At 41.6% G+C, this 67,936-nt stretch overlaps 1 protein-coding gene across 1 annotated transcript; it reads right to left on the bottom strand.

Annotated features, from left to right (window-relative positions):
* Window positions 1-14,371: 14,371 nt before the first annotated feature.
* On the bottom strand, window positions 14,372-52,885 carry A2ML1 (alpha-2-macroglobulin like 1; the record flags this gene model as incomplete). Its single annotated transcript, XM_080812181.1, has 35 exons — window positions 14,372-14,412; window positions 14,845-14,947; window positions 16,265-16,333; window positions 16,628-16,718; window positions 16,880-17,004; window positions 17,170-17,385; window positions 20,392-20,606; window positions 22,057-22,219; window positions 22,396-22,470; window positions 24,450-24,606; window positions 24,957-25,038; window positions 25,205-25,381; window positions 27,008-27,091; window positions 27,460-27,511; window positions 28,271-28,392; window positions 29,737-29,863; window positions 29,994-30,222; window positions 30,894-31,014; window positions 31,441-31,534; window positions 33,082-33,240; window positions 33,820-33,969; window positions 34,477-34,622; window positions 34,873-34,933; window positions 37,660-37,887; window positions 39,894-40,061; window positions 41,262-41,371; window positions 41,707-41,821; window positions 42,570-42,696; window positions 43,417-43,501; window positions 43,977-44,136; window positions 44,931-44,951; window positions 50,751-50,803; window positions 51,423-51,585; window positions 51,913-52,096; window positions 52,821-52,885. The coding sequence occupies 35 exons, from the start codon at window positions 52,883-52,885 to the stop codon at window positions 14,372-14,374; spliced, it is 4,338 nt and encodes a 1,445-aa protein (XP_080668307.1).
* Between the last annotated feature and the right edge of the window lie 15,051 nt (window positions 52,886-67,936).

Below are 67,936 nucleotides of genomic sequence, written 5' to 3'. Positions count from 1 at the left end.
AAGAATTCTGTACTTTGGGTCTCAGTTTCCTCAATACTCGGTTGAAGAGATCATATTAGGTGATTTCTAGAGACCCTTTCAGTAGTAAAAAATTATAATTCTATCTCCTGCTAATGGTAGTCAATTCTTAAACTTTATGGAGGATTTAGAAAATGATTTTCATTGCATCTAAAAACTAAAGCATAGTACAGGGCTGTCTTTCCCTAGGATCATTAACATAAGAGGCTTGCCCTGATGAGGGATGTTAGTCACAGAATAGATTCTTATGTATTCAGGATGATGACTTTTTTTTTTCCTTAAGTTTCACTTGAGTAATCTCTATATCTAGCGTGGGGGTCAAACTCAAGACCCGAGATCAAGAGTCACACACTCCTCTAACTGAGCCAGCCAGGCACCCCTAAGATGATGACTTTCAAGTGGGAAAACTTATATACACATACCTGTTCACAATATTTGGAAAGGAGATCACAAGATGGTAGAACAAATGGCCAGACAGGGAAAACAGGGAAATTGAAAAACAATAGCCTCAGTTTCCAGAGAAGGCATAAGCTATTTCCATTGTACAGAACATTCCCCTCACACCTCACCCCTGTACTTGTATCATTCCTGCTTATCCCTCTCCATGCACAACCAGCATCAGTTGTAAGAATCCTAACTTTGGTCCCAAGATTAGTTTAGGTGTTCAAACCTCCTGTTCTTTGTTATGTTCATTCCACTCATAAGTATATGTTCAGTGTTTATCCTCCTCTTTAAGCTCTAAGCCCTGTAAGCACGGAGAATGTACTCAGGATGTTCATCCTGTGCCCAGCTCAATATCTGGAACTGAGTGGATGCCCAGTGAACATGTATTTATTTATTTTTAAAAAGATTTTTATTATTTATTTATTTACTTGACAGAGAGAGATCACAAGTAGGCAGAGAGGCAGGCAGAGAGGGCGGGGGTGGGGGGGGTAGCAGGCTCCCTGCTGAGCAGAGAGCCTGATGTGAGGCTTGATCCCAGGACCCTGGGATCATGACCTGAGGTGAAGGCAGAGGTTTTAACCTGCTGAGCCACCCAGGCACCCCTGAACTTGTGTTTAATAGGGTCCTCTCCAGCTGCCTTCATATTATGGTGCTATGGAATAATTCTTTCTCTCCCCTGCCATAGAGCCTTGTAACTGTACTTTAAGATAGAAAAGAAAAGGAGTGCCTGGGTGGCTCAGTGGGTTAAGCCTCTGCCTTCGGCTCAGGTCATGATCTCAGGGTCCTGGGATTGAGCCCCGCATCAGGCTCTCTGCTCAGCGGGGAGCCTGCTTCCTCCTCTCTGCCTGCTTCTCTGCCTACTTGTGATCTTCATCTGTCAAATAAATGAACAAAATCTTTTAAAAAGAAAAAAAAGATAGAAAAGAAAAAACCAGGAATAAGAGAAAATGTGCCCCAATGGTTTTGCCAGAACCATGATCTGTTAGATAAACTGTTGAGGGAGAAAAATGCTGGTTCAATACTTCAAACAGCATTAGAATTCAAACAGAATGGAATAATTCAACACAAGAGATGAAAACATGCATACTCTGAAAAAAAGTACATCACATATCACTGAAGAGCAAATGCTAGTGGATAGCTATTATTTAAGGAATATCTCATACCCAGCTTCTGTATTTCTGCAACAATTGTTAGAAGGTAAAAGATGAAATTTCTTTCTTTCTTTTTTTTTAACTTTTTTCCAAAGCTGACATTTCTTACCCAAATACATGTATGACTGAATAAACACAGAATATTTCTTTTTTTTGAATATTTCTTTTTTTAAAAGATTTTATTTATTTATTTGACAGAGAGAGAGAGATCACAAGTAGGCAGAGAGGCAGGCAGAGAGGGAGGGAGAAGCAGGCTTCCTGCTGAGCAGAGAGCTGGTTGCAGGGCTTGATTCCAGGACCCTGAGATCATGACCTGAGCTGAAGGCAGAGGCTTAACCTACTGAGCCACCCAGGCGCCTGCACAGAATATTTCTGAAAAGATATACAAGAAACTGAGAACCCTCTACACCCATACAGTGTACTGTCTACATTAACTTGACTTAACTATTCTACTGTCTTCACCAATAGGAATTTAGTATTCCAGGAAATTCTTACCCAGAAAATAAAAGTTGCAAATAATTGTCGTGTTCAATTCAGGAATATCCGGAAAAACCATCTGAAACTCCTGAGCTTTTCCATAGGCAGTTATCAAATGATTATTCCCTAAGACATTTCAAAACCCTCACCATCACTGTGTCTATAGTCCTAAACCATGATCCTTAACCAATCTTAATCAAACCCCTACACTGAAAGATGCCCCCATTTAAACCAGACCCCCAAATCACACAGATATCCTGACTTAGCCCTCCCCTCCCAAACACTACTAAAGTTTCTCCAAGGCAGGGTGCTTCCTTGCCACCATTTGAATAAGCCCAGCTTTGCCTTATCACGGGTGTTAGTATTTTCAGGGAGCTAGCTAGCATTTGACAAAACTAACAAGTCGTTACTCTTGAGGAGCAAACTGAGAGAAGAGACGTGGAAGGTAGGGTTTTTTTTTTTTTTGTGCCCTTGAATTTTACAGCAGTATGTTTTATCTATTCTGAAATAAATGATAAAAACAAAAATGAGGGGGCGCCTGGGTGGCTCAGTGGGTTAAGGCCTCTGTCTTCAGCTCAGGTCATAGTCTCAGGGTCCTGGGATCGAGCCCCGCGTGGGACTCTCTGCTCAGCGGGGAGCCTGCTTCCTCCTCTCTCTCTCTGCCTGCCTCTCTGACTACTTGTGATCTGTCAAATGAATAAATAAAAATCTTAAAAAACAAACAAACAAACCCAAAAATGAGGTAAAATCACAACACTTAAAAGCGGAAGATACCATTGTGTACTCCCCGCTCTGGCCAGAAGGTGTCACTTTCTTGCCTAGGTCCAAGCTGCCTGTACCCTTTCTCAGTCAATTACAGGGCAGAAGACCCGAAAGGAACTCCTGGGAAAGAAGGGTTCAGGATCTCTCATCACAATAACAGCTAATATTTATTGAATATTTACTAAATGCCAAATAATATTTTTAATGGCTTTAAGGTAAAATTAGTATAACTAACCACACATATTTAAAGTGTACAACTTTTTATTTCTTTTTAAAGACTTTATTCAAAATAAATAAATAAATAAATAAAGACTTTATTCACTGGTGGATGGGGGAACAGAAAGAGCACAAGCAGGGGGAGTGGCAGGTAGAGGGAGAAGCAGGGTCCCCGCTAAGAAGGAGCCCGCTGTGGGGCTTGATCCCAGGACCCCTGAGATCATACATAACCTGAGCCAAAGGCAGATGCTTAACTGACTGAGCCACCCAGGCACCCTGCTGCCTGCATTTATTTCTACAGATATGCCATTTCACTTCAGTGCACATGAAAATTTTAACAATCGTGCTGCCCGTGATGCCAGGAGTGTCACCAGGGGCGGTGACTGCTCCACCTGCCTGCAGTGATGAGATCCTCTTCCGCAGCTGGTCAGTTGATGATCCAGCAACAAAAGCACCATTTAGAGACTTTTTCTTGGACCTATTCTGATACCACTGTTTCAAATCAGATCATCTAGGAAGCAGACTTTGAGATGTAAGTTTGCAGGCAGGAAATTTATTAAGGAGTGATCTCAAGACCAATGCCTGTTGTTGATGAAGGGAGAAGCTGGCTGCAATTAATTCCTTCAGTGAATCTCATGAGGAGCTCTGGAGCTGAGATGATTGTGCAGACTGTTCCCGAATTGAGGCAAGAAGGTAGAATCTTTATCCCCCACACTGGCCCATTGTTGATTATGGGCTGTCCCAGGGAAATGGATAATAGCTGAGGGCAATAATCCAGAAGGAACACCACTGCAAGTTGTCAGCTGTCAACACGCCCAGTACCTAGAGCAAATAAATGCTTCTGAGCTGAAATGGAATAGATGAGGGTGGTGTGCCAGAGTCCGCTACACTGTTATATAGATTACAAGGTTTTATACCTAAATAATCTAAAAGATTCTAAGGAAAAATCAAGATAATAAGTAGATTTAGGGGCCCCTGGGTGGCTCAGTCGTGAATCGTCTGCCTTCAGCTCAGGTCATGATCCCAGCCAGGGTCCTTGGATCAAGCCAGACATCAAGTTCCCTGCCCAGCAGGAAGCCTGCTACACCCTCTCCCACTTCCCCTGATTGTGTTCCCTCTCTCACTGACTCCTCTCTGTCAAATAAATAAATAATCTTTTAAAAAAGTAGATTTAGAAAGATCATTGGATTCAAGTCCAAATATAAATAAACAGGAAATTAAATTTAAAGACTACTATCAGGGGTGCCTGGGTGGCTCAATGTGTTAAGCCTCTGCCTTCAGCTCAGGTCATGGTCTCAGGGCCCTGAGATCGTGCCTTCATTGGACTCTCTGCTTAGCAGGGAACCTGCTTCCTCCTCTCTCTCTGCCTACTTGTGATCTCTCTCTCTGTCAAATAAATAAATAAATAATCTTAAAAAAAAAAAAAGACATCATTTACAATTATCAAAAAAAACCCTATAAATACTTAGGAATAAATCTAACATAAGATGCACAACATCACTACATTGAAAACTATAAAACATTGATGAGAGAAATTAAGAATGACCCTTAAATCGATGGATGAAGCATATTTACAAATTGAAAGATTATACTATAAAGATGTCAGTAATCTGCAAATCTATAGCTTCAAAACAATCCTTCCAAGTTCCCAGCAAGTGTTTTGAGGAAATTAACAAACTGATTTAAATTCGTACGGAAATTCAAATGCCAGGGAATAGCCAAGGCTATCTTTTTTTTTTTTTTAAGATTTTATTTATTTGACAGAGATCACAAGTAGGCAGAGAGGCAGGCAGAGAGAGAGGAAGGAAAGGAGGCTCCCCGCTGAGCAGAGAGCCCATGCAGGGCTTGATCCCAGGACCCTAGGATCATGACCTGAGGTGAAGGCAGAGGCTTTAACCCACTGAGCCACCCAGGTGCCCCTAGCCAAAGCTATCTTGAAGAAGAATCACAAAATGAGAAAACTATACTACCATTATAAAGCTATTGTGTGTGTGCATGTGTATGTGTGTGATATTATTGTGAGAATAAGCAAACTAAACAATGAAAAAAGAATCCAGAAGTAAACTCTCATATGTATGGTTACCTTGTCTATCATAAAATAACACAGTGCAATGTAGTAAGGAAACAATGGTGTTTCAATAAATGATGCCGAGTCAATTGAGTATCCATAGAGGGAAACAATGTATTTTGTCCCCTACTTCACACCACTTACAAAAATTAATTCCAAGTGGACTATATATCAAATGTGAAAGTTAGGAGGCACCTGGTTGGTTCAGTGGTTTGAACATATGACTCTTGATCTCAGGGCTGTCCCATGTTCAGTGCAGAGATTACTTTTAAAAAATGCTAAAATCTTTTAAAAAATGTGAAAGGTAAAACAAAAATGCTTTTAAGAGAAAACATAAGGAAAACATTTTTGTGACCCTAGCACATACAAAGATTTCTTTTTTTCCCAAATATTTCTTTTTTTAAAATTTAATGTATTTATTTGACAGAGAGAGAAATATCACGAGTAGGCAGAGAGAGAGGGAGGAAGCAGTCTCCCCGCCGAGCAGAGAGCCCAATGTGGGGCCCAATGCCAGGACCCCGAGATCACGACCTGAGCCGAAGGCAGAGGCTTAACCCACTGAGCCATCCAGGCAACCCCCAGATATTTCTTAAATAGAATATAAAAGTACTCACCTGAACTGTATTAAAATTAAGAACTTTTGGTCACCAAAAGACTATTGAAAGAGTAAGAAGGCAATCCATTGACTGAAAGAAGACATTTGCAATACATATATCTAACAAAGTCCTCTTATTTCAAATATATAAAGAATTTCAAATATAGAAAAATGGAAAAGGCTTGAACAGACACTTTGTAAAAAAGGATATCCAACTACAAAGGCTAGAATCAGAAAGTCAAATTAACAACGATTATTAAGGAGGGTGTGGAGAAGGCAGAATACACATATGCTGCTGGTGGGAATATAAAAGTGTAGCCACTTTGGAAAAGACTCTATCAATTACTCAAATAATTCAACAGAGAGGTGCCGTATGACACGGTAATTCCATCCTGGGTGTACATCCAAAAGAACTGAAAACATATATGTACTCAATAATCTGTAAATGAGTGTTTATGGTAGTAGTATTCATCATAGCAAAAAGGTAGAAACAACCTAAATATCCATCAATGGACAAATGGATAAACAAAATGTGGTAGAGCCACAGATAATATCTGACCATATTACCAGGTCATAGAAGTATTATCTGATCATAAAAAGGAATAAAGTGTTGATTCATACTACAATATGGATAAATCCTGAAAACATTATGCTAAATCAAAGAAGCCAGTCACAGAAGTTCACATTTGGGGCACCTGGATGGCTCAGTCAGTTAAGCGTCTGACTCTTGATTTTGGCTCAGGTCATGACCTCATGGTCCTGAGATCAAGCTGTATCAGGCTCCACATTGAGCTTGGAGCCTGCTTAAGATTCTCTCTCTCCCTCACCCTTTGTCCCTCCCCTACCTCTCTCTCTAAAAAAAAGTTCACATATTTATGATTACATTCATATGAAAGTTGTTAATATGAAAATTTGTAGATATAGACAGTAGATTAGTGGTTGCTTAGGGCTGGACAAGGGGGTTAAGGATGATAGCTAAAGGGTATGTGGTTTCTTTTGAGATTAAGGAAATATTCTAAAGTTGACTGTGGTGATGGTTGTATATATCTGTGAATATACTAAAAACCATTGGATCAGACACTTCAAATGAGTGAATTGTATGGTATGTGAATTATATCTCACTAAAGATGTCTTTTAGGGGTACCTGGGTGGCTCAGTCAGTTAAGTGTCCAACTCTTGATTTTTGGCTCAGGTCATGATCTCAGGGTTGTGAAATCGAGCCCTGCATTGGGCTCTGCACTTGGCATGGCATGGAGCCTGTCTGTCACTTTCTCTCTCTGTTCCTTCCCCTGTTGGCAGATGCATGCCCTCTCTCTCTAAAAACAACAAAATCTTTTAAGAAAATAAACCTGTTTTTTAAAAAAGAGAATATGCAAATGGCCAAGAAACTTTTTTCAAAGTGCTCAACTTTATTAGTTATCAGGAAAATACAAATTAAACAACAATGCAACGACAGTATACACCTACCATAATGGCTAAATTAAACAAGTCAGGAAATACTAAAGTGTTGGCAAAAATGTAAAATAATTGAAATTTTCATACATTGCTGTTGAGAGCGTAAATTGGCTCAAACACTTTGGAAAATAGTTTATTTACCAAAGTAAAACATATGTATACACTATGACCCTATATACTCCTAGGTATACATCCGATATAAATGCATACGATATATTAACCAAAAGACCTGTATTAGAATATTCATAGCAATACTATTCAAAGTAGTAGAAACTTGAAACTACCTAATTTCCCAGCAATTGAAAAATAGATAAATTGAGGTACACTCATACGATGGAATACTATGTAGCAATGAGCATGAATGATCTGTAACTATTCAAAAGAATATCTATAAACATACTGTTGAGGGAAATAAGCCAGGAATAACCATACATATTCTTACAATTTTTTTTTAACAGTAAACTCTATGCCCAACATGGGGTTCCAACTTATAACCCTGAGATCAAGAGTCACATGTTCCACTGACCAAGCCAGCCAGGCATCCCACATTCTTGTTTTTATATGTAAAGAGCACAGGCAAATATAATCTGTGCTCTTAGAAGTTAATGTTGTGGTTATCCTGGGGGTTGGCGACCGGAATTGGAGAGTGGGCTTCAAGTATGCTAGTAACATTCTAGATGCTAGTTACATGGGTATTTTTAATCTGTGAAAATTCACTGAAATACATATTTATAATATGCGTACTTTCTACGTTTATTATACTTCAGTAAAAAGTTTAGGGGCATTTGGGTGGCTCAGTCAATTGACTTAAGCTCAGGTCTTGATCTCAGGGTCCTGGGATTGAGCCCTGCGTCAGGCCCCGCACTCAGCAGGGAGTCTGCTTATCTCCCTCATTCCTTGTCCCTCCCCTGCCCTCTCTCTCTATCAAATAAGTAAAATCTCTCTTAAAAAGTTTTTAAAAAAGTAAACCATTTATTATTTTCATTACCTATCCAAAATGTCCAAGAACAGGACAGATCCGTGATGTCATCAAACACCCAAACAACTTTTATCTTTCTGCTCTTCATCTTCAGCATACGGCTTTCATCTGAATGATTGCAAAAGGATGCTGTTCCTGAGGGTTCTTTTTTTTTCCCTCAGATTTTTATTTATTTATTTGACAGAGAAAGAGAGACAGTGAGAGAGGGAACACAAGCAGGGGGAGTGGGAAGGGGAGAAGCAGGCTTCCCGCTGAGCAAGGAGCCTGATGTGGGGCTTGATCCCAGGACCCCTGGGATCATGACCTGAGCCGAAGGCAGACGCTTAATGACTGAGCCACCCAGGCAACCCAGAATATGGGGTTACTAACAGAAAATGTGAGCCCAGTTTGGTAGGTCCTCAGTAGGAAGCACAAAGTGCTGTAGGAACGGAGAGGAGTTCTTGCGGAAGACTTACGAGAGTAGAAAACACACCTTGAAGGCCATAGCTTACAGGACCAATGAAAGTCCTCCAGGCAGGTTGGAGGTGGAGATGGAGAGGCTTTGCAAGCAGCATAAAAAGCATGTTTCAAAATTATCAGAGAACATATTAGAAACAGGAAACTAAATGTAGTTTGGTGTTCCCAGAGAAATAAGGGTAAGGTGGAGAGACCAAAGGGATATCGGGAAGCAGATACAGGAAGAACTCTCTGCTTTCCTCCTTCCCCATTTCTGCCTGAAAGCAGGGCACTAATTTCCTTTTGTGAGTGTCTCTGCTCCCCTCTCCCGTACCAGGAAGAGAACAACCTTCATCAGAGGAGATGGAAAGTCATCATTAATTTTTTTTTAAGATTTTATTTATTGATTTGAGAGTGAGTGAGTGAGATGGAGAGAAGGGGCAGAGGGAGAGGGAGAAGCAGACTCCCCATTGAGCAGTGAGCCTGATGCGGGACTCAATACCAGGACCCCAGGATCATGACAGGAGCCGAAGACTGACACTTAACCAAATGAGCCACCCAGGTGCCCAGTCAGCATTAATTTGTATCTGCACAAGTAAACCTTACTAAAATAACCTCAATCTTCTATTCCTTCCTCTCTATTTATTTACCTTCACGCACTGTCATTGCCCCTAGAAGCCCAAATCCCTTTTCCTTTGTTTTGTAATTTCTTCCACAACAGCATCACCCTTTGTAAAAATAGTGATATAAGCCCCCAGGCCTAGCTGATTCTTGTGGTTTTCACTTTTTTTCTATGAAGTGACCAGGTGCATACAAATAAATCTTTTCTCCTGCTAATCTGTCTTTTGCCAATTTAATTCACAGGACCCGGGCACTGAATATAAGGGGTTAGAAGCAAAGGTTTTCCTCTCTCATGTATTGTAGATTGTAGAATCTGGAACCTGGCAGTCTTCCCACACTCTTCCCTGACTCTCCTGTCTTATATCTAATTAATTACTGACAGTGGTGAGTTTATCTTAACCCTATGCTTCTAGAAAACAGGCCAGTTAAGAAATACCCTATTTTTCTGTTTTCCAAAGTCCCATAAACTCTTGTGTTCTGGTAAAACAGCTGACTCTAAAGAACCACTCTGTTCTCATACATTCCATGAAAAGACCCATCTCTACCTTTCCTGACGACCCCAAGATTCATGCATTTTTGTTTTCCTGCCTCTATAAAACCTCAGGTCCTTTAACTTTTCTAAGACATTCTTCATTAATAAACAAGTTCTCTATTGCAAAAGCCTGAATAAAATCATCTCAATTGTTTAGTGTTTTTTGTCTTTGACATCACGAAGTTCTCCCAATGCTATCTCCTCTTGGAGTAACTTCTACCAATGCCCCCGCTTCATGCCCACTGCAGCTCCCCAACCCGTTTCCAGAACACTTTCCTAGATGGTTTTGAGAACTTCAGCTTTACTCTTCTCCATTCTTCATTCTGTTGCTAGAATGACTTTTCTCCTTTTTTTTTTTTTCAAGTTTGTTTATTTAAGTAAGCTCTACACCCAATGTGGGGCTCAAATTCGCAACCCTGAGATCAAGAGTTGCACATTCCTCTGACTGAGCCAGCCAGGCACCCTGCTAGAATGATCTTTCTAAAAAGCAAGTCATGACCTAATTTCTCTCTACTTTCTCAATCTAACGTTAGACACACACACACATACACAAATCCATGAGTGTGCTGAACTACTTGGATGAAATACTGTGCTTGCTTCTACCTCTTCATCTTTCATAGTAGCCCACTTTGCCCAAATTTGTTTCCTCCTTTACTTTCTGGTTGTTGCTCATCCAGCTCAGGCAACCATTAAACTGGAAAATGTGTTTTGACCACCCCTTCACTTCAGCCTGGGAAGGTGGCTCTCTTATGTACTCCCAAAGCTTTTTGTATTTCTTCTGTCACCTCTTCCCATTTCCTTCCTTCCCATGCTGTATTCTAACTACTGATTTCTTTTCTCCCTCCACTAGTCTGTGAGCAACTTAGGATAGAAATCTCATTTTACAGGCACCTGGGTGGCTCAGTTGTTAAGTGTCTGCCTTCAGGTCAGGTCATGGTCGCAGGGTCCTGGGATGGAGCCGAGCCCCACATAGGGCTCCCCTCTCCACAGGAAGCCTGTTTCTCCCTCTCCCACTCCCCCCGCTTATGTTCCCTCTGTGTCAAAAAAAAAAAAAAAAGGAAAAGGAAAAGAAAAGAAAGGGACCTCAGTGCACTTATCTTTGCCTTCCCAGAACTGGTAAAGCATCTGGCATATAATAAATGCAGGTCCTGAGAACTCTAAGTACTATAATACCAAGTGTCACTCAATCCTTACAACCACCTTGCTTCTCAGATATGCAGAAATGTTTACATTTCAGTAAGCTGAACAATGTAAATTTTTTCATTTATGTCCTTCTGCTAATGTACTTGATAATTTAAATCATAAGAATATTTTTTTTCTCCTATCTGAAGCCCAAAAGAACAAGAATAGTTTCTGTATTCATTTAAAATGTTCTATCCAGGGGCGCCTGGGTGGCTCAGTGGGCTAAGCCTCTGCCTTCGGCTCAGGTCATGATCTCAGGGTCCTGGGATTGAGCCCCGAATCGGGTTCACTGCTCAGCAGGGAGCCTGCTTCCCCCCCTCTCTCTGCCTGCCTCTCTGCCTAGTTGTGGTCTCTCTCTTTCTCTCTCTGTCAAATAAATAAATAAAATCTTTAAAAAAAAATAAATGGGGTACCTGGGTGGCTCAGTGTGTTAAAGCCTCTGCCTTCAGCTCAGGTCATGATCCCAGGGTCCTGGGATCAAGCCCCGCGTAAGGCTCTCTGCTCAGCGGGGAGCCCGCTTCCCTTCCTCTCTCTTTGCCTGCCTCTCTGCCTACTTGTGATCTCTGTCTGTCAAATAAACAAATAAAATCTTTAAAATAAATAAATAAACAAATAAATAAAATGTTCTATCCAGATACAATTTAAGTCTTGAGGATTACCATCCAACCTCCATTGCAAAAAGGGGGATTCTCTGGTAGGAGCTACAGAGCCAAGTGTAACAGAGGGCAGAGTGCTCAGGAGTGGGAGGAGCATTTTGTGAGTGTCTTCTTTTCTTTAGAGTTCTCCCTAGTCTCTTCCTGTGATATCTGAGGAGTGAGGCAGGTTTGGGGGTGACCTCCTTTGGTATGTTCCCCATTTTCTTTCACCTTGGGAACTCCTACGAGGTCCAGGGCAGAGTCCAGGGTTGGGGAGACAGGGAATGAAGAGTTTTTGCAAGTATGGCCCTGGGCTTAGGGAAATTTCTCTACATCAAGGATTTACTTTCCCCTGACTCTTTTGGTTAAAATTTAAAATCTAGAGGAGCGAGATCAGAGAGTGAAGATCCACAGTTAAAAGGTGTAATTACCTAGAAGATTGTCTCTGTTTCAATATCATTCATCTCTTTTCTCCCCCCATGACTTTGCCTCCAATCCTGTTTTTAAAACGAAAACATTGCTTCCAGAAAGCGTTTACACAACGACGGGTATCCCCTGTAGGAAAGGGCTTGGGGAATCCTGACTGAGAAAGGCAGAGATAGGGAATCCTGGTCAGCTACTCTTCTTTTATCAATTGTGTTTTGCCCTGCAGTGCTGGCTGGCTGAACACAGTCAGTCCCTTATTTAGGATTCTCTACTTTGACCCCTCCCTGAATCTGTAAATATGATTCTCTGACATGTCTGGGTCAAAAGGTCTAATGAAGAAGCCAGAATGTGAGTTTTGGTTAAAGGGAGATCATCATCTTTAAACAGAACCTTTGGTATCCACAGAAATATGCACAGGCCAAGGACACAGATTTTCTTTCCAAAGAAAAAAATGTTTTTAATCTATTCCCAAAGCCCTAAGTTACATCTTCTCTTAGATTTAACCCTCAGGAAGATGATTTTATCTTCCCTGGATCACTTCTATATCCCCTCTGGAGAGTCCCCTACATGGCTAAACCACATCTCCTCTCCCAGTGGTCTTTTCCATGTAATTCTTCCTTTGTGTGATTATTCCTCCCCATCTCCCGCAGCCCTTCATTCTGGCATCTATGCGTCTATGTAGCAGAAAGTAGCTGAGGTTCAAGCCTGCTCATCTGTTACTCACTCTCAAGTCAGTCACAGAAAGCACATTATTTGATTCAATGCGTTTTGCTTTAAGAGGCAGAAGAATGCTGTCCAGTAATGTCACAGAGGATTAAATCAGTCTCTTTCCAACTTCTATCCTGGGAGACGAAAAAAAAAAAAAAACCAACATCATGATACTCAGAAAATCTTCACGAGTATAGAGGAGCTTTTTCTTATCCATTTATTTTTTAACTTTTTAAAATATTTTATTTATTTATTTGACAGAGAGAGACACAGCAAGAGAGGGAACACAAGCAGGGGGAGTGGGAGAGAGAAAAGCAGTTTTCCCACTGAGCAGGGAGCCCAATGTGTAGTTCAATCCCAGGACCCCGGGATCCTGATCCAAACCAAAGGCAAATGCTTAACGACTAAGCCACTCAGGCGTCCCTAATTGTTTTTTTAAAGTTATTTCTATGCCAATGGGGGGCTTGAACTCACAACGCTGACATCAAGAGTCCCATGCTCTACCAGCCAGCCAGGCATGTCCTTGTTTTTTCCTATCTAGAAAAAAATCCCACAAAAGCATGATGAGATTATTAATAGTGTTATCTCAGGGGAGTAGAATCAGGTAATTTTTACTTTTCCCTTAGTATTTTTATATAACAAAGATGTAGAATGTAAAAATAATTTTAAAAATTCATCAATTTTAATCAGAAAAAATATTGTTTTTAAAAATCACATAGAGGGCTGCTTGGGTGGCTCAGTTGGTTAAGCGTCTGACTCTTGATTTTGGGTCAGGTCATGATCTCAAGGTCTTGAGATCAAGCCCTGTCATCTGGCTCCATGCTCACTGCGGAATCTGCTTCTCTCTTTCTCCCTCTGCACCTCCCCCTACCCATGCTTTCTCTGTCTCTCTGTCTCTGTCTCTCTCTCTCTCTCTCTAAAATAAATAAATCTTTTTTAAAAATAAAAAAATAAAAATCATCACATAGACATCCTCACAAAAATGCCACTATTAACTTTTTCTGGTGTGAACTATGGAGACTATTCTCCTTCATTTCAGAGTTTGGGACAAAAAATGAGGGTGCCAGCCTGGCTCAGTCAGTAGAGTGAGCACGTGACTCTTAGAGTCTTGTGAGTTTGAACCCTATGTTGGGTACAGAGTTTACTTAAAAAAAAAAAAAAAAAAAGTTCAAGACAAAAAAAAGAAAAAGAAAAGGAAAGCCTACTCTCTTTCCTTTTTTTTTTTTTAAGATTTTATTTATTTATTTGACAGACAGATCACAAGTAGGCAGAGAGGCAGACAGAAAGAGAGAGGGGGAAGCAGACCCCTGCTGAGCAGAGAGCCTGATGCAGGGTTCCATCCCGGACCGTGGGATCCTGACCTGAGCCGAAGGCAGAGGCTTTAACCCACTGAGCCACCCAGGCGTCCCTGCATGGCTCAGTTTAAGTTAAGTGTCTGCCTTCAGCTCAGGTCATAATCCCAGGGTCCTGGGATCAAGTCCCACATCAAGCTCCCTGCCCTCTGCCACTTACCCTGCTTGTGTTCTCTCTCACTGTCTCTCTGTCAAATAAATAAATAAAATCTTTAAAAAAAAATTTTAGCTTCCAAAAGACAATAACAGTAACTCAGAAGAAGTTCCCCTTAACTTTTAAATGGTATCACCCTACCCTAAAAGCTCACCCTTACCTCATTCACAGGGGTCAGAGTACTGAACTGTTGCCCGTTCATCTGTAAAATGAAATGACATGTATCATTACATTACAGGCCTCATGCATTCAAAGAGAAAATACTTCATGAAAACTACTGCTTTAGCCCTTTTCAGAGGATCCCTATAGGTTATGAGCATATTAAGAATTATAGGAAAGTCCCAAACACTAATACTGTGGTAAATTATTAATCATAGCAAAATATTCAGAATTGTTAGTCCTTAAAGAACAATGGTTTGTATAGTTTCTTTTGGTCTATGGACCATATCTGATAAAATATCCCAGTGCAGAAGATTTAAGAATGATATATAATTAAATTATAATGTTTTAGAAGATTGAATAATATAATTATGTACCACTTGGATTGGGAAGCAGTATTTGTAAAATAAAGAGCCATGTCATGAAGAATGAGGCAGAAATATGTTGGGAGACACAAGTAGATCTCAGCCCTCACCTGGGAGGTAGTAGTCATAAACTGTGATGGTTGCTGGTTTCAGGTTAGTGACTAACACACTTTGGCTGATGGTGAAAGTATAGGTCTGAGTCTTCTTACTCACCTGTGGAGAAGAAAGACAAGACATCATATTAAAACTAAAGTGAAAATAACACTCTCTATGTGGAGGTTAAAAGACTCTTGTCTTAGGGTGCCTGGGTGGCTTAGTCAGTTAAGTGTCTGCTTTCAGTTCAGGTCAGGAACCCCAGTCTGGGCTCCCTGCTCAGTGGAGAGCCTGCTTCTCCCTTCCCCTTACCCCCAGCTTGTGCACATATGCTCTCTCTCTGACAAATAAATAAGTAAAATCTTTAAAAAAATAAATAAATAAACCTCCCTTAAGAAAAGGAAAAAAAAAAGGGGCGCCTGGGTGGCTCAGTGGGTTAAAGCCTCTGCCTTTGGCTTGGGTCATGATCCCAGGGTCCTGGGATCAAGCCCCACATCGGGATCTCTGCTTAGCAGCGAGCCTGCTTCCTCCTCTCTCTCTGCCTGCCTCTCTGCCTACTTGTGATCTCTGTCTGTCAAATAAATAAATAAAATCTTAAAAAAAAAAAAGGAAAAAAAAGACTCTCGTCTTCACACAAATTTTCTGAAACCTTTCTACCTGTCCCTTCTGCCCCATGCTAGTCTTAAAAATACTGGCTTCTGCTGACTTCCTGACTCTTTCTTCTTAGGAGCTTACAGCTCCCTAACTCTTCAGTAAATTGGTCCCCTCTGTTCTTGGTCTACTCTAACCTGTGGCTCCTCCACTAAATTAACTGAAGTGGCCAAAGAAACAAACTTTCATTTTATTTCAACAGTTCTATACTCCCTATTGGCTTTATCTCTTCATTGCAGTCTGATCAGAAAACATCTCCTCAGAGAAGCCTTCCCCGACCACTTTGTTTTAAAAAGTCACATTCTGGGGTGCCTGGATGGCTCAGTTGGTTAAGCAACTGCCTTCAGCTCAGGTCATGATTCTGGAGTACTGGGATCGAGTCCCTCATCGGGCTCCCAGCTCCACGGGGAGTCTGCTTCTCTCTCTGACCTTCTCCTCTCGCATGCTCTCTCTCTCTCTCACTGTCTCTCTCTCTCTCTCTTTATTCTTTTAAATAAATAAAATCTTTAAAAAATAAAATAGTCACATTCTGGCCACACATTTTTAAAATGACATAGATAGCTCACATTCCATATCTGTTAGGCAGTATCTCCCTGGAGTTGAATAGGAGTATTTTATAGAATACCAGCATGGAGGCAGAATTCATTTTCTGGCTGTGGACTCATTCTCTCTCATTCTTTCCTTTCCCTCCTCCCTGTGCATGTGACGCTAGTACATAGAGATTAGAAGGGAAGTTGCAAAGCTGTATAAGCAAGCAAGCTCTTAGGTTCATTTCCGAATACCTACCTCTCCCAAATAAATATTCAGTACGTCAGTTCCAGATTCAACCTTCTTCACCAGAGGTTGTTGGAGAAGCTGAATAAAAAGGGGAAAATAAAACAGACGAAGATCCAGAGTCTTCCCTATGCCCTAGGGTAATATCCCAAAGCTCTTTCATGATCAAGGGAATAATAAATACTGTGGAAAGGTAAGAAAAAGGAACCAAGACTATTTCAGTTTCCATTTTATATTTCTGATGCACTTTTGTAGTCCACTAAGACAACGCAGTCATGAGTATGTATATACCGTGATGCCCACTTCACCAGCTTTTTAGGGATAATGTTGGGTTCTCTAGGGGCTAGTTAAATGCAGAAAACAGAACAGACTTACTAACTGATTGGTGCCCTCCATGGGACTGAACCCGGAAAGCATCTTCACTTCTACAATGACCATATTGGAAGAGCTGCGACTGCCCACATAACTAAGGGCAGAAAGGAGCACATCAGTGTGAACCCATTATGTTTCCTCTTAGCATACTCTATATCCCCAACACACACACACACACACACACACACACACACACACACACACACTCAGCTTCTGTGATCTAGGTGCCCCCACCACCAGCTCAGCTCTTCTCACCTGGTATGCACAGTAAGTGTTAAGGATCGAGAAGTAGCTCGCTCACATCTAGCTTTTCCCATTTCCACACTAAGACTAAAGGTGTCCGCAAATTTAGGAGGGGGAATATGGTATTTCAGCACCGTCTAGTAGGGAGAAATAGAGAATCAAATCAGAGTTGGGAAGAACTTTACCGCACAGTCCCAACTATTCCCTTTACAAGTAAGATAGAGAAAAGGTTCTACTGGAGGCAAAGTTGTCCTCAGATTCTCCTTCCCAATGCATGCTTGTTCTTCTGGACCGCTGCTTACCTGCACATAGACGCAGCCCTGGCCTGAGGCCTCCAAAGTGTACACCCCAGGGACATTGGGCAGACTCTCCTGCTGAAGTACCAACCGGTTGGCAGCCTGAATGTTGAAAGCGTGCTGGAAGTCCTCAGTGGATGTTACAGCCAGGCTGACCTCCTCAGATGACACATAGGCAGTAGTGGCATATTTGGCAAGAGCTTGGAGAGCAACTACAGTATCCTAAAGAAAATAACCGAATATACACTTATGAACCGAGCCACTGGTATTAACCTCAAACAACCCTATACCCTATACGTCTGGTTGCTGTTCCCCAGCGTGGACGAAACCTGATCTAAGTAACTAAGAACCACATTCACCAATGCTGCAGAAGCTGACAGAGAGATCATATCTTGCGTGTAGAGAAAATTGCCATCAAGCTAGTATTAAACGTCTATAGGTCACTAGGCTAATCTCATATTCATATTCAACCAACCCTAGCTTCAGAATGAGCTAGGGTTAGAAGCCAGTGGATAACTGTTCAGTATATATTTTGCAGTTTACTTATTTGGAGAGGAAAGAGCAGTGACATGATAGCCCTAAAAACTGCACATTCTTTGAAGTTATTTAGCTGTGCAATGATCTTCTATGGCACAGCTGGGATCTTTTCTTGCAAGCCCTGTGCCATGTGACAATCTTTTCTTCATTTGGGTATAAGACAGATAAACTGCCACTAAGAGAGCATGACACTGTGTACTTGGGACTTCTCCATTCTGAAAACATGATTTATATACATTACAACTAAAGGAAAGACAAAAAAGAAAGAGATGTTCAGAAAATTGTTGTATTTTACTGATACAAGTATATCTACATGCTTGTGTAGTACCCACAGAATCAAGGAACCTCACTTCTTCCTCTCCCAAATTAAAGAGAACAGTTGTATCTAGACATCATACTGTCATACAAAAATGGGAAGATAGGTCCCTGGGGACCTTCCCTGGGAAAGCTGGAAATCAGTGAGAGCTGTGCAGTTAACCATACACAAACAACTTTTTGTCTACTCTCTGTGAATGGGATCCGAGGAGGTCCTTATTGCTCGAATATGTGGAAACAATTCAAGAAATGAGACCTCATCATTAGCTGAAAAACCCATGTGGGTGATATGTGACTTCCTGTAATAGCTAAGGACTTTATTGAAAAACAATTTTGACATATGCATCACTGAGTGTTGTAAACATCTTACCCACTGCTTTCTAAAATTGCACATCATAATTATTTAGGGCTCAGCAAGAAGGAGAAAGCCTTCCTGATCTTTGGCTAAAAATGTCCTTGAAGTAAAGAAGTAGGGTACCATATAATTTCTTATGTATTTTTAATTTTATTTTATTTTTAAGATTTTATTTATTTATTTGAGACAGAGAGAGAGTGTACAAGCAGGGGGAACAGCAGACAAAGGGAGAGGGAGAAAAAGGTTCCCTACGGAGCTGGGAGCCCTATGGGGGGCTCAATCCCCAAACCCTGGGACCACGACCCAAGCTGAAGGCAGATGCTCAACCAACTGAGCCACCCAGGTGCTCCCATAGAATTTTTTAAAAATTCCAATTAAGTCTTTATCATATTCAAGCTCAGTGCTCTTAATATCTTTACCAAACATTGTATCAATTAAAATCTATTCTGTTTCCAGGTCTAATCTACATGTTACATCCTCAGTGAAACCCCTTAGTTTCAACAAGTCAGAATATAATCTTTACAAAAATAAGAAATATGGTTTTTGATTATTTTGTTTTCTCAGTGAATTAGACATGCATTTGATACTATTTGCAGAGCAAATAAATTAATGACTACACTCTTTATGATCATTTAAGACAATTTTTATGACAGTATTCGAATTTTATCATGCAATTCTACCCCTTCTTCCCTTACTGCCACCCTACTAATTCAATTTCTCCTTACCCCTAACCTGGGCAAATGAAGTAGTGTCCTTATCGCTTCAAACCCAGTGTCTACCTCCTCGAAATCACCCCCTACACCCATAACAGGTCATTCTCTCTGAAACAAGGTAAAAAAAAGTTAATAGCTCCTCAGAATTGGGCAAAATCTTGAGTCTGGTATGAAAGGGCCCCCCTGGTATAAAACTGCTTTAACTTTCTAAATTGAAGTCCCATTATGCTTTAGCTAACCCAGTTTCCCCAACAGTCATTCTGGACTTTTGCAAACTGTTGTCTTGCACAAGCCATTTCCCCTTCCTTTCAATAGTTCTGTCTCAAAATTATACATACACTTTTATTTTATCTATCTATTTTTTTAATCTATTTTTTAAGTAGGTTCTACACCCAATGTGGGGCTTGAACTCACAACCCCAAGGACAAGTGTCACATGCTCTACTGACTGAGCCACCCAGGCGTCGCTACACAGCCTTCTAGATCTATCTCAAATGCCATGCCCCTGAAGACTTTTCTTATCCTTTAAGTTTATGGACGCTCTTTCCCTTTTGAAATGCGTTGTTTTGTACCTTTTGTATCTTATGTTATATAACCAAATCCTGCTCTGTAATTATAGAACTTTTCCTAACTTTACTTCTAGTTTATAAACTTTTAATTTTTTTAAAGATTTTATTTATTTATTTGACAGAGAGAGAGAGAGAGAGAAAGCACAAGCAGGGGGAGCAGAAGAGGGTGAAGTAGGCTGCCCGTCGAGCAGGGAGTCCAATGTGGGGCTTGATCCCTGGGCCCCAGAAGCATCACCGGAGCCAAAGGCAGACATTCAATTACTGAACCATCCAGGCACCCCCTAGTTCGTAAACTTTTTTAAGAGTAAAGATTATATATCTTATTGGCTTGCCAATACATTCAATAGTAGAAGGAAGTAAACCCGTAAAACCTTGCTTTTATGCTTCCAATCCCATAATTGGCTTTTAATCTGTTAATCTATAATTTAGCTATAATTATATATGTCCTATTCACATGTGGTAAAACATTGATCTCATGACGTTTCATATTCTAAAAAGAGAAAGAGCATTAAATGCATATAGTACTATATATGTGTTCACATGACCCAATGTTATGAATCCTGTATCTTTTCACATGCTTTTCTCCCTCCCTATATATAGAATTATAAGTCCCTTGACCTAGAAGTCAAGGGCAACAGCTTTGGTTTTTTTGTTGTTGTTCTTATTGTTGTTGTTTTTCTTATCTCTACACAGGACCTAATAGTACCTGAAAAGTGGCAGTTGGAGAGCAGGCTATTTACCTGAGTAGAAGAGAAGCCTCCGTAGGCATTACGTTGCTTGGCCAACCAAGCCACTATGGCAGTGGCCTTGGCGATCTCCTTTTGAGTCAAGCTGGCTTTGCTAAGCTGGGCCAGTAGGACATATGCTGTCAGTTCCACATCTACAGCCTCAGGCTGAGACCAAGGTCTGGCATCCAGGGATAGAGCAGGCTTTGGGCTCCAGTGAATGGACTCTCCTATGGGAAAAGCAGCAAAATTAGGAAGGTCTTAGAAGGAAATGATTTCTCATTTCAATTTGTAAATGCTGTATCTTAGAGCAGAGCAAGTACCAACCAAAAATGAAACATGAGTTAGAAAAACATATTTGTCGGGGCGCCTGGGTGGCTCAGTGGGTTAAAGCCTCTGCCTTTGGCTCAGGTCATGATCTCAGGGTCCTGGGATCGAGCCCCACATCGGGCTCTCTGCTCAGCAGGGAGCCTTCTTCCTCCTTTCTCTGTCTCTGCCTGTCTCTCTGCCTACTTGTGATCTCTATCTGTCAAATAAATAAATTAAAAAAAAAAGAAAAAAGAAAAACATATTTCTCAATATCTTCTGATATATTAGCCATAATGTTTACATAGGGGATGTGTGTACCTAAGAGTGTATGCAGAGCCATACATCATTTCCCAAGATGAAACTGACACTATCAATAAATGCTTCCACCAATTACATGAAAACCACTCTTACTAATTTATAAATTCTCATGCTAGTGGAGATAGGCAAGTAGAAACATATAAGAATCTTATGTGTCTGGGGGCATTTTTTTGGCTTATAGAATTTTAAGTTTAATTTTTCAGGCTTTCTTTTATCTAATCAAAAGTTGAACATTTTTTTTTAAAGATTTATTTATTTATTCTAGAAAGAGAAAGAGAGTATGTGCCCTCATTGGGAATGGGGCAGAGGGAGGAAAGAGAGAATCCCAAGCATTGTTCCCGTCAAGCACAGAGCCTGACACAGGCTCCATCTCACAACCCTGAGATCATGACCTGAGCTGAAACCAAGAGTAGGACCACTGGGATGCCTGGGTGGCTCAGTCAGTTAAGCATCTGCCTTTGGCTCAGGTCATGATCTCAGGGTCCTGGGATCAAGCCCTGCATAGGGCTCCTTGCTCAGCAGGGAGCCTTCTCTTCCCTCTGCCTCTGCCTGCCACTCTGCCTGCTTGTGTTCTCTCTCTCTCTCTGACAGATAAATAAATAAAATTAAAAAAAAAAAAAAAAAGAGTAGGACCCTTAACTTACTGGGTGTGGAGCTTGCTTAACATTCTCTCTCTCCCTCACCTTCGGCCCCTCCCCATGTCTCTCTAAAACAAAATCTCAAGTTTAACTCTTACCCAGTCAACCTCAGTGATCTCATACCAAAGAACTGTTAAAGACCTACAAAGGGGTGATTTTACATTGCCCAGGTCTTCTGACTAGCTTCCACTATCTCTTTCCTCTTCGTGCTTAAAGTATAACAATACCTTTTAAGGACTTCCATGGGCTTTCTCACAAAACTCTCAACAATGATTTAATGACTTTATAACTCTTCCTAAAAGGAATCCCATATATGATAGAATATATGTGGGACTATGGGGACTGAGAAAAACTACAGATAACTCAGAACATGTTTTCATAATTTAAAAAAAAACTCCTAACCCAGTCAACATACCTGAGATGATAGCCTGCTGGTCTAACTTTTCAAGGAGAATGTTTCTGATGTCCATCTCCCCAGCCAGAGAGAATGTGTAAGCTAGGAGGGCCTGTGCGTAGAGGCTGGTAGTGGAGGAAACTGAGCCTCTGAGGCACTGCAGACCCTGACTCACCATCGGGTCCTGGAAAGTAAGATGAAGAACTGAACTGATAAGGCATTCCTTGGAAAATGGGAAGTGATGAGAGAATCGTCATATCCTTTTTGAGTTTACAAGGGTGAATAGGGATTAAAAGCAGGTGAATTCCTCTAGAACTAGGCACAATAAGGATGTAAAGAGGAGGAGCTAGAGACACTTACATGTGTGGTTGTTCCCATCTCCAGCAATGCCGCTGTGATGTATGCAGTCAAGGAAATCTCATCATCAACGCCGCCCTAGAGGGTGACAGGGAGGCAGGTCAGGGCAGCAGCCAGCACGGCCTATGTGAGAATTGTGTGCAATTTGCAAAAAGGCATCCCCTCCGAATGGGTAGATTACTTAAACAAACAAGCAAACAAACACAGCCGAGGGGATAGGGAGACAATATCTTATTCTCAGCTTCTTACTCAATCCAAGCCTCCTCAAATGGACATCCTCTCAAGAAGAAAAAGGCCCACCCTCCTCTCCAGGAGAGACTAGGTGACATTTGCCTTGTTTAATGCCTTTCATAGAAAGATATTAGCAAGTTTTTAAAAACAGCTAATCTAAATTGTTATCCTCATTCTATAGATAAGGGGAAAAAAAAAAACACTTAAAAGGTTAAAGGCTTGCTTGAGATTACACAGCTAATAAGCAGCAGGACTAGGATTTGAATGCAGGGAGTTTAATTATGGAGTTCCTGCACCACACCACTGACCTTGCTACACAGGGGATGGGTTTCTTAAAAGACTGGCCAGGTCTGGTAAGAAAGGAAGAGGAAAGACCTCTGGGATCTTGGGGTCCAGCCCTGGTTTGGGCTCCTCCCACGTGTACTTCACAGAGTGCATAAGAGGAGAGAGCCTCAGGGGCACTAATAAAATCCTACATAAGGAAAACCAGTGAATCCTATACAGAGACTTTTTTTTTTTAATGCCCAAGATTTTTAATCCAGGCCCTGGAACAGCACTGTAAATGATTCCTCTAGTAACATACCCACAGATCTTTCTTTCACTGGGTATATTCTGAATTGAACAAATTCTCTGGAAGCATCCACACCTCATCCTGTGTTTGGGAAGGGGCAAGGGCAATGTAGTGAATGGACCAGAGCAGTGCCTCTGGAGTCCATCGGCTGTGGTTCAAAGGACAGTCCCACCATCCATTCGCATTCACCTTGGGCAATTCACTTAATCTCTGCTCCTTAGTTTCTCTCTCTGTAAAATGGGATTAATAATGGCATACCAGCAGCTAGCTCATTGATTTGTTATAAATGTTAAATAATATCAAATAAACAAAGTGCTTAGAACAGTGCCTGGCACAGAGTAAAACTCTTACAAAAAATACTGGGCCGCCTAGCAGTCTTCACCAGAGCAGATGGCCTTGCTGCAGATTTAGGGAAAGAGTAAAAAAACTTCTAGAGAGAACTTTCAGAGAACTTCTAGTCCAGTGGTTCTCACACTTCCACGAATATCAGAACCACTTCAAGGGCTGGTTAACACTGCACGTGTATTTATTTGTATTTTTAATATTGTGATTTTTCTCAGTGGAGACACAGTACTTGTGTATTTTCCTGATTATATAGTTCTTGCTTTATTATCATATAAATCAGTCTTCCTGATTCCAAAAGCAGTACACATACACACAAATACATGAAAAAGACTGCTCAAGGGCTGGTTAAAAGTACAAATTGCTGGCCCACACTCCCAGAGCTCCCCAAAGTAGGTTCAAGGTAGGACTGGAATTTGCATTTCAAACAAATTTTCAGGTGCTGCTGATGTGGCTGATCTGAGGACCACACCATGGGAGCCACGTGCCAGTACATATTCCCATTCTACAGACATGGAAGCTGAGTCTCAGACTGGTTGAGTATGGTGACCAAAGTCATCTGGAGCCAGGGCTGAGATCTGAAGAACGCTGCTTCCCAGGCTTATGCTCTTTTGATTCTGCTCAGTCAGAAATGCAAATTCTGGGGCGCCTGGGTGGCTCAGTGGGTTAAAGCCTCTGCCTTCCGCTTAGGTCATGATCCCAGGGTCCTGGGATTGAGCCTCACAGCGGTCTCTCTGCTCAGCAGGGAGCCTGCTTCCTTCTCTCTCTCTGCCTGCCTCTCTGCCTACTTGTGACCTCTGTCTGTCAAATAAATAAATATAATCTTTAAAAAAAAAAAAAGAAAAAAAATGCAAATTCCTCCCAGACAGGTAGCAGGCTGAAGGCGGGGCGGGGGTGGGGGGACGGTTTGCACCTTCATAGCTGTGTGAATGAGCCTTCCCACATTGGCGTAGCAACCGCTGGGGAGCTGCTTTCCTGCCAGCCAGTTGAGAGCATCCTGGATATTATTGTCATCAATGAAGATGAATTCTTGAGCTTGGCCAAAGCATTTGGTGACAAACGCTGTCAGCCTATATGGGTAAAGAGGGAAGTGTGGCATGAAGGGGGATTTCCTAGCAAGGGTACAATAGTTCTATAGTTTATTTTGGTACAGGGTTCCGGAAGGGGATTAAGGAAACATAAGACCATAGGAGCCTAGAAAAGGGAGGTATTGATGGGCATTAATGGGGACAGAACCGGGGAGGCACAAGGTCAGGAAGAAGGGTGAGGGGCTTGGCCATATGTGAGGCTGAAATAAACAATATTAAAGAGGTAGAGAGGATGGATAGAAAAAGAATGGGGTTAAGAGGAGTGGTAGAGAAATAGTTCCATAGTTCCAGGAATTATGCACTGGGGTACATTGAGAACTGGGCAATATTACCATGTGTTTCCATCTCCATCCTCCTCCCCAAAGGCACTGTATGAGCCATCTCTATGTTTGTACATTAGCTCCTTCTGGTACCCTGGGAAGCCAGGTATGATGTTAAATCACAGGGACAGCTTCAAAAAACATGGCTTTCAAGGCTTTCAAGGGTGCGGGACACTTCACGGGAAATTCCCCTGTGTCTTATTAAACTAACATTAGGGTTTAGAGAATGTGTCAAAGAAGAAAAGATTGAACCAACTCACCTAGGTTCAAGAAACCCACTGCCCGAGACCTGATTTCCTTTGTCAGCAGCCTTGCCTTCTCCAGATACTGCAAGACATAGATTATAGGAGCAAACAAGACCATGTTCTGCTCCCCACAGCCGCTTGGCATCTGCACCAGATTGTCTAGGTTCTGTAGGGCTGTGCCCATAATGTCTCCTGAGATCCAAAAGGAGAGAGAAAGTGATGGTAGAGAGAAGGAGGAGCCCTTGTGAGTTATTGTCATTCATTTAACAAACATGTATCAGCGACCGTTTAGTTGAGTACCTACACTGTGCCTGGGAGACAATAAGTCAAATACAGTCTTTACCTCAAAGGATCGTAATCAGAGGGGCAAACAATGACAGAACATTGCAGGTAAAATTCCTTACAAACAATTGCAATATAGCACTATAATACTGGGTTCATACAAGGTGCCAAAGTACACAGAGAGGTACACAGGCTACCGAAGGGAGTTCAGGACTTTTAAGAAGACATGTCAGCGGAGCTGGTGAGTGACCTAACAAAACCTGCAATACTCAGACTCAATCTCTAAAGTCCTCCACTGCCTATAAATACATTATCCTCCAAAGCGCCATGTTCCCCCCAACCATACACAATCCCGACACTGTTTTCCAGGCATAGCTACTGACTCATCCATATGTTTATTTTATAAACCAGTAAGACTGACATAAGTGGCCCATTAAGATCGGCACTTTCGGGGGCACTTGGGTGGCTCAGTGGATTAAGCCGCTGCCTTTCAGCTCAGGTCCTGGGATGGAGTCCCGCGTCTGCCTCAGCATCCCTGCTGAGCGGAGAGCCTGCTTCCCCCTCTCTCTCTGCCTGACTCTTTGCCTACTTGTGATCTCTCTCTCTGTCAAATAAATAAATGAAATCTTAAAAAAAAAAAAAAAAGATCGGCACTTTCGGCATCAAGTTCAGTTCAAATCTATAAATAGGTACTGAAGGTAAACTATTTGGCAGGAACTATACTAGGACATGGTCCTTACCCTCAAGGACCCCACAAGGCAGTGTGAAAGACAGACACAGACAGTGAGCTATACTACAATAAGATGACTGATAAACAACAAATAAGATTCAAATAGAGTCCAAACAGAGAAATTTTAACCTGGAAGGGATCTCGGTAGGGACTAAGAATAAAGAAATAACCTAACATGTCCAGGGCTCCTACTACCTGCTAGATATTATGGTGGAAACTTTATATTTAATTTTGACACCAGTCCTGAGAGGTAGATTATCATTCGTGTCTTGCAGAAAGGGGAAAAAAAGGATCAGAATTGTTCACTTAATTATTCAAGGTCACCTGACTATTATATGGCACAATCCCAGCCCAGTTTTGTATGATTTTCAAGCTCAGTCTTTTCTACTCAATTCCTCTCCTTGCCCAGAAGAGTGAAGTGTCTCATCTGTGTAAATATGCTTTTATCTTCCCTAACTATACTCAGATACATAAATTCCTCACTTTCTAAGTGGCTGCTATAAACACTGTGTTTCTTTTCCCCTCAATTTATAGACCACCTGAGCCTAAATACATATGGAGCTTTGTTGACCTTTAACTTCCTCCTGTCCAGACTCCTTCTTGTTTTTGACTCTCATATACATCTAATCCCATAAGTGCTATTACCTATAGGGTGTATACGCCAACTATACAAAATAAGTTCTTCTGTCACATGCCTTCCTTCAGATTGGTCCACATGCCCCAACCCACTCCATGCTTTGGCAAATTTCAGCCCCATTTTTTTGTTTTGTTTTGTTTCTTTTGAGCAAGAATCCCTGGCTATTTACCCAGAACCGTAACATAAGCCTTGCTTGAATCAGGAACAACATCTGCAGGGAGCTCCAGCGAGATGGATTCTGAAGCCATTTGTCCTGTGAGAGGCAGAGAAAAGGCGAAAGTAGGAAAGGTGGAAATAGAGCGAGTTCAAAACCCAAACATTAGAAAAACTTTCTGTGATCCAGGGTTTTCTGTACCCAGTGCTTTCTGTGGGTTGGAGGCAATTTTTTTTAACCTGTTAATATTGTTCTCTGCTGAAAGTAAATTCCCAAAAAACCAAAAATGTGTTGCACATTTTTTTCTTCTTTACCCTGTCTCTCAGCTAATTGGCCCTATTAGGGACAGCACCCCAGACAGCACCCCTCCTATCCCTTCTTGTTCTGTATATTCCTCCCTTGGCCTACAAATAGCTCCTGTTGCTGACAGGAATTCTCAGTACTAACCCTTCTCTGCATTTACCCACCTTTTGGGCAAAGCAGTGAGCTGTATGTCTTCTCCACAAGGACTCCCTCAGGCTGATATGGAGACACAGGGCAGAAACAATGAAGATGAATGTCAGGGCAGATGGCACTGAAGGAATAGCAAACGGGAAGGGAAAAGGGGAGAAGAGGCCCTCCCTGTGCCCCCAGGCTTCTCAGAACCGCAGAGGATATATTTTCTCCTTGAAGCTCCCAAGAACTACACTTCAATGCAGGAATGGGCCTATCGATAAAATTCTTTCTGGGCAAGGGCTAGAGCTAAGGACAAGTTTAGGAAACTTCTAAGAGGCAGGATTGACAATGGGGTTCATAATGGGATAAAAAAGCAGTTAATAATGATATTAGAGATCTTAATAAGAAAAACTAGCATTCATTGAGTGTACCAGGTACTGTATTAAGCACTTTCACCTAGCATTGGAATGGGTTAAGCAAATACTTAAAGGCAGAAAGGGGCCACAGAATAAGGAAGGTAAGCTACTTGATTGAAGTTGGAGTCAGACAGCTGTGAAAGACTGACTGTATGGCTAGACACATAGAATATTGCTGGGGTGACTGCTACCTCCAAAGCTAGGTCTACAAAAATCTCACAGAAAGAAAGAAAGAGGAAGGAAGAAAGAAAAGGAAGGAAAGAAGGAAGGAAGGGAAGAAAGAAAGAAAGAAAGAAAGAAAGAAAGAAAGAAAGAAAGAAAAAGAGAGAGAAAGAAAGAAAGAAAGAGAGGGAGGGAGGGAGGGAGGGAGGGGAAAAAAAAAAAAAAAGGAAAGAAGAATGGGGAAGGGAAGGGACAGAAAACTTACCTTGACCAGAACTGGTTTGATGAGTGTGTCACTCTGGCCCTTTGCTGGAACAAACCCCTTTTGTCCCCCACAGAGTTCATTACTGTCCAGAATCTTAGTAGTGATGGTAAAGTTCACATGACCTGGAAGAAAGAAGGGGAAAGGAAGGCATTAGCCCTATTGCCAGAGGTACCAATGAGGTCTCTTCCCATTTAGACCAGTGCTTCTTAAACTTAACAACATGCAAAGACCTACAGATCTTGTTAGAACACAAATTGATTCAGTTCATCTGGGGTGAAGCCTATATTCACATTTCTAACAAGTTTTTAGGTGACGTCAATAATGCTGGTCCTGTGTGGCAGGCAGCCTGTAAGGACCCCCAGTGATCCCTGCTTCCCAATATCTACATTGTTGTGTAAGTTCCTCTCCGAGTGGGGGCTGGACTACGCAACTCACTTCTAATGAGGAGGCTAGGGCAGAAGCAATGAGATGCCACTCTGGGACTAGGTTATAAAAAAGGGTATAGCTTCTGTCTCAGGCACACTCTTTATCTTGGGCCACTTGCTCTGCAGGAAGCCAGCTGTCCTGTCCTGAGGCAGCCCAGTGGAAAGACTCATGTTGGTAAGATACTGAGGGAGGCCACTGGCCCACAGCTGAGGCCCAGAACTACAACCTGTGAGGGACAGAGGCTTTGGGAGGAGCGTGGAAGTGGATCCTCTCCCAGTAGAGTCTCCAGATGAAAACACAGCCTTGCTGACAGTGTGACTTGTATTTCATGACAGACCTTGAACCAGAGGCACCCTGCTATGCTCTGCACCTGGATTACTGGTCCATGGAAACTGTGTGATCAGAAATGCCTGTTCTTTTAAGCCTCTAAGTTGTTGGGAGTTTTTTTTGTGTTTTGTTTTTTTAGGATTTTATTTATTTCTTAGAGAGAGAGCATGAGTGGGGCCCCATCCCAGAAGCCCAAGATCTGACCTAAGCCAAAAGCAGACACTTAACTGACCAAGCTACCCAGGTGCCCCAAGCCTCTAAAGTTTTAGGGTGATTTGTTAAGCAGCAGTAGATAACTATACATTTGAAGACCATACTTTCAGTTGCCAGGGTTTTATCCTAAGAGCAAATGACATCTAAGTGTTATTGTGATGATTAAATGAGTCAGCACATGTCAAGCAGTTAGAATAGCAGCTGGCACATAGTAACTATTTGATAAGTCACATGACTATATATCCCTTGTCCTGGCATAGGTATTAAAAGCTCCCCTTTTCATATTCGAAATTGTCTAGTTTGGATAATTTTTTGGTCATCCATCAAAGAGCATTTTCTTATTTATTTGTGGCATAGACTTAGGAGGGAAAAAATAGAGGCAAATACAATGAGAAAGAACAAGAGAATAAAGCAAATGCAGGAGAGGAAAGGATAGAGTTCTCAATCACTGAGCTTTTGCTCTGTGTTTTCCTTGCTCCTCTACTGCTTCCTTCTCTTACCTAACTTGATAGCAGTGATATTCCAGTGATAGCTTTTTGCTTCATCAGCACAGAGACAGCTGGAGCCCTGAGAATCTGTCCATGATTCCACCTGGTACTTATCTGATGTACCCAGGTTAGTCTGAACCTGCAGATGTTTAAGAAATAAAGGGTCTGAATACAGGAAATAACACACAGAGGCTTAGAAAAATGTGGGGGTGGAGGCACACCCCATCTCTCTCCCAGGAACATCTGCTTCCTGTACCTCCAACTCTTACCCTGATGCAGTCCTTCAGATAATTGAAGATGGTGGCAGTAAGGCGAAAGGATTCCCCACGAACTACTGAGTAAGGGAGAGTCAGCTCAACAAAGAACGGCTTGAAAGCAGTCAGTCCAACGGTAGGTGAAAGACCAAAGCCTCTGGACTGGGAGGTACAGAAAGTCATGGCCTTCCACTCAGTGATGGTATCAGGAACCGTGACATGGATAGCCTCCTTCCCAGAGTCACTGTGAGAACACGAGAGCCCAGGTAGGCACACAGCAGGAGAATATTGGGAATTAAGCTATAAATTTACCTACGGAAGTCATTGTTGTTGTTGTTGTTGTTGTTGTTGTTGTGAGGGGCAGGGTAAAAAGGCAACTGAACTGAGGAACATGCAAATCTCAGAGTGTGAACGTTCAGGTGAGTGATGATGTATGAATACGGGAGAAAGTGGTGGTCTGAGGATGTGAATGGGTGAGTGAGAGTAGGGGGTCATGTGTGCAAATACAGCTGAAGAGGTCAGTGCCCTCTGAATCTGTGAGGGGATATCTCACTGGAGTTTTGACTGCCCTTTCTCTGATGGTTAGTGATGTTGAGGATCTTTTCACGTGCCATTCTTCTGGCTTGTCAAAATGAGCAGGTAAGCAGTGGGCAGGAACTGACGTCAACATGTGCCTTTCCATCTGTTGGACCTAGACTCTGAATGCACTGTCTGCACTGTGTAAATGTGGAGACACGTGAGTTCGTTTTGAGGGATTGCCTGTGATTGCCTAAGAATTCAGGAAAAAAGCAAGTTCCCATGTCCCCATTAAGCTCTCTTGACTTGAGACTTAGATGCATTAAGAATTATCTGAGTCTGAGTTTACTGCTGACTCCCCACTGTACAGTCTTGCTGTACCTTTGAGGCATCACTTACCCGATAGGAAACAGATCCCAGAGCCAAGTCTCCGGGAAGTATTGGCGGACCTGAGAGTCCTGTGACTGAAGTGATGAAGGTGATGATGACCCAAAACTCGCTTCACCAATACCATAATTCACTAAGGAGAGCAAGAATAAGGGAATTGGCGGCGGGGGGTCGGGAGGGGGGGGGGAGGTGGCGGCCAGAAGACTTCTGTTGTAAGACAAATTGAAGCAGAGGGACTACTACTGAGAAATTTAGTGGGAAACAGAGAACATCCAGTCACAGACAAAGAGGAAGGACCACTGAAGAACTGACTAGTCATAAGGCCATAGTGGGGAAGTGACAGATGAGGAGGTTGGGTCAGGGGATGAGCAGGTAAGGGCTTCAGGTTTCAAAAGTTCTCCCCAGGGAGAGAGAGCCAGCTGCCTCATCTGTGACCCACAACCCACTGCCATTCTGAGGCAAGAGGCTCAGTGCAGGAACAGGAAGCAAAGAGTTAAGTGTTTAGAGTTCCATGATTTAAACATTTCAAGAGAATCCACAAGCCACACAGGTAGCTTACCTTCAGACGCTGCAGTGCTGTATTTTAGAGACTGATGACTGCAGTCTACTGGCTTCTTAATTTTGGCATTGGATAGTATTTTCAGGCCCATACCCTGAGAGGCACCAAGGAAACCAGAGAGTGAAGTGTCACGGTGGTCCCCTCCCTTATTACCAGGGTGACTACCTAGTAATTCCACCCTCAAAGGACTGAACCAAGACATTCTTTTCCTATTAATTTTGAGACTAGTGGTTACTACCCAATACTCAGCCACCAAGGTTCTGTTTGCTTTTGTCAGCTAATGTGAATATCAATGTCAATTTTTTTTTTTTTTTTTTTTTTTTTTTTTTTAAATTTTATTTATTTGACAGAGAGAAATCAGAGCTAGGCAGAGAGGCAGACAGAGAGAGGGGGAAGCAGGCTCCTGCTGAGCAGAGAGCCCGATGCGGGGCTCGATCCCAGGACCCTGAGATCATGACCTGAGCCGAAGGCAGAGGCTTAAACCACTGAGCCACCCAGGCGCCCCGTCAATGTCAATTTTTAAAAATATAATATATATATATTTTTAAATATGTACTTTAAAAATACTTCTAAAATATATACTTTAAATGTATCCTTTGCAAAATGGTCACCACAGTAAGTCTAGTCAACAACCATCACCATATGTAGTTACAAAACATTTTTTTCTTGGGATGAGAACTTATAAGATCTACTCTTTAGCAACTTACAAATATGCAATACGAGGTCAAGCACACTGTCACCATGCTGTACATTTCATCCCCAGGACTTATTTGTCTTATAACTGGATGTCTGTACCTTTTGATAACCTTCACTCATTTTGCCCACCCCCAACCCCTGCCTTGGGCAACCACCACATTGTTCTGTGTATCTATGAGCTTGGTTTTGCTATTGTCGTTGGTTTTTAGATTCCATGTGTAAGTGAGGTCGCATAGTATTTGTCTTTCTCTGACCAACTTATTTCACTGAGCATAATGCCCTCAGGATCCATCCACGTTGTCACAAATGGCAAGGTTTCATTCCTTTTTATGGCTGAATAGTATTCCACTTTGTCATTGCCAACTATGTTTAATGCTTCTTCTTCTAAATATTAGTCACTGTGTCATTATTATTTGCTTTAGACTGAACTTCCTGAAGGCAGGAACCCTATTGGCTCAGTCAATTCAACAAAAATACATTGAGTATTATGAAGGATCAGTCATAGAGAGAATACAAAAATGAGCAAGACATGGTTCCTGACTTCAGAGACTTCCCAGTCAGTCTTGGGCCACAGCATCCCCAACTTCTACTCATAAAGTACTCAATTTCTACTCATGCAGTACTTTTTATAATAGTAGTAAGAAACCTCTGGTCTATCTTTCCTCATTTTTCCTTCTTGGCTGATCCCGTGGAAATTAGTTCATTTGGGGAACTAAACGAACTGCACACAGCCTCTCAGTGGCTCTCTTCCAATACAATCAGGCGACTGGGCCCCTTCTTCAAGCACAAGGACCATGGGAGGTTACCTCACATATTAGGAGTTGCTTTCAAGATTTTATCCTTTCAGTACCCACTGAATCTCTGTTTTTTTAGGTATGGACTTTCCTTCACCCCCCACCCAACCACCACTGTTTCTATAAGAACAAAATGGGTAAGAACATCTACCTGAAAAAAATGGAAAAGGTCCATGCCTTCAGAGACCCAAGGTCTCCACATAACTGAGAGAGGCTGAGGAGCGTCCCAGGAGCCAGACATTGGACACTCATCATATTCAGCCACCTGATAGGGGTAGTGGCCATACGAGAATGAGAACATCCTATAGACCTGAAATAGGAGGGGAAAAGGAAATAAACTACTGACACGGTGAAATCACTTGAGAAACTGCACTCAGATTCTGGTGCCACAGTTCACTGCTCTTGTATTATTTCTCTTCATTACTTCAGAATTGTTCCTATATTTATTCCATCATAATCCCTTCCTACCTTTTTTATAGTAGGCTCCAAGCTGGGCTCCAATGTGGGGCTTGAACTCATGAACCTGAGACTAAGACCTGAGCTGAGATCAAGAGTCAGATGCTCAAACAACTGAGTCACCCAGGCACTCTATCCCTTCCCTACTTTCTAAATTCTGATCTCTTTCTCACCTTCTTCAATAATTTGTCACCCTTACCTCCTATTACAAATAGGAGGTAATTATTCCTACCTCTATGTGCACATGAACCACGCCTTTCTCATACCATCATTTGACTGTCATTTCCGCACCAGCTTTTTTACCACCTTATGGTGGCACAGTATTTCCCTCAGACTTTCCTTCCCACCTCCTGAAGCCCATCTTTTATTCTAATTCAGTCAAACCATCTTTTCTGTCAATTCCTTCTTTCCACCCCATTGGCAGACTACTCACAGAATTGTTGCTCAGCTCTGTCTCCGGCCTAAGCAGTAAGACACTCTCATCCACAGCCCGGACTGCACACAGGGACCCAGGAGCTGCCTGTAGCTGTAGTTCCAAATCTGCTCCTGGAAGCTGCTGGGAAGGTGAGAAGCCAAGGGAAACCTGTGGAAGGAAAAAGTACAACTTGGGGATTAGGTCAGCCTGGAGAGAAGGGGAAACAGTGTAATTTGGATCATCAGCCAATATCCCCCAACTTTGGTATTCAAGCACATTCCTTCACTTTTATACTGATTTTTTTTTTCTTTTGTAAAGTGTAGCCCTTTCAGAACTTGTGACTTGTGGTACAATTGGAAAAAGTGAGCAGCATAGCACAGAAAAACATAGAAAGTTTAAGAGACCCCCCCCAAAAAGGTTGAAAAAAAAAAGTTTAAGAAACAAAAGCTAGAAAGAAAGAATTGCTATACAGAATATATAATTTCCCAGCATGCCTTCTTAAAAAGAAGTGGGAGATAGATTTGAACAAAGTATACTGAAGACATAAATACAACAATGACATCCACTTCAATATAATCTTATTTCCCTGCCCCTGCCTGATCTCCAGCCCCAGCACATACACGATCTCTCTCTATGCCCAGACCTTTTCTTCACCTTCCTCAACTGCCATTTTACCTGATTGTCAAAACACATCTCTACTGAGAACTGAATTTGGTCAGCTATAATGCCTCCACTGGGAAAAATGGCATAGATCACCAGGGAAGGATCAGGGGCCAGTCCGGAAGTGAAGGTCAGTGAGAGGGAAAAGGAGCCTTTTGTTCCTGAAAAAGAAGAGGGGATACACAGGGATGAGAACACACACTCGTCTACCGACGACCTCCGACCACATGTCTGCTCTTCTCCTTGGGCCTGCTGCCGGCCTCATGGTGCAAATTACATCCCATTTTCCTGTTCTCCTATGGTTATCGTTAGTGTTCTGCTCTCATTGCTTCTTCTTTTGCTTCTAGTATAACAGCATTTCCTGGAAGCTTAAAGTATCCTTTGGTTTTCAACAGAAGCATGAACACTCACCTTCCTTCTCAAAGTTCAGGTGTTTCTGCCCCTCCATCTCCAAACGCCCCTTCCCTATTAACTAAAAAAGACCAAAAAAAAAAAAAAAAATCAACAGCAGGGAAGTTATGAGAGTTTAGCCTTGACCCTAGACTAGAGCATCCCTGCACCTCTCCATAAAGAGAGGCTCCTTTCATATCTCCAGAGCCTGGGTCAATACTTCATGCAGCGTCCATCAGTTGGTCAAATGGCGGATAGTACCAAGAGCCCTGCTGACTCCTCCTCCAGGAGGTTCTGCCTGAGAACCACAGGGGTGCATGGAAGGAGACAAAGATCATGAGTACCTCACTGCCAGACAGAAGAGAAACCATTCTTCACAATGGATAGCTGTCCACCAATTCTTGCAAATCTCCAGGTTTTATTCTCTTATGATCCTTATAGCACAAAGTTACCTAAAATTCATCTTCATCTTCATGACCTTTTTTTTTTTTATTATACTTAATTCAAAATTCAATGGAAATGAGTGTGCTTTAAACTGACTTGAGCCCTTCTGACATTTGACTCTTGGGAGGAGAAATCCCCTTCATCTGAGTCTCCCTTCCTGTTCATTCCCTTGAAACCAAATTCAGTGAAATTTTCTAAGCAGGGCTGCCATCTCAGACTGCTGTCAAGGGCCCTGTGGCCAGCTCCTGGGACTTCCGGCTGACACTTAGCCCTTCTACACTGATCAGCTGGCTCCTTCTCTGGGGCCTCGCCACACCCCTGTCCTAAAGGCAGGTGAGTGCCATCACTCTGTTGCGCCAGGATGATTGTTTCGGCTTGACAAAGACACTGAAATGAATCACTGCGGAGAAAATCTCTCGGAAACTTTGAGAGGATGGTAAGAAAATGGAGACTCTAGGGCATCAAACCCAGGATTTACACAAATCTAATTTCTCACTGTCACCAAGGTGACCATTAAAGCTGCTTATATTTATACATTTCTTTCAAGCTACAAGTTACAGTTTTACACAACAAAGCTGCTATCCATGTTAATTTTAACCTTTATCATCTATTTTGAAATATTAACCAATGAAACACAGTATGAAATTTATTCTGAGTCTCATCCCCTCCTTATCCTCTTCCCCACTCACCCACCCAGCTCCCGTTCAGCCCCGACCAGCAATGCTTTATCCTTAATTCCTCATTTTATTCTCCCACACAATTTTCCTGTTTAAAATCGCTTTTTTTTCTCATTCTCCCCCCAATCCTTTATGCCTACACTGTAATACAACAGCCACTAGCCACAGGGACTGCTGGAGCCTTTGAAATGTGGCTACTACAAAATACATAACCAGCTGAAATAAAAAATGTGAAATATCTATTAATAATTTTGATGTGGGGGCGCCTGGGTGGCTCAGTGGGTTAAAGCCGCTGCCTTCAGCTCAGGTCATGATCCCAGCGTCCTGGGATCGAGCCCCGCATCGGGCTCTCTGCTCAGCAGGGAGCCTGCTTCCTCCCTTCTCTCTCTGCCTGCCTCTCTGCCTACTTGTGATCTGTCTGTCAAATAAATAAATAAAATCTTTAAAAAAAATAATTTTGATGTGGATTTCATGTTGACATCATCATATGTTGGATGCACTGGGTTAAATAGATTTTTTTTTTTTTTTAGTTTATTTACTTATTTAAGTGATCTCAACACCCAATGTGGGGCTCAAACTCACAACCTAGAGACCAAGAGCTGCATGTTCCCCTCGACTGAGCCAGCCAGGTGCCCCAAATATATATATATATATATTTTTTAAAGTTTTATTTATTTATTTGACAGAGAGAGATCACAAGTAGGCAGAGAGGCAGGCTCCCTGACAAGCAAAGAGCCCAATCCCAGGACCCTGAGATCATGACCTGAGCTGAAGGCAGAGGCTTAACCCACTGAGCCACCCAGGGGCCCCCAAAAATATATATTTTTTTTTTTTTTAAATTTTTTTTTTTTTTTTAAATTTATTTATTTGTTAGAGAGAGAGTGAGCGAGCACAGGCAGACAGAGTGGTAGGCAGAGGCAGAGGGAGAAGCAGGCTCCCCGCTGAGCAAGGAGCCCGATATGGGACTCGATCCCAGGACGCTGGGATCATGACCTGAGCCGAAGGCAGCCGCTTAACCAACTGAGCCACCCAGGCGTCCCCCAAAAATATATTTTTAAAATTAGTTTTACTTAGAGGCACCTGGCTGGCTCAGTCAGTTCAGCGAGGGATTCTTTTTTTTTTTTTTTTTAAGATTTTGTTTATTTATTTGACAGAGAGAGAGAGAGCACAAGCAGGAGGGAGAGGCAGAGGGAGAAGCAGGCTTGCCACTGAGCAGGGAGCCCGATGCAAGACTTGATCCCAGGGCCCTGGGATCATGACCTGAGCTGAAAGCATATGCTTAACTGACTGAGCCACCCAGGGGTCCCAAAGTGGGGGATTCTTGATTTTAGTTTGGGTCAAGATCTTGGGGTCCTGGGATGGAGTCCCAGGTCGGAGTCCGCACTCAGAAGGGAATCTGCTTGGGATTTTTCCTCTTCCTCTCCCTTTGCCCCTCCCCCGACTGGTGCATGAGATTTCTCTCTCCCTCTCTCTCTCATAAAGTAATATCTTTTTAAATAAATAAAATGAAATAAAACTGGTTTTACCTATTCTTTTAATTTTTTAAATATGGTTTCTAAACATTTTGAAATTACCTCTGGGCCTCGCATTAGGTCTCTAGACAGTCTACCCCATCTCTCTGGCTCACTCTCCTCACTTCCTTTCCTCTCCCAGAGCACTTCCACCAGCCCTCATTGCCCTGTCTCACATAGTAGGAGAAGATGACTTCCTGATCAGGGTTTGCATCCGCAGGATCGATGTAATAATCCACCAGCACTTCCTGGGGCCGGCCACACGCCAAGACTCCATGTAGCCGGTGGATGCCAACGAAGCTCCGAGTTGGGTTGTAGAAGGGCTGCACATGCAGATAGCCATTTCTGTAGTAATGAGGCTTCTGTCCCGGATTATACACCGAATTTTCCATTTGGAATCTTCCCTAAGAAATGAGAAAAAGAAAAAGGCTCTTCACACATTCTCTGACCCAAGCAAGCCCATGAACTTGTTATGGTTTTCACAGATCTCTCTCAAATCTTCACTGCCTAAGAGCAGCATGTAGATATTTTACTAGAGGTCCAGCTAAGGATGTTTGAGAAATCCATAACAGCAGCACTTCAGTAGGCAGAGGAGTGAAATAAGGGCTGAATTACAGCTGTCAAGTAAAGGGCAATTGCGGATGATAAACTTTCGGAGACTGATGCAGGGAATATAGATAAGCATGACTAAGATTACATAGAAATTAAAGAATATATCCTAGGGATAAGAAAACAAGGGATAAAGGATAATAAGGTTAAAAATAATTATTTCTAAGTAGAGTGATTGAGTGATGCCTTGTGTAAAGAACTAAATTAGCCACAACACAAATTGTGTGTTTGCTCAAGTAGTATAGCTCAATGATTGCATTAATGGCACAATCCATCCCTCCCCATGTTCATGTCCTTTACCATGTAATCATCGCCCTTCTAGTCTAACTTCAGGACTACCATGTGACCTGCTGGGAATGGGATGTGAGCATATGCCAGCTTGGAAAAACGCTTTTGGGTCCACTTTCGCTCTTGTATCTCATCGTTGCCATCAGAATATCCCTGGGATAGCTTGCTGGAGCATGAGACACTGGCCTTCATCCCCAAACATGTAAGAAAGTCCAACAAGATGAGCAGAGCTGCGTATCTGACTACCCCAGATGCATGAGCAATAAAGTCTTCTTGTTATAACACTAAAGTTGTTTTTCTTTTTTAAGATTTTTTTTATTTATTTGACAGACAGAGATCACAAGTAGGCAGAGAGGCAGGCAGAGAGAGAGGAGGAAGCAGGCTCCCTGCCGAGCAGAGAGCCCGATGCGGGACTCGATCCCAGGACTCTGGGACCATGACCTGAGCCGAAAGCAGAGGCCTTAACCCACTGAGTCACCCAGGTTCCCAGCACTAAAGTTTTGTAGTTGTTTGTTGAGCAGCATTATTTCACAGTTGATTACTGATATGCATAGTTTTCCTTACAAGTTATCCAAAATATAGAGTTTTCTTCTTTGCCATTTTTATGAGTAATGGCCCAGGGCAGGTGAGAAGAGGGAGATGGGAGGAAGAAAATGACTCTGAACTATTTTTAGCTCCCTACTCTGATTTTATTTTTTTTTAAAGATTTATTTATTTATTTATTTGACAGAGATCACAAGTAGGCAGAGAGGCAGTCAGAGAGAGAGGAAGGGAAGCAGGCTCCCTGCCGAGCAGAGAGCCCGATGTGGGGCTCGATCCCAGGACCCCGAGACCATGACCTGAGCCGAAGGCAGAGGCTTTAACCCATTGAGCCACCCACGTGCCCCGCTACTCTGATTTTAAATATAGGGTCAAAATAGAGATGGGGATAAGTTGTAAGATGAATTAGTAGAAATAACAATTTTTTTTAAAAGATTTTATTTATTTATTTGACAGACAGAGATCACAAGTAGGCAGAGAGGCAGGCAGAGAGAGAGGAGGAAGCAGGCTCCCCGCTGAGCAGAGAGCCCGATGCGGGACTCGATCTCAGGACCCTGGGATCATGACCTGAGCCAAAAGCAGAGGCTTTAACCCACTGAGCCACCCAGGTTCCCAGAAATAACAATTTTTATCTGAAGGGCCATATATTAGATTGATATTAAAAACCAAAAAAAAAAACTTGGGGCACCTGGGTAGCTCAGTTGGTTGGGCATCCTACTCTTGGTTTTGGCTCAGGTCATGATCTCAGGGTCCTAGGATTAAGCTCCATGTCACGCTCCATGCTCTAAGTCTGCTTGGGGTTCTCTCTCCCCCTCCCCCTGCCCCTTCCCCCTTCCAAATAAATCTTTAAAATAAACCAAAAACTTTGTCAAGTGGGAAGCAGAACTGGTGAGTGATGGAGATGGAATTACAGATGAGGGAGGAGGGGAAAGAAACAGGAAAAGTTTGACGTTTTCCCTCAGGGAAGACTTACCTCCAGAGAAATATCTCCCCCACTCCAATTAACTGTATCCAGCTTGAAGGGAGCAAGGCCATCACTGTCTGTAGTTAGGGTCTGGTGGATGGTTTCATTTGTGCCATAAATCACCAGAAATACTGAATGATTCTTGAGAAGGGAGCCATCATGGCCCCTAACTCTTATCTGGGGGAGGAAGGTTATTGGGACGTTAGAATTAGGTTTGGAGTAAGTTCAAGTATGTGGTAAAGTGAGGTGATAAAAGAAACTCTAAGAACACATTTTAGGAGGGAGTCCAGAAAACAGGTAAATGTGATTCAAGCGTTGGAAACTAACATCTATGAGGAAATGAGAAACACATAGGAGGAGCTCAGCCTGGAGCAGAAGTAGACTTGCCATGTAGCTAATGAAGCTTTAAGACCCTTCATTTATACACGCCCCTTTCAAGGCTCTCTGTACATTATAGTGCTTTAATTTTTTTTAAACAGAGTCCCCTTCCACTCCCAAATTGTATAATCCTTAGGCTCTAAGAAGATCTGGATTATTCTTGGTCCAGAGAAAAGATGACTAAGGATGGGTCTAAATGGATCTAAAAATATACAAGGTTATTGTGTGGAAAAGTTATTTGGAACTTAAAAAAAGATTGACAGATTGTTAAGTATCAGAAAGAAGACAGGAGGGAAGCCTGACTGGCTCAGTTGGGAGAGCATGCACCTCTTGATCTGGAGGTCAAGCGTTTAAGCCCCATGCTGGGTGTAGAGATTACTTAAATAAATAAATGGGGTTTTTTGGTTTTGGTTTTTTTGTTTTGTTTTGTTTTGTTTTTTTAAGAAAGAAAGAAAGAAGACACCAGCAAAGGAAATTTTTAAATCTCTGAAGAAACTGCTTAAGGAGCTATCAATGGCCCTCTGATAAGGAAAGTTAAACATTAATCTTGCTTAGGGGAGGAGCCACACTAGATGATTTCTCTAGATACCTTGCAGGTCTGAAATTCAAAGATTTGTACATTAGGATCCCCTGGCATTGGCAAAGGCAATTAAGTCACATTAATATTCAAAGTGCATCTCATGTGAGATTAAGGGCAGCACAGCATAAGGAATTAAGAGTATATACTCTGGATCCAGGCTGCCTGGATTTGATCGTAGTTACCACTTACCAGCTGTATAACTTTTGGAAAATCACTTAACCTTCCTGTGCCTCAGTGCCCTCATCTGTAAAATGGGGCCAATAATAGTTTCTACCTCACTGGGTAGTTGTAAAGATTAAATAAGTAAATACCTGTAAAGTACTTAGAACAATGCTAAATTAGCCACTATTATGTCTATAAGGAAGAAGGCAACGGTGGATTGTTAAGCATTTTTTGTGCAGAGACAAGTTTCAACATACCTTCCCACTGAAGGGGAAATTGGGGTAATAAAAGTCTTTGGTGTCTTCAAAGGTTATTGATCCCACTTGTGAAGAAATGTAGATGTCCTGAGTAGTATTGGCTTCTACTCCTGCAGAGGGAAACCAGATGTATGACAATTGAAATCCCTGATATCCTCATCTTCATGTTTAACATAAAATCCCTGAAAGGACAGTGCTACTAGAAGTATGAAGCTGATCATATTTCTGGCCAAAGATCCAAACAAACTCCTCCTCCCCAACCTTTTGGGAAAACACGTAACAGATGACAGCCTGGAATCTGGCATTTCCCTTTGACTATGACCTAGGAACAGAGTCATTCCCAAACACTTAGCGAGGGTAGGTCTTGAGTCCTCTGAATAAGTCTCTCCCTGGAACAGGCCTTTTCCTTTCTCTTTTCTTAATGAACCAAGACTATCCCACTTACCTGTTCCTTCCTCCATCACAGTAGCCACAATATTGATGGTGTGGCTGTACATGTAACCAGTGAGGTTGAAAGTGGACATGTCCACAGAAGCAGAGAAGCATCCTGTTTTGTCTGTCTAGTGAAGCAATCAGGGGGCCAAAAAGAGAGGATGAATAACCTAACTTTTACTCCCATTTCGTAACACATTATCGAAAGAAATTCTTATCTCCATGCTTCGGTTTCTCTACCTTCAAGACAGAAAAACTCCCCTATAACATAGAGTATATACACCAGCAACACACAATCATGAAACAACTCTGAAGTTCCAAGATATGGAAGGGGTGGGGGGGAGAACCAACTGCAGGCAAATTGTACCTCCCAAGGATTTAGGTTAATTTCTTGACTCTAAGGCAGATTCTAAAAAAGACTTCATCTGTTTAGAGTAAAGAAGACTGCTTTGTTCTTTGGAACTAGGGCAATAATTCTATGAAATGATTTCTACTTTGGGCTTTTTACTGCTTTTTATTTTTTAACCACTTTACAATATTTTTTTCTTTTTTAAGTTTTTATTTAGGTTTCAGTTAGTTAACATATAGTGTAATATTAGTTTCATTAGTCGAATTCTGTGATTTATCACTTATGTATGACACCCAGTGCTCATTACATCATGTGCCCTCTTAATGTCCATCACCCAGTTACCCCATCCCCCACCTGCCTCCTCTCCAGCAACCTTCAGTTTGTTCTCTATAGTTAAGAGCCTCTCTTTTTTTTCTCATGTTCATCTGTTTCAATTCTTAAATTCCTTTACCACTTTTTTATATAGATGCTTAGCTATCCATTAGGACATAGGAATAAGGTTCCATTTCTACATCCCATTTACTCACCTGTCCAGAAAGACTCCTGCATTTGTCAGGTAGCTGTTCCCGTCCTGCCTCTGGAAAATGGTAAGTATATGCCTTTTGACACACGGATACCTGTGCTGTCCCTAGCATGGGCTTTCCGTAGGTGTACCTAACCCAGAAAAGCATGAGAAGTCAGAGTTGGGAGAGTGCACTTGAGATCCAACCCTCCTCTTCCAAAACGCCATTGTCCCTTCTTTCCCTACTCCAACTTCTTAAAGTACTAATGGTCCTTCCTTAGTCTTGTTCACTTCCCTGCTTCACTCAAAGCCTTACGATATTACACTATACAGTAAGTACCATCTGAAGGACAGAGATGGTGTTTTCTCTCTCCTTATTCCTATTTCTCTATGGGACTCAATATTGTTTCCTGCATAAGGTAGACGCTGAATCAATAATGCTGACTCAGCAATGGAAAGTAAGAGCAGAGACACAATTAGAAAATGTGTTCTTAGGGGTTCCTGGGTGGCTCAGGTGGTTAAGCATCTGCCTTCAGCTCAGGTCATGATCCCAGCACCCTGGGAACAAGCCCCGCATTGGGCTCCCTGCTCTGCGGGGAGCCTGCTTCTCCCTCTCCCTCTCCTGCCACTCCCCCTGCTTATGCATATGGTGTGCTCTCTTTCTGTCAAGTAAATAAATAAAATCCTAAAAAAGAAAGAAAGAAGGAAGAAAAGAAAGAAAATGGTTAAGTCATGACTTTGGGACCATATAAAAATAACTTACATTTTAACCACTGCCTCCATGCCTCCACAACAACTCTCCCCATAACATTCCCTTTGTCAGCTTCTCAATACAGTTTTACCCTTCACCAGATCCAGAGCTTTACTCTTACCTACAACAGATTTTCACTAAGAAGGATTCCTCCACTGTTGATAACTGCCTGGGCTCCACCACATCCACCTTAAACTTAGGCAACACTGGAGAGAGTGGAAATAGATGTGGAAAAGGAAAAGAAAGAGGATTTGACCATACAGGTAGTAGACAGAGGAGTATAAAAACAGTCATACTTAAATTAATTAAATTAAGGGGGGATTATTAAAGCAAAATGCTCCCAAAGTTATTAGCTGGTTTAGCCTGGATTCAAAAATAAATTTAGGGGCGCCTGGGTGGCTCAGTAGGTTAAAGCCTCTGCCTTTGGCTCGGGTCATGATCTCAGGGTCCTGGAATCGAGCCCCGTGTCAGGCTCTCTGCTCAGCGGAGAGCCTGCTTCCCTTCCTCTCTCTCTGACTGCCTCTCTGCCTACTTGTGATCCTGTCTGTCAAATAAATAAATAAAATCTTAAAAAATATATATTTTTTAAAAATCCTTCCCCATAGTAGATCTTACTTTACCTTTGCTGATTTGGGGACGAGATTGTGTTCAACACTTTGACCTGCTAATTCTCCCACCTACCATATTCTTCCACACTGAAGGTGCCAAAGGCCGTGCTCCCAGCCACTGCTACTGTATACGTTCCCAGCGTTGCCTCTGGTGCCAGCTGGAAGGAGAGGTCTACAATGCCTTGCTCAGGCACCACTTCCAGCCACTGTGCGATCCTGTTGCTATTTGGATCCTGTGTTCGTTAGAAAGAAACTCATGACGTACCTGCCTGTTTCTCACTCGGCACTGCAAAAAGCAGGTAAAGACACAAAATGCAGGTAAAGAGTCCCCCTCGTTGCTCATGACCCCTGTGATCTGTGTCCAGGAAGAACAACTCCCCGTTTCAACTATAATTTTTTTTATTACTAAGCAAAATAAATTTTCCTATGGGTCCAATCTCATTTGGGATGAAAAGCATCCTTGTGGATTCAAATAATCAGACTGAGTCCTCAAATGTGTTACTGCCAGTTTCAGAAAGTGGGCTTTAGGACGTCCTTTACAAAGAGTGCGTATTCTTGGTAACTATTTAGGGGCAATGCTGAAGGAATTTATCACGAGATACCCGAAAGATAATCTAACAGAACCATGGAGGGGTTGCTGTGGGCAGTCACCGTTCTAGACCCTTTCCTGCTTAGCACTTCCCACAGTATCCGTGTCCTACTCAACTGTTGAGTATCTATGACGATAGTGATTAGAATAAGAGGAGTACCGAACCAAGGCTGGCCCAGAAAAGTCACAGGAATCAGAGTAGAAGGGCTAGTCACAGCAGAGTGGTGTCCTTCTCTACAGAGGTTCAGGACTGAGGGGGCAGGGGGCACAGGCAGGAGAACAGGCTCAGGTGGGGTAGAGCTCTGGGTGCTCAGTACTGGGGCAGAGTCTTGGGCTCGGGGCCAAGATCTCAGAGTTGTTTCTGGCTTTAAAGCTTAGCACTAAATTCAGTTCCCCTTTTCCACAACTGACAGAAAAGAAAAGGAAACTTCAACTTACCTGCAGCTCCACCAGGGAGTACTGAAAAGGAAAATCAGATAATATGGGTTAAAGCAGGATAAGCAATAAGGATGAGCTGAAAGCCCATCACAAGGGCCTCTCTCTTTCTCTGTTGCCCTCTTCTTCCTTCCTAAACTGCTCCTTTGGGCCCTCATCAGGGTAACGATGGAGCAAAAGCTTACTGGCTAGGGGAGGAGAGAGAAGAGATTTCCTCAGAGGGATTGACAGTCCCCAGAACATTTGAAGAAATGAAGCTTCAGACCCTTCAGCATCCCTTAGGGCTCTAGGACCAAGCTCTACCACAACATGCCTGAAAACAAAGTCTTAGCATCTGGAGGTTCCCAGATGTTTAAACCTCTTCTCGGGAGCCAACTATCTCTTTGACTACTCCTCTGCTGTCTGAATGTCACTGGCAACATTGTAACTTCTAAAAAATATTTTGTTTAAAAGAGTTCCATGGGGGTGCCAGGGTGGCTCCGTTGGTTAAGCATCTGCATTTGGCTCAGGTCATGATCCTAGGGTCCTGGGGATCGAGCCCCGGCATCAGGCTCCCGGCTAATCAGGGAGCCTGCTTCTCCCTCCCTCTCCCTCTGCTGCTCCCCCTGCTTTTGCTCTCTGTCTGTCTGTCTCTGTCAAATAAATAAATAAAATATTATTAAAATACTTTTAAAAATTTTTTAAAGAGTTCCATCAAAAGACTTCAAGAAAATGGATGCTAAAACCAAAAGGTTAGTGGTGAACACGTTATTGGGCTAGGTGCTAAAGTGTCACCAAAATTATTTACTAATTAGAAAAAAAGAAAAAGACAGGGGCACCTGGCTGGCTCAGTCAGTAGAGGTTGTGTCTAAGCCCCAAGATGGGCATGGAACTTACATTAAACAAATAAAAAAATTAGGGGTGCCTGCATGGTTCAGTTGGTTAAATGTCTGCCTTTGGCTCACGTCATGATCTCAGGCTCCTCGGATTAAGTCCCACATTGAGCTCCACAACCAGCTCCCTGCTTGGCGGGGAGTCTGCTTCTTCCTCTTGCTCTGCCCTTCCCCCCAGCTCATGCGCTCTCTCTCTCTCTCAAATAAATATTGAAAAAAATAAAAATTTAAAAATTTAAATAGATTTAAAAAATTTTAAAGAGAAGACATACCTTTACACTAGAGAAATTAGAGAGAAATTACTTACCTTAAGCAAGTAATCAAATTCATTTTCACTAATAATGGGACAACCGGACATTATGTGTATCCTTGAGAGTATACTGGAGGTTCATAGCATTGCCTAATAAATATTTTTGCCAAAAATGTTTAGCTTAAATCTAATTAAGACCTCAGAACAACTTCCAGAAGATGGAGAAACAAGTTAGATTACACAGTAAAGAAATTATCAGACAAATCAAGAATGTTGAATACTCTGTAAGACAACTAGGCGTCCTTAAAAGTCGATGTTGTATTCTGGAATGATGACATTCTACAAGTCATTTAGCCTGATCACTTTCTCTCTCTCTCTCTCTCTTAAAAAAAAAAGTCAATAATGAAAAATTAAGATTATTTTAATTTAAGAGAAATTTAAAAGACATAAATTTAAAAGACTTTGATCAGATCTTAGTTCAAAAAAACCCTCAAACTCATTTGAGAAAACCTGATTTAAGACTGGGTATTAAATGATATTAAATGATTACTGTTAATTTTCTTAGGTTTTTTTTTTTAAAAACATTTTATTTATTTATTTGACAGAGAGAGAGAGATCACAAGTAGGCAGAGAGGCAGGCAGAGAGAGAGGGGGAAGCAGGCTCCCCGCCAGAGCAGAAATCCCGATGCGGGGCTCGATCCCAGGACTCCGAGATCATGACCTGAGCCGAAGGCAGAGGCTTTAACCCACTGAGCCACCCAGGCGCCCCTTTTCTTAGGTTTGATAATGATATCATGATTATTTAAGATGGACCTTTTCTTTATTTTTTTAAAGATTTTAATTTTAAGTAATCTCTACACCCACCAGGGGCTCAAACTCACAACCTCAAGATCAAGAGTCGCACTCTCCACTGACTGAGCCAGCCAGGTGCCCCTAGGATCTACTTTTAAAAAGATACATGCTAAAGTGTTCAGGAATAACACATTATGATATCTGCAACTTATTTTTAAATGATTCAGAAAAAAAGAAAAAAGATCAATTAAAATGAATATGGCAAAATGAAACATAATGAATGTTATGTTTGAAAATTCTTATAATAAAAAGTTGAGAACAAAATGACTGCTCCAGATAATCTGAGAAAAATCATCTTTTTATTGCGTTATTTGTATAAGATCTTTTGATTTTTTTTTGAAATTGTAATAATTAGAATTGTACAAAATCATAGCCAAGGAAATTGGTAATTAGAATATCTAAAATGTTAGGGGTGCCGGGGTGGTACAGTCAGCTAGGCACTGACTCTTGGTTTTGGCTCAGGTCAGGATCTCAGAATCATGAGACTGAGTCTCGAATCAGGCTCCACACTCATTGCAGAGTCTGCTTCAGATTCTCTCTCCTTCTCCTTTTGCACCTGCTACTCATGTGCGTGCGTGCTCTCTCTCTCTCAAATAAGTCTTAAAAAAAAAGAAAGAGAGAATGTCTAAAATGTTAATATAATTAAGACTTGATTAGAGACTATACACTTACTGAATTCTGGGCATTCCAATTAGTATTATATACACTTAAAAACTAAATGGGATTGAAAGCTGGAATTTAAATACAGGGGCCTCAGAGAGCATACAAGAACTGGATCTCACTTGGAAGGAAAAGGGAATGAAATCAAGATGGTGCTTGCCTTTGATTCTTAGACCAAGTACCAAGTGATGTCAACCAGTGAAGAAACAGATTCATTAAATACAACTATCAGCCTTGATATCCAGGATAATGGCAATTCTTCAGAAAAGCCAAAAAATGAGAGATAAGGATTATAGGAACAGAAAATTTTCCCTTCATCCCTTCTAGGTTCTTTGGCTGGTCTAATAATTAAATTGACAAAAGATGGAGTAACAGGAGAAAAAATTTAATTACATACATTTGCACAAAGACAGTGAGATTCATGGGCTGCCAGGCAACTGAGACTCATTTATATGCCATTCTGAGCTAAGGAATGAGATAGGAGCCTGGGGCTTCAGCGGGAAATAGGGCAATTCACAGGAAGATCAGAAGAGCAGATGGTTGGTAATCAAATCAAACCATGCAGATGAATCTTTTAGGTAAAAAAAGTTATATCTGGTAACTGGGCCATGCCCCCATTTAAGATTTTTTTTTTTAAGATTTTATTTATTTAGAGAGACAGAGAGCAAGAATGGGGGAAGGGCAGAAAGAGAGGGAGAGGAAGAATCTCAAGCAAACTCCACCCTGAGCATGGAGCCCAAAGCAAGACTTGATTCCAAGGCTCTGAGATGTGACCTGAGCCAAAATCAAGAGTCAGACGCGCAACAGACTGGGCCACCCAGGCACCTCCCCCACTATATAAATTCTTTTAGTCAGTTAAGAGAGAAGTAAAATAATTTTTCCTGAGCATTTTGGCTCATCATTGCCTTCAGCTCAAAATAATCCACATGGCAAAGTAGCCCATTTTGGGGTAGCACATTCTGCTCCCCTTCAAGATCAAGAGGGAGACAGGATTCTTACAAACCACAACTACACAGACAATAAGGAGACAAAAATGAGACTACTATGGACTGCTAAAAAGTACAGAAAAAGAACACTTCTCAGATGACAAAGTACTTTTCTCACACAGAGAGTCAAGAAGCAGGGAGGACACCAATTACCCAGAAGTAGGCTCTGAAAAAACCAAGTGTTCAACAATGCTAGGAAAATAGCATTTCCAACCGGAAGCAGGCTGAGATTTCTGAATAAATGGTTGTAGCAACCAAACCAGAGAGGCTCAATAAATCTCAAGTATACTTCAGTTGCCTCAGGATAAAATACTGTCCTCTGTAACCTCACAATCTTTGTCCCTCGGTTTCTTAGAAAAATTCCTTTAGTGTATCTCAGTATTTCAAATTGGAGTTTCAAATTTTCAGTGTTTCAGATTGGATCTTGGAGTGGGGGGCTGGGTAAAGAAATGCTGTGAAGAGGAAGGAGTAATTTTACAACAGAAGTAGAGAATAAGGATGGAAATCAGAACACCTCTCAGTAATGGGGTCTAACCTACGTGGAGAGTAACAAGGAGAGCTAATGAGATCTACCTTCAGGGGGCAGTAGAGCCTAAACTAACACTTGGCTGTGGTGGCCACGCTCTCCACTAGTACTCCTCCTCAGCGCCGGGACTACCAGTCTGCTGAGAAAAAAGTGGGCAATATTAGGGGCGCCGGGGTGGCTGAGTCGGTTAAGCGTCTGCCTTGGGCTGGATTCATGATCCCAGGATCCTGGGATAGGATCCTGCATTGGGTTCCCTGCTCAGTGGGGAGCCTGCTTCTCCCTCTCCCACTCCCCCTGCTTGTGTTCCCTCTCTCACTTTGTCTCTGTCAAATAAATAAACAAAATCTTGAAGAAGAAAAAAAAAAGCAGGCAATATTAAACCAGATTGATGAAGAAAGGATACAGGTGATAGGAAGGAGCAATAGAAAAGAATTCTAAATTGGGGAAGAAAGTAGTGGTGAAGGAAGCTGCTGATCAATAAGCTGATCCCTTCACTGTGTGTACAGGGAAAAGAAACAAGCTCCAAGAACATGGAGATGGGAATAAAGAATAATGCTTACCCTATCATTATCTTTAGAAGCTTCATGACACAGCATGTATCCCGGGCTGTGACTGAAGGATAGAGAAAGCAACAGGCGTCTCCGACAGGTAAGCATTTCAGAAATGTAAAACCGACACAAGGCCTAAGTTGAGATCAAATGTATCATAAGCCTTATGATTCAAGGGATTGAGCTGTTCAAGGAGCATTCAAATAATCTCCAGATGTTACCACCTTTTAACCTTTGGCACATAATGTAGTCTTTTTTTTTAAGATTTTATTATTTATTTGACAGAGAGATCACAAGTAGGCAGAGAGACAGGCAGAGAGAGACTTGGGGGCGGGTGGGAAGCAGGCTCCCTGCTGAGCAGAGAGACCAATGTGGAGCTCAATCCCAGGACCCTGAGATCATGACCTGAGCCAAAGGCAGAGGCTTAACCCACTGAGCCACCCAGGCGCCCCGGCACATAATGTAGTCTTAAGAGAATTGCCAACTTTATCAAACATCTTGCTTTGTAGTAAAAGGATGGTGGGGATGAATATTCTTATTTTTTCTTTTTGTTAAACATCCTCCTGAATTATTTCTTATATCAGAACTGCAAAGCCACATGGTGTCATTCCTGGAGAGAAGGCATGGAAGTTTTCAAAAACTCTCTTTTTTTTAAAGGACTTATTTATTTATTTATTTGACAGAGAGAGAGAGAGAAAGAGAGAGAGAGAGGAGCGTGTGCTCTAGCACACAAACAGGGGGAGTGGCAGGCAGAGGGAGCCACAGACTCCCCTGCTGAGCAAGGCCCCAGATGTAGGACTTGAGCCCAGAACCCTGGGATCAAGACCTGAGCCGGAGGCAGATGCTTAACAGACTGAGCCATCTAGGCGTCCCTTTAAAAATCCCTTTAAGATGACAGTGGATATGAGCATCTCTCAGGAATGCTAATCTAACTGATGTTCTGATCCACGCTGCCTGTTTTTAGAAGATGGGACAAGGAGGGTTTAGACTTGTAACCTGAGACTAGCACAAACATTCTGGTTCTCAGATGACTTCACCTCATCGCACTTTAGAAAGAATCTCCTTTTGCCCACTCTCTCTCAGTCTGCCCTACTCCTCTCCCTTTCCCTCTTCCCAACTAAATTCTCACCTTGTCATTCACTGGGACAAAGCTGCTGTTCAGGGTGACAATGCGGAAGTGCACTAGAACAGAACAGACATCATTGGCAAAGGGGGTTTTCCCCTCTATGAATCTTTTTTCTACCCTTTCTACTTCCCCCACACACTTCTAAGTCAGCAAAATTCCATCAGGTTTTACTTTAAAACAAAACAAAAAACAAAAACTGAGTCTGAGAGAGGTCAAAGCCCCACCCAGCCCCGAACTTGGAAACATTAGAATGGAATGCCCTTCTACCGAAGAAGGCACAAAGTACAAATACCAGGGGCTCAGACCAAAAGCCCTTGAAAATGTCCTTATAAAATGTTTCTTGATGCTTTCTTATTCATACCAGCAGCTTGCTGTAAGATGCAGAAGCCCAGTTAAAGTTGCCAAATTCCATCCCAGGAAAAATGTGTACTTTTGTTTCAGATACACACACACACACACACACACACACACACACACACACGCTAGCAACTCCGCCCACTTACTCCTGCTGATGTAACACAGCGTTTCTTCAACACCTGTGACCCCTCCTCCCTGCAAACCTTCCTCCCTGCTGCCTTGTCCATTGACCTCCCACCCAACCACAAAGCCCCTCTTTCTGAATATGGGCAGCGGTTTGTCCTGTCTTTTGTTGAATCCCATCTGTGTGCCTCTCACCTTCCTGCCCTGGGTTGTAGATAGGTTTGTCAGTTTGTATAAAGACGCCATTCCCCTGCCTCTGAATTAGAACCTTTTTCTTCTCCTCAAAGCTGGTATTATTTCCAGTAGCCGAAACCCAGATTGTAGCCACTTCTTCTGTGCCACCAGCAGGAGGTGGTACCTGAACAAGAGAAGGGAGCTCTGTGGCAGAGTAGGATATTGGGGAAACAGTTGGGGGTAGCAAGCGTAGGGCCATAAAACAAGTTGCCAGGAAGAAGAGAAACCATGTTCAGAGGTTAAGGTCAAAAACTAAAAGAAGAAATCCAAGGTCAAGGAAACTGTGAATGTGTTACGGCCAAGAGTTCAGTTTAGGTTTAGGGGAGACAGGTTTAAATACTGTGGCAAAAGTAAAATAACAGAAATCATACTTACAGTTTAGATTGCCTAAATGCCTAGGAAGGAAGCTAAGAAAGGAAGAGAGCAGAGTTGGAGTTGAATCTGAGCTTACCAGAAAGGAGATGCACTGTAAGTGCCTCTTCTTCGATCCAGAGGTTTCTAGCAACTTCTGGGTCTTGTCCTTGGTCCCCAGGGTAATAGTGAATTTTACATCATGGCACCCAGGGCTCAGATCCAAACAAACTCTCTGGGTAGAAGGGAAGTTAAGCTGGGCTGGTACTGTCACCAGGTAGTTTCTATTAAGGAAGCAAAAGGATTTCAGGGCAGTAATGATTCATTCACTCAGTGAAAAATTAAAGCCCTTTCCTAAGCACTCATCATACAGCAGTGAATTTAACAGACTGATCCCCCGCCTTTGTGAACCTTATTTTCTATAATGGACAATCAGGTGAGTAACAAATAACTCAGCCTTAAGCCGTGCACAGCCTTAAACCAACCACAATTAGGAAGCCATCACTGAGAATCTACACCTAGGGTACCAGGAAGGAAATTAATTCTATTACAGAGAACAGGGCATGAGGAGTCTACTATATTTAAACGTTATCTTTTTTTTTTTTTAACTTTTTTTTTTTAAATTATTTATTTGACAGACAGATCACAAGTAGGCAGAGAGGCAGGCAGAGAGAGAGGAAGGGAAGCAGGCTTCCCGCTGAGCAGAGAGCCCGATGCGGGGCTCGATCCCAAGACCCTGGGATCATGACACGAGCGGAAGGCAAAGGCTTTAACCCACTGAGCCATCCAGGTGCCCCCCCCCTTTTTTTTTTTTAACATTATCTTTCTTAAAGCTTCCTTTTGGTGCCTCTGCCTTTTTCTCTGGATAAAGGAGAAATGGAACCAAAGAAGGAATAGATGAGAAGGAAATTAAAATAAACCAGAGATTATCTCTTCTCTCCCGTATTTACATTTGAGAAAAGCAAAGAAGCCACCTGCCCCAAATCAACACTGACACCAAGCACTTACGGGAGATATTTTTCTGCAATGGCTGGTGTTAGGGTCAATATTCCTAGAAGGAGTTGAGCCCACATCCTTGTGGGTGAGATTCCTCAATAGCAGGAACCAGAAGTCTGGGTCCCTGCTATAATATATATATTAACCCCACAGGGTGTGGAGCTTTTGATTAATGCACCAGCCAATCACCTATTGGAGCCCTCAGGCTAAGGTGGTAACCCTGGGTAGGACTTCTATTCACTTCCTCAAATTTATTTCTCCCTGAAACATTCATACTGGCTCAGCCAGTCCTTAATACCTATTCTGGGGAAAACCCAGGGCTGAGTATTCACAGTGGTAATGCTCTCAGAACAAATTTTGGACTTCTCCCTTTTCTTCTGGTTTCATTCCAAATTTCCATCCACATTTGATCTTTGTTCTCTTGTTATTCTATTAAGACATACTTGGGAACACAGGTATAGGAATGGTATCAAAAGAAAAGCAGTATATCTCTTATCTATTTGGAAATTTAAAAAATTAATACTACTCAGTATTCCTGTGACTATGTGGAAATAGGGACATATACACTCCTTATAAATGTATAAATGGACAACCTTTCTGAAGGCAATTTTGCACACATTGAAACACTTTCACATTTCTATGACCCAGCAATTCTTATTTGGGAAATGTTTTTTTTTCTTTTTTTTTTTTTTTAAGATTTTATTTATTTATTTGACAGAGAGATCACAAGTAGGCAGAGAGACAGGCAGAGAGAGAGTTGGGAGGGTGGGAAGCAGGCTCTCTGCTGAGCAGAGAGCCCGATGTGGGGCTCGATCCCAGGACCCTGAGATCATGACCTGAGCCAAAGGCAGAGGCTTTAACCCACTGAGCCACCCAGGCGCCCCATTGGAAATGTTTCTTAATGAGCAAAGAGAGCATGCATGTATGCAAAAGATGTATCAACCGTAAATTTCTTCACTGTATTCTTTATATTGGTGAGACTTGAATGCTACCTAGGGTATAAATTAGTGAGGCTACTTTCTGGAGTAATGAACGACCCAAAAAAGAACTTTTTGGTAATGGGTTGATCAGACATGAAGAACCGAAGGAACCAGAGAAACTGGAAATGTTATGGCCTGAAATTAGGCACTAATGCTGTCAGGACTCATTTCTCCCAATCTCTCAGTCCCACTGTACACAGGATTTCCTTCAAGTAGTGGAGAAGAGGGAGCTGGGAATCTTCCAGCCCTATGATCCCAAGATACAGAAGTTTTTCATCTAACTCAGGGAAATTTCTGAAAATGGATTTTGTTCCTCCTTGTCTCATATGCTCAGCTTTGAATTAATCACTGTAGCCAAGATACTACAACAGGTGGACCTGGGTCATTCTTACCACCCAGAGGCCAGCACGATGAAGTACCGTGACTGGCAATCCCAAAATAACACATGGAATTGGACAGGAGGGGGTTTTCTAAAGAAAGGAGTCCATTACTATAGGAAGTGCACTGGAGTAAAAAGATGCTGGGAAAATCAAATGTTAAGTCTATACAATGCCCAATAATATAAATTTGGTTGAAAAAATTGCTATATTAATATAAAGCAACAATACACAGCCATTAAAAACAATATTTTCATGACAAGGGGAATTGTTAGCAACACTAATTGAATGGCAGAGTGGAGAAGAGGGAATATGATACAAAACAATAGGTAGGAAGTTTCGCCTCCCTGATACTGAAAAAAGCTAAATAATAACTTTTTTTAACCAGAAAGTTGAATGTAAGAGCTGAGTAGAGATTGCCAGTTAACTAAGTAGCCTAAAATCCAAGGAGGCACAGTTCCTTCCGAGAAGACACTTGAGTGTTGAGTTGTCTCCTCTGTGCTGGAACATGGGAGGTACTTGGGCCATCACAGAAGCAACTAAAGACACAGCTAAGATTTTAATGAATCACTAAAGGTCTAGTGTGGTCTAGAATAACAACAAAGAATCTCTGTGTGCCACACTGGAAGCTTGTACTTATTTACAGGTTCTCTTCCATGACCTTTACCAAGGGCTCGTAAGAAAGACTGGATACAGAATGAGACTGAAAAGAGCCTCTCATAGTAGTACAGACATAGAGGACAGTATTATCTATCCTGCAGGAAAGACCCCAGCTGCCCAAACTCTTTTCAGAAGGCGTAAGGCTCTGGAGAGAAGTGGTAAATACTGTTGCCCCAATTGGTGCACAGGTAAAGACCCACTGTTGCCAGGGAAAGGACAGAGTAAAAGAAGAGGAAAAAACAAAAATGAAAACAAAACAAAACAAAAAAACCCAACCTCACAGGGAAGGAAAAGAAACAGACCTCAGCCAAGAATTCTATACCCATACTTTCAGAGGTTTCCTAAGGCTGAAGGAAGGGCAGGAAACTCCTACACAAGACTTGCCATAGACACAAAGCAAAGTTTGATTAGGAGTAGAGGCAGGAATTCTAAGAAAATCTCATCCTCCAAGGCACAGGCATATAGACTACCTACGACTGAAGATGAAAAGGACAAGAGAGAATTACCGCACCTCTCACCAGCACCCCAGCCAAAAACATAACAAATAGCAGCAGTCCACCACTGGCAGAGGGGCAAGAATATGGAGAGAGACCATATTCTGTGGTGCCTATAACGTGTATAGGGAACTGAGAGCTGAAAGTGGAAAACAAACATTGAGAAAAACCTCCAGCATTCCAGACCCGACCCCAAGTACAAGGCATCATAAGAGGAATTTGAAGCTTATGGTACAATGAAAGAGCAAGTCCTAAATCCACCTCCTCTTTTAACCAGAATGACTCCAACTACTATGCTAAACTGCCTGAGAAGACATGTGTCCCTTTCTAGATATAAAGGCTATTTACCTAATCTTCCCTGTTTTGGACAAGATGTCTGTCATTCAACCAAAAATTATGTGATGGGGTGCCTGGCTGGCTCAGTTATTAGAGCATGCAACTCCTGATCTCAGGGTTGTGAGTTTAAGCCCCATGCTGGGTGTAGAACTTACTTAAAAGAAAAAAATTATATGACTTACAAAAAGAAGATGATGATGACAACAATGGTGACAACACCCTGTGAAGATACAAAGCAACCAACAGTGTCAGACTCATAGATGATATTGGTGTGAGATCTAGCCAAATGGGACTTTAAAATGACTAGAAGAGGGGCTCCTGGTTGGCCCAGTCAGTAGAGCCTGTGACTCTTGATCTCCGGCCTGTAAATTTGAGCCCCATGTTGGGTGTAGAGACTACTTTAAGATAAAATCTTTTAAGAAAATAAAAATAAAAAATTAAATGGCTAGAAGTAATAGAAGTAGAAGTAATATATATTATAGTCCTTAAGGACTATAATAAAAAAGGTGGACAATATCCATAAACTGATGGGAAATTTCAGCAGAAAGATGGAAGTGATAAAGTCAATTAGAAATGCTGAAAATAAAAAGAATAAGGTATCAGAGATGAGCAACTCCTTCCTCAGGCTCTTAAGTAAACTTGTCACAGCTGAGAAAATAATTAACCAATGTTTACCTTATAAATAAGTCAATAGAAATTATCCAACTGAAGCACAGAGAAAAAAAAGGTAGAAAAAAATTTAACCTCATCAAAAAGACAAGAGGTAACAAATGTTAGCTTGTATGTGGAGAAAAGGGAACACTTGTGAACTATTGATGGGCTTATGAATTGGTACAGCCACCATGGTAAACAGTATGGAGGATCCTCAAAAACTTAAAAATGGAACTATCATATATTCTCACAATTCCACTTTGGAGACTATATTCAAAGGAAATGAAAACATTAACTTGAAAAGATATCTGCACCCCCACGTTCACAGCAACATTACTTGCAATAGCCAATACATGGAAACAACCTAAGTACCCACTGATGGATGAAAGGATAAAGAAGTTGTGATATATATGTGTGTGTATACTGACACATACACACAGGAATATTATTTAGCCATAAAAAATGAAGAAATCTGGGGCACCTGGGTGGCTCAGTGGGTTAAGACTCTGCCTTCGGCTCAGGTCATGATCCCAGGGTCCTGGGATCGAGCCCCACATCAGGCTCTCTGCTCAGTGGGGAGCCTGCTTCCTCCTCTCTCTCTGCCTGGCTCTCTGCCTCCTTGTAATCGCTCTCTCTCTGTCAAATAAATAAATAAAATCTTTAAAAAAAAAAAAAAAAAGAAGAAATCTTACCATCTACAACGTGGGTGGAGTTTGAAGGCATTATGCTAAGCAAAATAAGTCAGACGGAGAAAGAAAAATATTCTATGAGTTTACTTTTATGTGGAATCTAAAATAAAAAAAATAGGTGCCTTTGTGGCTCAGTTAGTTAAGTGTCCAACTCTTGATTTCGGCTCAGGTCATTATCTCAGGGTTGGGAGATCAAGCCCCACATTGGGCTCCATGCTGAGCATGGAGCCTGCTTAAGATTCTCTCTCACTCTCCCTCTGCCTCTCACCCCTGCCCCCTATTTGCACACTCACATGCACACTCTCTATATGTCTCTAAAACAAAACAAAACAAAACAAAGCTCATAGAAAAAGATATTAGACTTGTGGTTACCAGAGATAGAGGGGAAGGGGAAGGGGAATTAAAGGTTGGTGGTCAAAAGGTACAAACTTCCAGTTATATGATAAATACATACTAGAGATGTAATGTACATCATGATAACTGTAGCAAACACTGCTGTAGGATTTATAGGAAAGTTATTTTTTAAATTTATTTTATTTTTATTTTAAGTAGGATTCATGCCCAATAGGGAGCTTCAACTCATGACCCTGAAATCAACAGTCAGATTCATCAAATGAGCCAGCTAGGTTCCCCAAATAGGAAAGTTGTTAAAAAAGTAAATCCTGGGGCACCTGGGTGGCTCAGTGGGTTAAAGCCTCTGCCTTTGGCTCGGGTCATGATCCCAGGGTCCTGGGATCGAGCCCCGTATCAGGCTCTCTGCTCTCAGGAGGGAGCCTGCTTCCTCCTCTCTCTCTGCCTGCTTGTGATCGCTGCCTGTCAAATAAATAAATAAAATCTTTAAAAAAAAAAAAAAAGTAAATCCTAAGAGTTCTTTCTCATGGCAAGGAGAAATTTTCTTTCTTTTTTCTTTTCTTCTTCTTTTTTTTCTTTCTCTTTTTACTGTATCTATTATAAGAAAATGGATGTTAGCTGAACCTATTAGGGTACTCATTTTACAATATACATAAATGAAACCATCATGCTGTATGCCTTAAACTTATGCAGGGATGTATGTCCATTGTTTCTCAATAAAACTGGAAAAGAAATAGAACAATATATCCAAGAGCTGCAGGAGCATATCAAATGGTTTAAAATATATGCCATCAGAATCCTAGAAAGAGAAGAGAGAAAGAACAAGCAGAAGAAATGTTTGAAGAGACAACAGATGAGAATTTTCCAATCAAACAACAGATCCAGGAATCATAGAGAATTCCAAGCAGGATAAATGCCAAAATAAAATACACCTAGAAGCGCCTGTGTGGCTCAGTTGGTTAAGCATCTGACTTTTATCTCAGCTCAGGTCTTGATCTTAGGGTTGTGATTTCAAATCCTACATTGGGCTCCACACTGGGTGCAGAGCCTACTTAAAACACACATACACACACAGACCTAATCACATTATTTTTAAACTCCTGAAAATCAGAGGTAAAGAGGAAGTCTTGAAGATGGCCAGGTTGGGGGGGGAGCGGGGAACACATTTGATATAGAAAAATAAAGGTAAGAAGTATACCAAATTTCCCATGAGAAACAATGTTAACCAGAAGACAATGGATTGACATTTTCCAAATAATGAAGGAAAAAAAACCCCAAAAGTCAGCATTCTGTAGCCAACAAAAATATCTTTCAATAATGAAGGGGGAAAAACACTTTTTCAGAGAAGCCAAAGCTGAGAGAATGCATTGCCAGATCTGTGCTACAAGCAATATTAAAGGGAGTTTTTAAGGCGGCAGATATGACAGAAGGCAACAAACTATAGCCTGCAGGTTAAATCCAGCCTCTCACAGGTTTTGTAAATAAAGTTTTATTGGGGCACAGTAACAGTCATTTGCTTTTGCGCTACCCTGGTAGACTTGAGGGATTATAAGAGACCATTTGGCATGCAAAGCCTCATTACTTACTATCTGATCATTTATAGAAAGTTAGCTAACTCCTCTCAGGGTGCCAGACAGAAATTGCACAAATAAATGAAGATTTCTGGAAATGGTATCAAACAAAATAAATACAAAAGACATTCAAATCCAGTTTTAATCACTCTAAAAGATAAAAGACTGCCTAAAGTTCATTCGGAGTTACATCATAGGAATGAGGCATTTTTTACATGTCAAGACAAAGGGAATGAAAAATGAGGAAAGAAGTACTGAGGAACATGCTTTGCATAATTTCTTTGGCACCTTTTTCTTCTCCTCTATTTTGAATTTTCTGATGAAATTTTTCTCCTCTTCCCTTTGTAACTTCTTCAGGGCCCACCACTGCTCATGTCTGTTTCTCTCAGCTTTTCTATAAACCCAATAAAGGCACCTTAATTCTCTTCAGCCATTAATCTTCTTTCATCCTGGCTCTTTGATTCTAGCAGATAAGATTGGTTAGCTTTGGGATCCTATTGAACATTTTCCAGTACTGTGGATCTAAAAGAGAAGCTAGAATGGGGACTATCTGTACATCTAGTAATGTATTAGTTATGGAATGAAAAAATAGTATTGCCTGAGCTAGAAAAGGGTGCTTAGTTATATCAAATGTATTTAGCTTGAATTTCTAGGATGTTAGCTTCACTGCAAAGGGAGATTTAAAACAGCTACTTGCTGCCCTAGCAACCAAAACATACCAGTCTTGCAAAAGAAAGACAATGGTGCAAAGAATCTGTATACTGAATGCCATTTTTTAGCTGTGTGACTCATGACAAGGTATTAACCTCTCTCTGCTTTGGTTTCCTCATCTATAAAATAAGAACAATAATACCACTTATCTTACAAAGTTGGTGTAAGAATCAAATAATGTGATGCATGGAAGTGCATAGAAGAGTGCCTGACACATATTAGCTTCTTATAAATATTAGCTTTATTTTTTAAAGATTTTATTTATTTATTTGAGAGAGAGAGAGAGAGAGAGAGAGAGAGAATGAGTGGGGGAGGGGCAGAGGGAGAAGCAGACTCTCTGCTGACCAGGGAGCCCAATGCGAGCCTTGATCCCAGGACTCTGGGGTCATGACCTGAGCCAAAGGCAGACACTTAACTGACTGAGCCACCCAGGCACCCCAAATGTTAGCTTTAGTATTATTAAAGACAATGGTGGAACAGGCTCTCTCAGAGTTAGCAACTTTCCGGCAATCAGCAATTTGAAGAATGATATAAGCAAGATTTGCAGACTTGCTACACAACAATGTGAATATGGTTAACAGTCCTGAACTATACACTTAAAATTGATTAAGAGGGTAAATTTTACTTTATGTATTTTTTACCGTCATTAAAAATTAAAATAGAGGCGGCTGGCTGGCTAAGTTGGTGGAGCATGTGACTCTTGATCTTGGGGTCATGAGTTTGAGCCCCATGTTGGGCACAGAGCCTACTTAAAAATAAATAAATAAATAAACTATCTTCAAAAATTTTTAAATAATAATAATAAAAAGATCCGCAGGTTGTGAAAAAAATAATAAAAGTAAATTTGTGTTTCAGTATTTCTTAAATTTAAAAACTTGCAACTTTCATTAAAAAGAGGAAGATCTGGGGGCATCTGGGTGGCTCAGTTGGTTAAGCGACTGTCTTCTGCTCAGGTCATGATCCCAGGGTCCTGTAATAGAGCCCTGGATTGGGGGGGGTGTCCCCTGCTCGGTAGGGAGCCTGCTTCTCCCTCTTCCTCTGCTATTCCCCCCTGTGTGTGCTCTCCTGCTCTCTTTCTGTCAAATAAATAAATAAAATCTTAGAGAGAGAGAAAGATCTGTAGAGAGATGTTTTTCTTTTGTTTGGCTACACTGAGGGTTTCACATGATCAGCAGATGGCACAGAGAGACACAGCAAAGCAGACAGGAAAGGATTTCATACGTGTAGCTTTTGTCGATGTCATTCCCTTTGCCCAGATTGCCTTTTCTCCTTCTCTACCTGGAGAATCTTTCATCATCCTTCCAAATTTAGCTAACCCTTCCATAAGACATTTCTACCTTACCTCCTATTCTTCACTGCTCCAGATAGAACTAATTTCTCTTGTTTCTATGTCCCAAAACTTGGGTTCCTAGTGAGTTTGACCACAGCACTAGTCATCTTGTCTTGTCACTCTTTACTTACGTTCCTCTTTCCCAACCTGTTCTGTGAGAGGCAGAGCTTAGCCTAATCCTTCCTCTAGCCTAGGTACTCAGGATGAATGCATAAATAAGGAGCAAAGGGCAAAGATTATCCCACATCTTATCCATCTCTTAATTATCTCCAAATTCATTTCTTCTGTTCTGGCTCTCCAAACTCTTTCAATGTTCCCTCTGTGTTTGAAGCTTCTGTTGGGTTTGATTTTATGATTAGTGGCATCATTAATTAATTGTTCTTTCTGGTAGCTTACTTTCCACACTGGGAAGAAGGATCCATCTTTTTTTTTTTTTAAGTAGGCTCCACACCCAAGGTGGGGCTTGAACTCACAACACCGAGATGGAGAGTCACACACTCTACAAAACTGAGGCAGCCAGGCGTCCCAAAGAATCTATCTTTTCTCAATTGATTTATTAATAAGAGAGACATGACAAAATGTTTGTTGAAATATCTTTTGTTGGGCCTCTGTCCCAGAGTTTTTTACTCCTTGGTCTAAGGTGGGGCCTGAGAATTTGCATTTTGAACAAGTTCTCAGATGATGCTGATGGGAACATATTTTGAGAATAGCCGCTATAATGCTAGTTACTCAGAAAGACTGCCGGGAGTTTAGAGCAGAGTTCTGATAATAAAGGTTCAGAATGCCAACTCTCCTCTGCACTTCCCACACCAACGTCCAATAGAAAGAGGTCATGAAACTGTCTACCTTTCCCTCATTGTTCTCCTTCTCTTGCAGTCAATTTTTCCCAGGATTTCTCTGAACTTATCATTAGCAATGTAGTTTGGTGCTCTGCTACCTGGAATAAAGTGAAAATGGTAACCGTATGGGGTAGAAGAAATAAGATGCCAACACTAATGAGCTCTCCGTGGAATGAATCCACATGAACTCTCCCTTGATGGGAGAGTTGTTCAGAAAATATCCTGCCTCTGTGTTTTATTTTCTGTAATTTTCTTTAATATATACCCATATAAATAGTAACATGTAAGTAAAACAGTGAATGTTAAATTTAATCCACACCGTGAAATAGTTAGTTAGCATCTGAAGGCCCAGGATATAAGATTCACATCTGCATTCATTTGGAAACCGCTCTGGTAGGCATAGACTATATAACCTCTGAGGACAGGAACTCTATTTTGCTAACTGTTTTATCTCCACATTTAATATAGTACCTGGCACCCAGGAAGCTTTCAGTCCATCAGTCAACACTGATAAGTGCTCCTGAGATCATGATTAGATTGTCCCTAAATATCCATCAGAGTCTTGTTAGAAATATACTAGGAAACTTGCTTCTACAGTTTAAAATAATTCCTATGTGTTTCTCTCATTCCCACAACAAACATACACACGCATGTACACAGCAAAGCTCTCTTTTTTAGGTACGGAACACTTTGTGGTTGCCTCTGAAGGTTCTGGTTGCTACGGATACAAGGGAAAACCAGTATGCCCAATTTCAATTTTAGTCTACATCAAATAAGTCTTAAATAATCAATTTTATTATACTCTATATTCATAGTCTACAGAAAGTTAATATAAAAATGAATACCAATTTAGAGAAACATGAAACATGAAATTTTGAAATACCCTAAATTATATTCCATTTTCTTTCTATTATTAATAACTACTTGTATTTATTATTTCTTATTTAAAATTTCTTTATTACTTGTCTTTTAATATATGGTTCTATCCTATATTACCCCTTTCCTTTCTATCTGTCTCTCCCTGATGTGACCATGAAGAGTCAGTGTCAGGTAGCTTTTAACTGCTGATAGCGCCAGTCTTGCTGTATAGACACTTCAAACACAAACTATCTGAAAAAGAAGCTTTTAAAAATCCCCTTTAAGGGGCGCCTGGGTGGCTCAGTGGGTTAAGCCTCTGCCTTCAGTTCAGGCCATGATCTCAGGGTCCTGGGATCCAGCCCCACATCGGGCGCTCTGCTCAGCAGGGAGCCTACTTCCCCCTCTCTCTCTGCCTGTCTCTCTGCCTACTTGTGATCTCTCTCTGTCAAGCAAATAAAAAAAAATAAAACCCCATTTACAATAGCATTAAGATCAATAAATTGCTTAGGAATAAATTTAACTGAGGAGGTGAGAGAGCTGTACATGTGGAAACTATAAGACATTAATGAGAAAAAATGAAGAAGACACAAAGAAGTAGAAAGATATCTCAAGGTTATGGGTCAGAAGAACTAATATTGTCAAAATGCCCATACTATCCAAAGTCATCTATAGACTCAATGCAATCCCTATCAAAATTCCAATGTTTTTTTTCTCACAGAAATAGAAAAATAAACATTGAAATTCATGTGAAACCACAAAAGTCCCCAAATAGCCAAAGCAATTTTGAGAATAAGAAAGCTTACACCAAGCCCTGTTCCCTGCACTCTGAAGAACTGCCCTGCCCAGTCACACACGGCCCCCTCAGTCCCAGCACAATCGCCCCCTCCCCCAGAAGACTGGCTCCAACCCCTGACAACACCACATCTCCAAACCCAGGAGTTTTGCAAGGCCTCAGTGTCTGTGGCAGCAGCAACAGGTCTCACTTCACAAGCAGACCAGAGCACCTCTATTTAAAACAAGCCACATTCAGGCCAGGGACCAAACACTGACCAAAACAGGTAAAAACATCCTCTGCAGACAACCAGCCCGAAGGATAAAGGAGCCAGGACACATCAGCAGAGCACATGCTGCACATGTTAGAAAGATTCCCAGAAGCGCCAGTCCCTGGGGAACAAGGGTATGCTATACTGCAGGGCACTACAGGACCTCTTCTTCAATAAGCCATTACCCTCAAGAGCAGGAGACGTAGCTGACTTTCTGAGCATACAGAAACAGGCACAGAGACTCAGACAAGATAAGAAAACAGAGAAATTTGTCCCAAATGAGAGAAGAGTACAAAGCCATAGCCAGAGATCCCTATCTCAAAAAATTAACTTAAAGTGGATTAAGGACTTAAATGTAAGAGCTGAAATGATAAAATTATTAGAAGAAAACATAAGAAAAAAGCTACTTGATGGGCGCCTGGGCGGCTCAGTGGGTTAAAGCTGCTGCCTTCGGCTCAGGTCATGATCCCAGCGTCCTGGGATCGAGCCCCGCGTCGGGCTCTCTGCTCAGCAGGGAGCCTGCTTCCTCCCTTCTCTCTCTGCCTGCCTCTCTGCCTACTTGTGATCTGTCTGTCAAATAAATAAATAAAATCTTTAAAAAAAAAAAAAGCTACTTGACACTGGTCTTGGCAATGATTTTTTTTTTTAGGATTTATTTATTTTAGGGGCCCATGGGTGGCTCAGTTGGTTAAGTGTCTGTCTTCAGCTCAGCTCACAATCTCAGGGTCTTAGATTGAGCCCCACATTGGGTGAGGGGGGGGAGGGGGTTCCTGCTCAGTAGAGGGTCTGTTTCTCCCTCTCCCTCTCTAAAATAAATAAATCTTTAAAAAAAACTTTATTTATAAAAAAATATTTTACTTATTTATTTGAGAGAGAAGTAGCACAAGCAGGGGGAAAGGGCAGAGGGAGAGGAAGAAAATCTCAAGCACACTCCCTAATGAACGTAGAGCCTGACACAGGGCTTGATCTCACGACCCTGAGATCATGACCTGGGCCAAAATCAAGAGATGGCTGCTCGGGACGCCTGGGTGGCTCAGTTGGTTAAGCGGCTGCCTTCGGCTCGGGTCATGATCCCCGTGTCCTGGGATCGGGTCCCACATTGGGCTCCTTGCTCAGCGGGGAGCCTGCTTCTCCCTCTGCCTCTGCCTGCCTCTCTGTCTGCCTGTGCTCACTCTCTCTGACAAATAAATAAATAAAATCTTAAAGAAAAAAAAAAAGAGAGAGAGAGATGGCTGCTTAAGAGCCACCCAGGCATCCCAGCAATGACTTTTGGATATGACACCCAAAGCACAAGCAACAAAAACAAAAATAAGCAAGTACATCACGTGAAAAAGTTTCTGCACAGCAAAAGAAATCGTCAACAAAATGAAAAAGCAATGTATGGAATGAGAGAAAATATTTGCAAACTATCTATCTGATAAAGAGTTAACATCCAAAATACATAAGGAACTTGTACAACTCGATAGTTAAAAAAAAAAAAAAAAAAAAAAAGCAAGTAGGGGTGCCTGGGTAGCTCAGTTGATTAAGCAACTGCCTTCAGCTCTGGTCATGATCCCAGGATCCTGGGATCGAGCCCCGTATCAGGCTCCTTGCTTAGCAGGGAGCCTGCTTCTCCCTTTCCCTCTGCCTGCTACTCTGCCAGCTTGTGTGCTCTCTCTCTGTCAAATAACTAAATAAAAGTTTAAAAAATAAAATTAAAATTAAAATTAAAAAAGGCAAATAATCCAGTTTTAAATGGGCAAGAAGAGGGGCACCTGGATGGCTAAATATGTTAAATGTCTGTCTTCAGCTCAGGTCATGATCCTGGAGTCCTGGGATCAAGTCTGCATCAGGCTCCCTGCTCAGTAAGGACCCTTCTTCTCCCTCTCCTCCCCCTGCTTGTGCTCTCTCTCTCTGTCAAATAAATAAATAAAATCTTAAAAAAAAATAAAATGCACAAAGATCTAAAATAGACATTTTTCCAAAGAAGACATACAAAAGACCAACAGGTACCTGAAATTTTGCTCAACATCACTAGTCATCAGGGAAATGCAAATCAAAAGCACAATGAGATATCTCATACCTGCCGAATGGCTACAATCAAAAACACAAGAAATAGTAAGTGTTGGTAAGGATGTAAAGAAAAAGGAAACTTGGGGGCGCCTGGGTGGCTCAGTGGGTTAAAGCCTCTGCCTTCGGCTCAGGTCATGATCCCAGGATCCTGGGATCGAGCCCCACATCGGGCTCTCTGCTCCGTGGAGAGCCTGCTTTCTCCTCTCTCTCTGCCTGCCTCTCTGCCTACTTGTGATCTCTGTCTGTCAAATAAATAAATAAAATCTTTAAAAAAAAAAAAAAAAAAAAAAAAAAGAAAAAGGAAACTTCACACAACTGTTGATAGGAATGTAAATTGGTAGAGCCATGGTGGAAAGCAGTATGAAGTTCCTCAAAAAGTTAAAAATAGAACTACCATATGATCCAATAATCCTACTATTGGTTATTTACCCAAAGAAAACAAAAACACTAATTCAAGAAAGTATATGCACCTCTATGTTTATTGAAGCATTATTTATAGTCGCTAAGATATGGAAGCAACCTAAGAATTCACTGATGGACAAATGAATGGATAAAAAGATGTGATATGTGTATACGTACACATATACACACATAGCCATAAAGAAAGGATGAGATCTTGCCATTTTCAATAAGATGGATGTGACATACACATATCAAATTATCATATCGTATGCCTTAAACTAACACAATGTTATTTGTGGATTATATCTCAATAAAGCTGGTGGCAGGAAATTTCAAACATGCCTCACTAGTTAAGTATTATATTTACACTAATTTAGTCTACTTTCTTATCCATTATACTTAATGATCTAACTAATAAATATTTTGAGTTAGAATCAGGAAACCTTTCAGTGTCAGCTCTAAATTTGAATCAAACTGCTTTTGAAATAAGCTCCAGAGCATGAACTCCCTGAGGCCCCCAAGAATGTGGTTTGCCCATAATATTGGCAGCCGATAAGAACATGATATAAGCTTGATTTTGGCCAGTCTTGTCTCTCTGTTTCTGTCCCAGCTCTCTGTCCCATCACCCTGTTTCTGCTTTCTGTATAAGGAGAATCACCCAGTAATACCAACCCCTCCTCTGTGGGAGGCTAGCTGACCTCCCATTAGTTGCTTACTTCTTTTTACTACACTTTCAGTCAAATATTTTTATCTCTTCTGATCCATTTTAAAATCTATTTAATGGGGGCATCTGGGTGGCTCAGTTTGTGCTGTCTGCCTTCAGCTCAGGTCATGACCCTGGGGTCCTGGGATCAAGCCCCACATTGGGCTCCCCTCCCTCTTCCCCTCCTCACTGCTTGTGCTTTCTCTCTCTCTCTCTCAAATAAATGAATAAATAAAATCTTTTTTTAAAAATCTATCTAATGCAGGAGCGCCTGGGTGGCTCAGTGGGTTAAAACCTCTGCCTTTAGCTCAGGTCATGATCCCAGAGTCCTGGGATTGAGCCCCGCGTCGGGCTCTCTGCTCAGCGGGGAGCCTGCTTCCTCCTCTCTCTGCCTGCCTCTCTGCCTACTTGTGACTTCTGTCTGTCAAATAAATAAATAAAATCTTTAAAAAAAAAAATCTATCTAATGCAGTTATCAGTTTGATAACCTGCCTGGAATTTGGTGGGGGAAAATGTCTAGGGTTTAATAATTTCCAAAACTGCATAAAATCCCATTGCTGGCACATCACAAACACATACAGAGGAAACAGGCTTGTTAATAGTTATTCTGTAAAGACTTAGCCTACTTAGTTTTGTCATCGATATCAGAAGCCTGACTTGAGGGTTTTAGCCTGAATAAACATCATAATATATCACCTAGAAGGGGGGAACTTTATTGTAAATAATAAAGGTGTTTCTGGAATAACAATTATATAAATTATATATTATCCTATTGTTATCATCTTATCCTAATAGATTACTACCTTATGCTATATATTATCTTAGGCATAGCTAGGTTAAATATATTTAGTTATATAATGTATATAATAGTTATTCAGGAATACTCATAAATTTCCAATTCATCTATACCAAAAACTTACTAGTGATAAGCACTCATCAATACAGCTAAGGAAAAAAAATTGTTCTTGTGTGCTTGGAATTCTTCTTTACTTATATTATTCCAGTTTTCTTGATCCCTTTAAAAATATATTTTATATGGACACCAGTTGGTGTTGGTTAAGCATCTGCCTTTGGCTCAGGT

This window comes from Martes martes (genome assembly GCF_963455335.1).
Source record: "Martes martes genome assembly, chromosome: 8".
NCBI classification, from domain to species: domain Eukaryota; kingdom Metazoa; phylum Chordata; class Mammalia; order Carnivora; family Mustelidae; genus Martes; species Martes martes.
This window is presented reverse-complemented; position numbering and strand designations above follow the sequence as displayed.